This window comes from Bidens hawaiensis, unplaced genomic scaffold (genome assembly GCF_021521415.1).
Source record: "Bidens hawaiensis isolate Kalapana, Puna unplaced genomic scaffold, B.hawaiensis_p1.1 tig00007614_1, whole genome shotgun sequence".
In the NCBI taxonomy this organism is placed as follows: Eukaryota; Viridiplantae; Streptophyta; class Magnoliopsida; order Asterales; family Asteraceae; genus Bidens; species Bidens hawaiensis.
In genome coordinates this window covers 999,214-1,071,302 of record NW_027491530.1, presented here as the reverse complement: position 1 = coordinate 1,071,302, position 72,089 = coordinate 999,214, and the positions used below count along the sequence as shown (strand labels likewise).

The following is a 72,089-nucleotide window of genomic DNA, read 5'->3' as shown; positions in this document are numbered from 1 at the left end:
ATCGGTGGTGCCGCTTACTACTAGCACCCCGGAATTAACTTTGACGACCACGCTTACCTCAGTTCCTAGGCTTGGTATGATTCCTCAATCTGTTTTATCAACAATACCAAGGCCTACAACTGCTACATCGGTGGTTTCTCCTACACCGACTATGCTGCCTCCACAACCTATGGACTTCTCATTTTTGAGGCTTAACCGACCTCAAGATCCTGTTCAGCCAATCCCAGCTTCGTTTCTTGCGATGACACATGATCAACAGATGAATATGGTCTTGAGTCTACTCCATTTATATGAAAACCAAATGTATGCTGACCGTATGACTCAAGAACGTATGATGGACAATCAACGAAGGCTGATGGGATATATCCCTTATTTTCAGAAGGAAACCAAAGATCTTCGTGAGATTGTTAAGTCTTAGGGGGTGAATATCAAAGAGCAGGAGGATCTCATCTTGCAGTTAACATGCAAGGATGATGCACTTAAGAAGCTCAAGAATAATGACGAAGATCCAGATGATTCGGGTGAAGGAGGTAATGAGCCTAAACAAACTCACAGCTCGTCCTCTGGTTCAGGTACAAGTGCTGCTGATGATTCTGGCAAGCAGATTATTATGTATCATGTCTATACAGCTGCCAAACCCATTGAGATGGTTGAAGCTAACACTGACATCTTTGTGGATGGATCGGGGTTGGTGAGAAGTGTTGTGAATAGGGACGAGATTGATGAGGGACTGTTTGTGGAAAGGTCTCTAACACGAGAGTAGATTTCGTTACTGCTTGGATTAAATGATGATGAATTAACCGTGTTAGAAGCTGATCTTGAGGTCGAGAACGATGAAGAGATCTTAAATGATCCGACTATTCAGATGAATACGGCTTTTATTTATGAAGATGAGGAGGTTGAGGTTGAAGATGTGACAGCTGAGGAATACCCCGATCTGTTTCAACACACCAATGTTGATCAGGGTGCTCCGGTATTCACTGAGGAAACAGTCAAGGCAGCTGAGGATAATTTGGAAAAGGTATCAAAGGGTAAACGTGTGGTTGATACAAGATTTAATTCGATTGAAAACCCAACTGATGCTGACATTCATAGATGGTTTGGTTATCGAAACAAGAAATATCATAAAATTATTGAGGCTTATCGGTTTGTGGATCAGGAGAAGAAGGATGAAGCTGTTGCTCGTGCCAAAGCTAATCAGATGACTTCATTCAAGGCCGTGTCAAAGGTTCAAGGTGATATTATTTCATGGTTATTTGATCCTGATTTGAAAGTGTGTATTGTTAAATGGGAGAAAGGGATCCAATACTATGAGAAGACTATCGATATTCTCTCTTTACCGTGGTGGGATGTTCGTATCCTCGCGAGTAGACCGTTTATAAACCGTGGGGGTGATCGAATCGCATATTGGTTTCATCAACATCTGCTACTCGAGGTCAACCATGGGGTTAAATTTCTTAAGCCACAGGTTCCTACTTGTAAGAGTATTAATGAGATTGATCCAAGGACGGGCTGGAGAAAATTGGTTCTTAAAGTACAGCCGCCAAAGACCATGAAGCGTGTGCCGGTGAAGACGTTGAATCAACACATGTCTTTATCATTCAACCGCTGGTACTACGACAACCGAACTGGCGAGGCTGTCATTGTCTTGGGTAAAGGGTTAAAGAATGAGCTAATCAAGATCATCGATCCAATGATGCTCGTAAACTTGACAGAGACTGACAATGATGTGCTTTTCAAGAACAAGATTTTATTTGAACGCAGTGAACACTATGACCGTGCAATGCAATATCAACACGTTATTCGGGTATTTCATGAGCATGGTATTCACAGTTGCAGGGATTGGCAAAGAAAGCGCTTCAAATAAGTTAAAGACAAAGAGCTCAAGACGAGGGGGTGTCTGTTAGTACACGGTTTTTGTCTCGAGTCTTTGTATTTATCGTTAATGTATTTTTCGTTTTATTTATGTAATAATTATTAAAGACAATTAATGTAGTTCGTTAAGGTATCATCTAGTTCGTTAAGGATGTTTAACGAACTAGACTTAAGGTATGTTCCCTCCTGATTCATTAAGGATGTTTAACGAATCAGGGGGTGATTTGTTAAGTTTATTATGTTTATTGTATGTAACGAAGTGGGTGGCTAGTTCGTTACGAAATGTGTAACGAACTAGACCCATCTTCTATATATAATGGTTTCATTCCACTGTTAATTGAAGTTTTGAGATTCACTTATTGAACCTCTGCCCAAATCCTCTCAAGCTTCATCTTAATATTATACATACACATATATACAACATATACTATTACATATAATATTAATACAAAATCGGATAAGAGCATCATGAACTAGATCCGTTTTAGTTATAATAATCTATCAATCCTGATATCGGTTAAGGTATTATCAAAACTCTTAATGATGCACAGGAAAATTACAGCACAACAGAAAAAGAGTTACTAGCAGTAGTTTTCGCCTTTGAAAAATTTAGATCCTACCTCGTTCTTTCCAAAACCATAGTTTACACCGATCATAGCCATACGCTACCTCTTCAACAAACAAGATGCTAAACAAGACTCATCTGATGGATCCTACTACTCCAAGAATTCGATATAGAAGTCAAGGATAAGTAAGGAGCTGAAAATTTAGCAGCAGACCATCTCTCTCGCTTAGAATGCCTAGCTTCAGAAGAACATCACGAGGAAATTATCAATGATAATTTTTCACATGAAGTTCTCATGCACATCCACGCAGTCATGCAAGAGGAAGATGAAAGTCAATGGTTTGCCGATTTCGTAAATTATTTAGCTTGTAGAATCTTAAGAAAAGGTCTTACTCATCAATAGTGGAAGAAATTCTTTTCAGACCTTAAGTTCTATTTCTAGGAAGATCCATACTTGTTTAGAATAGGAGCCGATCAGGTTGTTCGTAGGTGTGTTTCAGGAAAAGAAGCCTTAGATATTCTCAAACACTGCCATGAAGGACCAATTGTTGAACACCATAGTACCACCATGGTTAGAAAAGTGTTTGATGCAGGATTCTTTTGGCCCACAATATATAAAGACCCACATGCTTTATTCCAAGCATCGATGCTTGTCAAAGAGCCGGGAACATCTCAGCCAAAAATGAGATGGCTCAAAAGGACATTCAAATTTGTGAAGTCTTTGATGTATGGGGAATATATTTCACGGGCCCATTTCCAAACTCATTCGGAAACAAGTACATCCTTGCAGCAGTCGACTACATGTCTAAATGGGTAGAAGCACAAGCTCTTCCCACTAACAATGCTCGAGTAGTTGTACAATTTCTAAAAAGGTTATTCTCACGATTCGATACTCCAAAAGCCCTAATCAGCGGCATAGGTACTCACTTCTGCAATGCCTTAATGGAAAAAAATCATATCACGATATGGAGTTCACCACCGTTTGGCAACACTATATCACCCTCAGACCAGCGGGCAAGTAGAAGTTTCGAATCAGGGAATAAAAAGCATCCTCTAAAGGACCATAGGAATGAATCACAAAAATTGAGCGGAAAAGTTAGATGATGCTTTGTGAGCCCTTAGGACAGCCTACAAAACCACCATAGGAACAACACCCTTCAAACTTTTTTATGGGAAAGCATGTCATCCACTAGTAGAACTAAAACATAAAGCCTACTGGGTTCTAAGAGTAGTAAACTTTGATCTAAATTCAGCCAGCAAAAACCGAGAAGATCAAATTCACGAACTCGAAGAGCTAAGAACATTAGCCTATGAAAACTCCTAGTCTTACAAAGAAAAGACTAAACATTTACACGACACCCATTTAAAAAGATACAAGAAATTTCAAGTTGGTGATCATGTACTATTATATAACACACGTTTACAACTTTTTCCAGGAAAACTGAAATCTCGTTGGATAGGCCCTTAAGTAGTTGAATCAGTTTTTGACTGTGGGACAGTCGAGATTTCAAATTCTTATGGCCACAAGTTCAAAGTTAATGGACATCGATTAAAACCATACATCGATGGACCATATGAAGATGTTTCGGAGGTAATACTCCTCCAACCAACTAAATAAACATACAAGGAACAAGGTCTGGCCAGACCTTCATAAACTAGGCCTTGTAAATATTTAAACTGAAAAAAAAAACATTTACTAAAAACCCGGGGGCGTGCTTTTAAAAAGCACGGACCCGTGCCACAAAGTGCGGGCCGGAATCTTCGCTGCAAAAATCTCAGTCAAACTGGTTTGTAACAGATTTGTCATACTAAAATCACGGGGGCGTGCTTCTAAAAGCAAGGGGTCTTGTCCAGCTTCTGGTTGGCTATAAAAGGCACCCTTTGCCAATGCATTCCTTGTACCAACCCAAAACCAAAAACAATATCAGGCCTACTGAGATGAGTGAAGCAAAATCCGTTCCTCGACAACCGAGAAACAAAACCCGACTCGTATCCAAAATCGAGCTTCTTTTGAAACTTCAAGAACTCGTCAAAGAGCTCACAGAGATGAATCTCTTCGTAGAAATTCGTCTCGTTCAGCTCACCGAATCGGTGGAGAACATGAAAACGGAACTTCGAGACATTAACGTACAACTACAGTTTCAAGTTCTCGGTTTCACGTACTTTCCACCACCAGGACCAATTGGCGGAGGAGAACCCTTCGGAGAGATCTAGGAACCTTAATTTTCTATTTTCATGTGTAAACAAGTGCACTAGGAACATCGTGCTAGGATCTTCGGGCTTAACCCGAGTATTTTTATGTTTCTAGGAAGACCGGGCTTATCCCATAATTGTTTTAGGACTTTTAATTTTAATGAAAAGTAATTTTTAAGATGATCAAACTCTTGAAATAACATGCTAAACATCATTCTAAAAATTTATGCTCTCGCGTTTGGCTGAAGAATCAAAGAAACTTTCAGTGACAAAAAGCGTGGGGCCGTGCTTCTTAAAGCACAGGGCCGTGGTGGCCTTAGAATCTTCAGCATGATACGCGCTGACTCCGTACAATTCTCTGGATCAGAAACATTTATTTCCCTAGCAGCACGGGACCATTCTTCTAAAAGCACGGGGTCATGCTCGACTTTCCAGCCTCTATATAATGCATGAAAAAACTCACTATTTCATTCACACCAAACACAAGTTTACTGAAATGGAAAGTAAGAAAGTTAAATGGAGGCCAATGAGGAAAGGCAAGCAATGTGATTCTTCCGCAAACCTTGAGGAAGAAGTCATGAGGCTACAATGCATTATGAACGACCAAGTCAAAAGTAACATCCAAACTGAGGCTCGCCTAATCGAGCTGATCAACAAAGTCGAACTACTACGGTTTGAGAATTTCCATGTTGTGGATAGCCACAACAAGGATGTGGCTTTCATGCTCAACTATCTTAACCAGGAGATCGCAAAGCTCGATAAAAATATTTCCGAGCTCTTGGAAGCTAAACGATCCCCACCACACATTCAAGACCTGTTCGGGAATGGTGGTCGTTGAAGTTCCGACTTTGTCTTGTTAAGAAGTTACTCTTGCTAGTGTTATGTTTTGTGATTCGGGATTGTTGTAGTACTTTTCATTCTACTATGTATAACTATGATTTATGTTTAATGAAAATTAGGACTTTTAATTACTGTCTTAATTCTAACCCTCAAAGAAAATCAATTAAAAACAAACCAGCCCGACAAATAAACAGCAAAACAAAAAGAAACTGACTGCTACAAGCAGCACAAGGCCGTGCTTCTTGAAGCACGGTACCGTGCTTTTGTGTCCAGTACAGTTACGTGTTTGTTTTCTAATAAAATAACATTCTCCAAACTATTAACCCTAACACCACTTCGTCCTAACATCGAAAACCGCCGACCTTTCACCGAATTCGCAAATCTTTGAATCAATTCTTCGATTTCCAACCAAAGGTATGTTAATTTAACAATTCTGTTATTTAATTTCATCTTTCTAGGCCTAGATTAACCCCCAATTTTCACCAATTGATTGAATCGGGTTTAAACCCGAAAATTAGATGGGTTATTCGGTTAGATTTGAGATAATGAATTGTTGGATAGGTGTTAAACTAAGATTGGTTGGAAGAAATCATTCGGGTTCGGATCTTGGGTAAAGTGTTTAACAAATCAAAATCCAATTGATATTCAACTGGGTAGAAACGCAGGTTCGAGTCTTGACAAGTTTGAAATTAGGATTAAAAACACGGAACGTGCTTTGAATAACACGAGTCATGCTCAAATAAACGTCAATAGAAAGTCAAAATTGGTATAAAGTGGCGAACATCAGCAGCACGGGGCCGTTCTTCTGAAAGCACGACACCGTGTTTCTATTTCTGTTCCAACTTTATGAGAATTTTGTTAAAATTTGGACTAATTTGGGTACAAATTGCAGATAGCCGAATATAGAGATGACATACATGCATTCCTAGTCTTTCCAGGACGCGATTCAAGGGACCGAAGAGCCCAATCCAGAATGACCTACCTTAATCGACTTTTAAGGCCCCGTTACCGGTAGCCCTACTTTGGTGTTGGATATACTCATAAACACAGTCCTAAATACCAGAGTTAATTAAAACTTTCGCGGAATAATATAAATTGTCAACCATCCACTACAAACATCTATAACTTGTCTTTTAAAAACTAACATAGAACATAGTATCAAAACATCATGACAAATCTTCAGATGCCAGCCTCTTCAGCATTGCCATGTGTCTCCCTCAAGCCAACTGTCTCAGTCGATTAGCCTGCGTGCATACTAAAAGTCAGCTACGCTGAGTGAGTTCTAGTTAATCAGGTAACATACAATACGTCCTTACACATTCATACACATGTACCCGAAAGTACGTATACATACATAGTTCTTTACCTTCCTTCATACGTTCATACTATCATACCTTCTTTCTTTCCTTTAATACATACACATATACATATACCTTGTCCTAGAACATTCGCAGATATTATTAGGGTATGTTCCCTACATTCGCAATTATTAGGGTCCGTTCCCTACATTTACGGATACTATTAGAGTCCGTACCCTACATTCGCGGATATTATTAGGGTCCGCTCCCTTCATTCGCGGATATTGCTAGGGTCCGTTCCCTTTCTAACCATACCTTCCATACCTTTCCTTCTTTTATTGACCTTACCACATTCATACATATAAGCATACATATCGTACCTACATTATACATAACTTTACAACCTGACGGTACGTGCAATATCCGAAGATCGTTCACGAACCAACAAGAAATCATTCATACATTTCACATCATCACATAAGGCATACACTTATCACTTAGGATAAGTGTATTAACAAACATATCGAGTATGCACACAGCCCCGAAAACATAACAAGGAATGGGGCTAGGAACGCACCTGAATGCGGTTATGTTCACCGTTTATGGTAATCCTCTTCTTGAGCTGTGCACGACTAACTGTATAACAATTACACGTATCAATTATCTATCACTACCCATATCGCGTCTCTAGTATAATTATAACTCTAAACGAACGGGGGTCCGGGGGCAGCGCCCCTGGCAGCGGGGTCTAGGGGCGGCAGCCCCTAGCAAGGTCCAAGTGGCAGAGCCCCAGCTCAGCTTGGAAAAATTTTATTTCCAATAACTCTCTTAACACATTTTCCATAAGAATTTTAAATCATTTTATAATTCGCTAACTCATTTTCTATAACGAATTAAGCCTAATTCGTTAGCTAATTCGTTATCTGGACATCATGAGATTCGTTATTCTGATTCATTATGTATCACAGCTTGATTCGTTGTCTGGTTCGTTACCTTATCATAACAAACTGGCGAGTAATGAATCACCTAGTTCGTTATCGTAATCATAACGAATTGGGTGAGTGATTCGTTACTGTAGCCTGACGAATTGGTGAGTAGCGACTGGTCTAGTTCGTTATTGTAGTCATAACGAATTGGGTGAGTAACGAGTCACCTGATTCGTTACTTTAACATGACGAATTGACTCAGTCTTATCCAAACTTTGACCCGGGATCAAAGTCAAAATTGCCAAGAACATAAATAGTCAACATTCATCAGATCTGCCATTAAACCCTCGTTTCTTAACCAAATATCACGATTTAGGTACCGTTGGATTCGGAATCCAAGCGCCTACAAACCCTAACCATCGAATCGGCCAAACATCCTTGTTTAAGGGGTGCGATTTGAGCATCTATGTTACGGGTTATCTTAGGTTAACAATTAACCTATCAGATGCTAACCAATTTCAGTGGAATTTGTTGTTTTGGATTTGTTTTTAACATACTAAAACAGATCTATGATTTCCCAACCCAAACCGAACCTAAACGAACGATTTCAAATCATAAACGTACCTTAAACAAGTCGAAATACGAACACGGTTAAGCCTTGACGTTGCTTTGGTTCTTCACGACGATCTAGCACCAAAATCTCGGGTTTTCAACTTCGGATCTAGGCTCGGGTTAAGGATGGTCTTGTGTATGTTTTTGATGGTGTAGGCTATGGTGTAGAGATGGATAAGAATGGAAAGGTTTAGGGTTTAAGGGGTATTTATACTCCCTTAAGCCCATGGACCTAAGGCCCATCCCATCTTATATTCCATTTTCTAAAGCCCAAGCCCAACCGTGTACAGTTTATTATCTAAACCGATAACGACACAATATAAAATAAACGGAATTTATTTTATTATTATAACCAAAAGTAGGATGTTACCTTAATCGAAGAGCCCAATCCATAATGACCTGCCTTAATCGACTCCTGCCAGAACCAAACTTCTATGCTTGCAGGGATACGTTGAGGCAAGTCAATCAGTGGAATAGGTTCTAATCCATTGTGAAAGGACCATGGAAACGGTTATTAATCAAAGAGGGGAGGCTATCAAAGGATTAACAAAGGAGTTTCTAGCCTCTTTCTCTATTAAGGCAAAGAATTTGGACATGTGGGATGAGGAAGAAGTTGAGTTTAGGTGTGGGGGAGAGTGGTACACAACATCGGTCACCCAATTGGGAGTTTACACTACTGAGGAAATAGACAGCGAAATCTGGTACAAAGCCGCAACAACATTCGCAGATGAAGATGGTGATGATGACGCAGAGGCTGGGAACACACGGTTACAAGCGTGGGAACAACTGGGCTACGGAAACGAAACCTACATTGCAAGCAACTCGAAGAGCATGGCTCTACGTGACCCGCTTATGAGATACATTCACCGGTTTCTTAGCCACACTGTCACTGCTCGTGGTCAAAGTGAGGAGGTTGTGAACCTGAAGGACTTATGGGCCCTGTACTGCATATAGAATGGCATGCCATGCAACATAACTTATTTATTCTGCAAACATTTTACAACGAATGCAAATGCCAAAAGCCGAAACACCCCGATCTTTGGTGGCCCGTGGATATATAATCTTTATGGATCTTACAATACAGACAGAGAAGGTACCCGCAGCCCAGACCCGATTGCTCTTAAACTTGGTTTTTGTACCAGTATGGAGATGGGCAAGATGATCAGCCGAGACCTAGAAGTGTGGAGACTACATGATGCATGTAACCAAGTTTGGGATCCTGAGGAACCGACATTGATGATGATCCAGGACGTGCCCGAGAGGAGAGGAGGATCACCACCACCACAGACCCATGTTCATCAGGGTCGGCCCCAGCTCGTCACGTGATAGCCAATATTCATTCGAGACCTATACGGCCTAATTGATCAGTTCTCAGCAAACACCACCGCCTCATTTGAAAGAACCACAAAATAGATGGTTGCCTCCGATGCACAGTGGGTAGCTGAGTATGCAGAAATGAGGCGAGAGATTGACCATCTAGGATATCGCATGGACAGGCAGTGGGGACAATTTGACCCAGACACGAGCAACTGATGAGCAGCGAAAATGGTAGGTCGGGTATGGGCATGGATGGGTTGGTAGTATTTTCATGACATTATAATTATGCTTGTTTAAACAATTTACATTCTGTCGTCTGTTTGTTTGTTTGTTTGGTTGGTTGGATACTTTTATGGCCGTGGGTGCCAAGACACTATATTAGGTACTTATCTAGCCTGTATGGGCAGGGAATGGATGATTTCATACCCAACTTTCAGCAAAATTATGCTTGGTTGTTTGTGGTTGTTTGCAGTTTTACATTATACAGGTACAAAATAGTAAAACGAAGGAAAAACAAGGGACGCTCTGTCGAAATTTCGTTAATCAATAGGGAAGTACCGCTCCATTAGAAATTTAATCTTTTTATGAATCTTTCCACATTGAGGACAATGTGAGATTCAAGTGTGGGGAGGGGAATTACTTGATCAATTGCTGCTCAACTAATTATAAAAATCTCTAAATAACAAATTCTTGTAGCAAATAAGGACTATTTTTATAACAAAACCAAAAGAAAAATCCAATAAAGCGTTTTGCAAATAACCAACTATAAACCTATTATAACTAAAAAGTGAAAGTAAAAAGAAGTTTTGTAATATTGAGAACAAATTTATGCAAAATATGGCGTTTATACCGAATTCCTCCGTTACTGTGATATAACCTCATGCCATATAAATATTGTTTTGGAAAATTTGAGTGAGTCATATGTTTCGTGTGATTTAGTGCTTGTCGCAACTATTCATTTCAAGACCCACGAAGCGTTGTATAAGGAAGAAGGTAATATTTTTCTTTTCAACACCTCAAACCATTCTCCAAATTACAAAACCCAAAAACCTCAAAACTTACCATGCCACTTTATACTTATCACCGGTAAAATACAACACTGATCTTTTACCGGCAGACCCTAAAGAACTGGAAATGCATTCTTTCGATTTCAATTTCATCCGCTGCATACATTTCGCAAAACCTAGGTTGCCTCCAGAATTTAGGTAGAGAATCTTTCTCTTTAGCAATGAGGTGAGGAACCATTTTGGGGAGTTTCCAAAAGCGGAATGAAAAGAAGAGCAAAAAGATACGAACGATGCTTAGGTTGCGGAAACTGGTCTCACGAAGGAAGATGTAGAAAAAGTCAAACTCAGTCTCAGCATGAATATACCGAACTAATGAGGGTGGAGGCTATTAGGCTCAAAGCCGAACGATCCATTAGAATTGGGAGTTATGTTCAGAACAAGATTGAGGAAGAACTTATCCACATCCTTGACAAAACCGGTCTTGACGATCTGACCTTAAAAGAGTCACTAGGTTTGTTTAAAAAAATCCGGGAAACAAAAAGCTAAGCATTGAAGACATCTCAAGATTCCCGAGAACCAACAGAAGTTGTATTTACCTTTTCCATCCATATTAACCTAAACCCTTGAACCAAAAACCAAATCCTTACTCAAGCTAAACCAACCCATATTACCTTCTAATTTATGCAATCCTTCACAAAGGTGGAGATTTGAAATTGTTACAAGCTTATTTTCACAAAGTTACATTTTGACTAAGAGTGTTCACATACATACACCACGTGTATGATCAGATATATATAAACCGAGTGTGAGTGAACATTGTGAGAACGTGGTGTTTTGCATAAGTGGAAGCTCATGAAAAAAATCATCCTTTTTATATATCACTACATATACTCCTATGATTTAAGGTTGGTTATTTTGTTCCCATTTTCTTGGAAATATTTTGGGGATGTATAAGCTATGGTCCTAACTTGCTGTTTTTAGAGAATATTTATAAGTAGCTTGCTTGAGGACAAGCAAGGTTCAAGTGTGGGGATGTTTGATGTATATAAAATTATACATCTTTTAAGCATCAAATAATCTCTAAAAACTGCAACTTCTATCAAATAATATAGCACGGAAGGCTAGTTTATTAATAAAATGTAATTTCAGGTAAACCCAAGCCTCAAACGAAGAACAAGCATAAAGACGACGAAAAACAGAAGAAAACACAAGAAAAACAAGAAACACGCCCCCATGCCTCAAGAAACACGCCCCCATGCTTCTGAACACAAAAAAAGACAAAAATATACAAGAATTTAAGCACATGTCAAAAAAGCACGGGGACGTGGTCACCTTCATATAAAGACAAAAAAGAATAGAAGCACATGTCAATAAAAGCACGAGGGCATGCCTCTGAAAGCACACCCCCATGGTGAGTCATCATGTACGATCTGACAACATGCAACTGGGACGCTTAGACACGGGGTCGTGCTTAATAAAGCATGGGGCCGTGCTTTTCCTTCCAGATAGCCTATAAATAGAGGCTCTTGTGGCATTTGAGATGTGTGCTTGAAAAAAATTCTAAACGGTTTTCACTTATAAAACACCCACATCACACTCATATTGAAGATCTTCTGAGGAGTTTGAAGGCTTGGAGGTTATCATCATCATCCATCATCTTCAACACCATCATAATCCATCATTAAGAGAGGAGATTCATCCACATTTGGTTAGATTGTTCTAAGTTCAATTATGTGTTTGTTATCATCATCTCTTATGTTCATAAAAATGCTCATTATGAGCTAAACTCCTATTAACATCTATAATCTATGAAGAAGCTTTGTTTTACTTAATGATTACATGAAACATATGATTTAGTTTGGTATAGTACATGGTTATTTTGCAATTATCCATTGATGAAGAAATGTTTTATCACTTTAATCCAATACATCAAGGTTGATGATTTATAATCATTCATGGTAATTCATGTTCTTGTAAACTAGAAATGGTAAAAAGAATACTTTGATGCTTTATTCAAGATAAAACATGGATCCTTATGTTGTACTTAGAAATGATGAGATATAAGCCATGATCTATTTCTCTAGTTTTGATAATTCTAAAATAACATTGTTAACACGATTGCATAGGTTATCATGCTAGTTAAAGAAATCATATGTCAATGGAATGTGTAATTATAATCTAATTTAATCAACCAAGGGGAGGTTGTGTGAGTTAACTAAAATCACTCGAAGTTGTTAGGATTGGTATTTGAGAAATCAAGTCAATCCTAATCGTTCTACTATAGCAAACTGCTTGTCTACTTAAATTGACATTCTCGTGGTAACATGATATTAGGAAAGGATGGACCTTAAAATGCGCATGTTACTTTCTTTTATGTCATAGAATATGCTCACATAGAAATGAGGGACTATTCTATCATATATTATTAGGACAAGTTTATCACATGTTTAACTATTAATCATTAAGGAATAATGGAGTGGATTCTTGATAATAGATGGTAAACCTTCATATAATTGAACTACTCATTTAGAATTTCTATTCCTGTCACCTATATATTATATATTTCTATTTTGTAAAAGTTTTAAAATCAACCTCAAAATGATTAAAACTCTCCGATTAAACTAAAACAAAGATTCATTATTAGAAACATTTGTGTCTACGAATCGATACTTGGTTCTTATCAATACTATTCTACATATACGATAGGTACACTTGCCTATTTTGTGTGTGTTTAGTCTTAGTAGAAATCACTTTTTTAAATTTAAAATACGATCTTGTGCAAAAGCTAAATATCCAATCTCTTATAATTAAAGAACACGCACGCACGCATCAACTATAATCATCGATAAAAGAAAAGAAGTATCTTTCATGGTTTGTAGACACAGTTCCGAAAGGTCCACATACATCAGTATGTATGAGTCCTAACAGATCTTTTGCTCGTTCACTTTTATGAGTGAAGGAGTCCTTGGAGAGTTGGCCAGCTAGGCAAGATTCACAATCGTCAAAAGAGTCTGGCCCTGTGGATTCAAGAATCCCTTTGGATTGGAGTCTTTTAACTCTTGCCTTGCTTATGTGACCAAGTCGGCAATGCCATAGAAATGTATCATTGATGCCAGATCTAATACGTTTTGAAAGACTATATACGTTACTATTACTTTGAACATCAATCTCATAAATACCATTTCGAGGTATAGCCTCAAAATAAAAAATATCATTTAAGTAAGCATAAATAGCCATGCCATTAAAAACATACTTAAAACCTTGTTCAAACAACAATGAAACTGAAACGATGTTTCTGGTCAAACCAGGAGCATACAAACAATTATTCAAAGGAAAAACTAGGTCAGATGGACAAGTAAAATGAAATACTCCAGTTTCCAGAACTGGTACTCTCTTCCCATCTCCAACGATGAGTTCCATGCTGCCTTTATTCAGTTTCATCCACTTCTCAGGCTCCTGCAAGACATTAACGATGTGGAAACTACATCCGATGTCATATACCTATGTGTTGCTAGAGACAGTGAAAAGTTCAATAACGTATATGGAAATACCTCGAGAAGAGCCTTCACCATTGTCTTTCTTCATCTTGATCTCAGCAAGGTATTCGGGACAGTTGCACATCCAGTGCCCCATGTTGTTGCATTTGTAGCACTGGCGCTCCTCAAATGGCGGCGGCGGTGGCTTTGCAACTTTCTTGTTAGTGTTGGTGGCAAACTTGGCAGCAATAGTAACCTTCTTATTGCCTTTGCCTTTATAACCTTGGTTCTTCGGTTTAGGCTTCTTGACACCAGCAGATCGAATCATCAGAACTTGATTGGTCCTAGAAGGAATGTTCATCCCAGCCGTCTTGAGCATGTTGTGAAGCTCCGGCACTGTCTTCACCCAGGCATTCATGTTGAAATTCATTACGAACTAGCCGTAAGACCTGGGGAGAGAGTTTAGAATGAAATCCGTTGATCGATGTGCCCCTTCATCTTTAGGACATGCGCACTGACCGGAGACCCCTCTAGCATCCTGCAACTAATGAGCAGTTTCATGGTGTCGAAACGCTCTTGACTGGCTTGTTTCTGAAACATGCCCTTGAGTTGCTCAAGCATCTCATAGGCACCAAAGTCTTCCAAGCCTTTAGCAAGCTCAGAAGTCATGGTGACTAGCATAATGCAGGAGACATCTGCCGAGTCATCCTTATGCTTCTCAAGAACTTTTCGAGCAGCGGCTGTGTTTTTTTCAAGCTCGGTTGGAACATGTCCATCGAGAACATACAGGCTCTTTGCCATGGTGAGAACAAGTCTCAAGTTGCGGTGCCATTCGATGAAGTTGGTGTTGTTCAGTTTATCCTTCTCAAGGATAGACTTAAGGGCGTAAGGTTAGTTCTCGTTCGACGACATCTGATTAATAAAGAAAAAGTAAATTTAATTAGTATTTTCGACGCTGTAATCCTATTATTAATGACCCAATAACATTAATATAATGGGAGTTTGAAAAATCTGGTTCCCAGTTATTAAAGGCAGCTGTAGCACACAACATTAATAAGTGGTTATGCAGATTGACAACGATTGTCAATTGTGAATAGTGCACAATTCTTGGTTATGAGGCGTATTAAGACAACGATTGCCTAAATAGATACGTTTAGCCTCATCTATGCCCATTCTAAGTCTCCAGACACTGCAGCACGTAATAGGAGAGTAAAGTAATAGTCGTCCAAGTATGGTCACATGTGAAAGGGCCGGATGTGTCAACGAAATGCTTTCACCTTGATGGGATAGGCTAGAAAAAAAGTGTGGTTCTTTAGCTCCAAACACTATGACATGTAGTAGGATTGGTGTCACACCCCAACCAAAGGCGACGGAACATGCCGGGGTGCAACATGATTGGACAAATACACAAGACACTATTTATAGTGACAATATTTAATCAACTCATTTTATTTCATAAATCAATAAAAAAACACATCTCGTTCATACAAACAAATTGAATACAAGTAAAAAACTATATTGTTTGTTTTACTAATATCCAAATAGTCTTCGTAACGATTTTCGTCAAGTCCTCGAGTCAACAAAAGTGTAACCTATAACATTTCATAAAATAAAGTTTATCAACACAAAGTTTGGTGAGCAATTCATAAGTTTGAGCATATAAGTATATAGTGAGAAAAACCACAAAACTTTTATACAAAACTATAAATAAATGCAATAACTTGGATAAATAGATAAATTCGCTAATAAAATTACATTAGCGACACCTTGCTATAAGGGGATGCCAAATAGTCTAGGATTTTATAGTTATCGTTAATTGCATTACGTTCACGAAACCTTGCTATAAGGGGATGCCAAATAGACTAGGATTGTATAGTTCCACCAACCAAAAGCGATAAACACATAGGCATATAACCATAGAACACCAAATCGAGCAATTATTTAAGTAAAATATACAATAACGTTTATGGGTTACGATTCAAGTATAAAGCATTTAGTTGAATAAGTATGAAATGCCACCCCAAAACGAAAGATGGAAAACGGGGTATGAAAGTACTCACATTCAAGTAATAAACTTAAAAGATGATAACTTGGATATTTGCCGGAACAATGAGTTTAACGTTCGAAGCCTAAATAAAAGAAAGTCTTGGATTAAAATATAAACAATTAAAATTCAAGGTTTAAAATATAACTATTTAAGAATATATAATAATAACCCTTTAAAAATGTAAGTTTGCTCGAAACCGGGTTAAAGTATCTAACCTTAATATTTACTTAGCCTATGTTAAGTAATAAGATGGAAAAAATGCAAAAGTGCAAGTTCCTTTGGGATAAAGATACTAAAACGGGACTTTAACGAGTGTTCGGGTTGATGGTTCGGGTCTTGATAAATTGGTCAAACCCAAAGTCAAATTCCCAAAATAATGAATGTTATGAAATAACTCAATAAAATTTAATAAGACTTAACCAAGTATGTAGTTCTATTGTTTTAAAACTAACAACGCACGTTAAGCGAGTGTTCGGTTTTATCGGTCCAAACTATGTTATGAGATCAAGTTGGATCCAACATTTCCAAGTACTTAGAAAAATAATTAAAATCAGTTTGTAAACTATTTTTAAAGAAATATACAAGTCTTGATAGCTAAAAACACCAAGAACTTGTATAATAATTTACAAATGAAAACACTTAACTTTTACATCAAAAAAGTTAACAGCAAAGTCTTTAAACAAAAGTTCGGTTTGGTTCGGTTTCTATCTCACAACAAGTTCATAAATGGTTTCCACATGCCCAAATATCAAAGATCTTGTATAATAATGTACAAATGAAAATACTTAAGTTATACAACCAAAAAGTTAACAAAAAAGTCTTTACACAAAAGTTCGGTTTACGGTCTTTAGCTATTTACAGTTAAACCGAAGCATAGACTCTTAGAACCCATAACCATAGAACTTGTAAATATGACAAACAAACTAAAATTAGAAGAAACTAAGCAAGATTAATATGTATAAACAAGTTATATAGATATATATATATCAAGGACACGAAGTCCTCCCTGAAGCCTTGCCTTAAAAGGTCCGAAACCTCACCAACAGGGATCGGAGAAGTAACTACCAAAGGTAACAAGGGGTATTATATTATATATGTGTTGTACCACCATAATCAAGTATTAATAAGACTACATAAGCTAATTAGAATGAAAGATTTAACTCAGTTTGGCTTTTGGAAGTCAAACCTTCAAGAACACTAAGAAAATAACCTTGAATCTTTGATGTTTGAGTGAGTTGTTGGAGTTGTAGCAGGGAAAAATGAAGGAAAATGGTGGTGTATATATAGGGTAATGATTTGGGTCAAACATGGGTGTAAATATCTAGAGTTTACATGCAAAATGGATCACAACAAACCACAAAACAACAAAATCCGAGTTTTGCTGCAGACTGCCTTTAGCGCGGCGCTAAGGTCTATGCCCTTGACCATAGCGCGGTGCTAAGGTCACCTGGTGGAAAATTCTGACTTTCAAAATTTGCAGTTTTGGCCCTGGAGTTGGTTTTAAGCGTTTTAAGGCCATTTTAGGGACCGAAAAAGGTGTTTTTCAAATTGAATATTTGGGGATGATTTAGTAACATAAATTTCAATATTTTATATATTTGAAATGTTCGGGATATAAATCGGGTCAGTTTATGTGATAAACGAATACATAAACAAATAAAAATTGAACCCGAAATTAACGAATGTCACAGTATCCCCAACTTTTTGGAAATTTCGTTCGAAATTAAAAATAAACTCAAAGAAAAGGTAATTACCAACGAATGTCGCTTTTGCTAAAACAATTGCATAAAAAAATTTTAAGAAAAGAATAACGTCAAATCCTTGCATGATTCGAAAACGCTACAAATGAGAAAACATATTAAAGGCACTTATATATAGGATGTATCGGCGGCGTATCCACCATGCCCTTTTCATGATTCGTATTTCTATCATTTTTCTGCCATCATTCTCTGGTTTGAGTTATTACACACAACCGCACTTACTTTGGCATCCATATGGGGATTTCGATAATTAAGTGTGCACCCATAATTATTTAGATCGTCGTATGGTCAACATGGTTCGTCCTATTGTCTGGTTTAAAAGAAATATTTATTTTGAAATCTTAAACATTAGAAACGTACATAAATCTGTTAAATTTTACACATATTGATAAAACAATACTAGCGGTTGAAAATTTTGGGGTTGACTTTTTAAATAAGTAGGAAAATGGAATCAATAATTAAATCAATTAAATCTTTAAATATAAACCAAGGTGAAAATATCAATTTGGTTTAAATAAGTAAAGACGATCGAATAATATAAAATTTAGGGCAAACAATTTCGAAAGGAGATTTGAAGTCAAATGTCCTCAATGTGAAAGAATAAGTAAATCATTAAATTCCATGGTTGAAAGTCGGGCCACTAAATTAGTATAAAATTTGATAAGTGAAATTTTAATAATGAGAACTCCGATAAAAGGAAGTGAGAAATCCAATAAATGAAAACGAGAATCCAAAGGGTGAAATTGAAAATTCCGATAGGTGTAAATGAGAAACCCAATAAATGAGTACATGAGGTCGGGGTAAACACGTTACAATTAATAATAGTGTACGATGAATTTCATACATGAACAAACTTGAGGTTATAAGTAATTGAGAATACGATTGCGTAGAGTGTAATAACATGAGAATGATGTGAGTTTCTTGAGGTGACGCATACGTGTATCAACATAAATAAAATAGCATTTGATTAACAACCAAAACAATCGATGAAATGTGATAAAACGTGAATACGGCCACTATTGTGAAACCATTTATATAATCATCATTATAGTAATGGTTTCTAATAGCGCCAATACTTGCGGACAACCTCACATAGGCCGCTTAATAGCTCAAATGAAACGAGGTAGAATAATGCATAGTATCGTGTTTACACAAATGCTCAAATATGAATAACATAGTCATGAAAATATCATTTAAAAGATAAACGAAATTTTTAGCGAAGTTGAGGTATTGAAAGTATTACACAAATTGTTATTGAATAGCTTGAATTTGGTCATGAATAATTAAGACACAAGATGAAATCTCATGTGCATAAAGTTACCATCGAAACATCTCATCAATAAAAAAGAAAATCATAATAACAGTGAAACTCGTATAAACAACGAAATATGTAAATCGCATACCATATACTCTTGAATATAGTAGACTTAAATTGAAAATGAAGTCTTAGATAAAGCCCTTTAATCGTTTCCAAGAAAATGTATATAATAAAAAGGCATCGCGGTAACGCGTAGCTAGAGAAATCATTATCGAATGGAAATCTTAAAGAAAAGTTTGCATACGTAATGCTTTTGTGATTATAATAAGTCATGAACGAATTGATTCTTGCGATAATAAGGTAATAATTCGTATAAATCGTTATCGAACGAAAATTTCTGTAACAATATAAAGTATTTATAAATGCGTCCCAAAAGATTTGTAAAGTCATGGTCGTTGCATTTATGCAAAAAGATGAAAATTGTAATTTTTGCTATTGAATAAACCTCGAATTCAACATTCAACATGAAACCTCGTATTTATAAAGTTATTATGAGATTATCACATTAGTGACAATATTTATAATTCTTGAAATCACCCATATAATCATTTAATAATCTTTGAAAGCAAATCCTCATAATCGAATTTTGTTGTCATGGCAATATTATATTTTTCGAAGATGATTTATAAAATATGAGCATAATACGCAAATCATTAATCTTGAAAGAGTTTATAACTTAAAAGTGATTATTTGAACACATGATGTCATTATAAATACGCTAGTTGTATATATGTATACATAAATATATATAAATATTTTATGAAGGAAAAAAGAAAGAAACTCGCGTGCGTAGGGAGGGGTTTTAGGCTTCGAATGGTGAATGGTTTGGAAATATGGTGAGGAGTGAGTGTTTTTAGGTTGGCTTGCGTAGTTAAGTTTTCTTGAGTTGGGTTGATAGGGGTTGTTGAGTTTAGTTTGTTTGAGTGGGTTGGGCTTAGATGACTTGTGTGAGTAGTGGTTGGGCTATTTGGATGAGGTTTGAGTTCGGATTAAGTTGATGGGTTGGATAAGTCTTGACTAGTTTAGAATGAGATCCGGTTTATATATGTATTTTGCAAAGAGTGTTCGGGTTACCATATTGATATCAACTTTATGGTTGGATAGAAATGGTGTGGCGACATGGTTTGCGATTGACATAGCATGGGTCGAAGGGTTTTGAGTCATAGTTGGGTAAACTTTGGTTTGTATATGCCCAAGGCATTGGTGGATGTGTTTGTCGGTGTCTTCGAAGTATTTGGATGGTGAGTTTGATAGGTTTTCATGGCGTAAAAGTGTCGGTATTTAGGGCCTTTTTGTTGGGTTAATGTTGTCGACTTGTATTTGCATGGGTTTGAGTTGGTGCGGGTATACTTTGGATATTTAGGTTTCGTTCATTTTGGGGAAAGATTTGAGTACGTGGGAAAACTTTTGAACTGGGGGAATGGTTGGTTTAAGGTGGTAGCTCGAGATTGAATACGAGTGTTTGGAAGCTTGGTTGTGTTTCGGGAAATTTTGACTAATAATAAATATTAAATTAAAAATATCCTAATTTATAAATAGTGCTTGAAACATTTATGAAATTTTGATAATTAAAATTACAAGTTATTATGTATAAAATAAAAATATTGAGATTCAAGCTTGTGAATCACAACAATTTTTATTGCTAAAAATTTTTCACTAAAATGAGAGTTGTTACGATACGTCGGGTCGGCTTAAGTTGTAAAATAATTTATGAGAAAATTTTGAAATAAACCAATTCGCATAACGTAAATCGTTCTCGAAATACTTAACATTTAGTAGTTGAAAACATCATAGTAACTATGATAATAAGGTTAGTGTTTTAAGGTATTGCAAAAATAAAAGTATATTGTCATGAGGAAGCAACATAAATTTTTTTATGAGGATCAAAAAATAATTCCTTGCTTGTGAGGAAATAAATATAAAAGAATATGTGAATTTGAATGTCGAAATTTGTTATGAGGTATCAATATGAATGATGAAAGTCTGTTTTGAGTATAAAAATTTGTGTAATGAAAATTTTTACCAAGTTCGTTATTTAATATCATATAACAAAAATATCATGGTAGATTAAAATGACCGGCATTGTAAATTGAGAAATCGACATAAACGATTTTTGTCTTTAAAATAGAATTTCTATGAAGTTTTGCATGAGGATTTCAAGAAAGTTACAAGCTATAAGTTTGTGAATTTCTTGAAAAATCAAGGCGAAACTACCATAAGAAACTTAAAACGAGGAAAATCGTATGATGCAAATTTTATTCGTGAAAATTTATAATGAACCAAAAGTGCATAATGAAAGTTTTTATGAGAATATATTTAGGTAATGAAAATTCTACCATGTGTATTATATATAATAGTATAATTTAAAATGTCGTGAGAAAATTTAAATAATCGATATTGTGAAATGATAGTTCCAAAATGAACGGGATCGTTATAAAAATAAAAGAATTTTTTTTTATGAAAACCTTAAAGGCAAGTTAAAATCTATATAATGGGAGTTTACTTGAGAACTTAAGGTAAAATTTATCATAAAACCTTTTTAATATAATGAAATTCATATGATAAAAATTGGGTTTATAAATAGTCTTAATGAACAAGGATGACATATATAATAAAAATCATTATAAATAGTTCAAAATATCTATTTTTTTTTTACTTATATTGAATAAATGAAAATAAACGAAATCTGTAATAAAAATCGCGGTGTGAATTCAAGAGGAGAAAATTCGTATAAAAACTTTACAATGTGAAATCAAAACATATTAGAATTATTTACAATGAAAAATAAATTTTATAAATGAGGACTTGAGATGAGAATTAATACGGCGAAGTAAAAGGAAAAATTGTTTAAATACTTGAAATTTGTAAATAATGTCATAAGATTTAAAGGCGGAAAAATCGCGCATGAACCACCATAACTTGATATTCCGACACTAAAAACTTTTTTACAAAAAAATACCTTGTTGGAGTCTAAACGTGTGCACGTACCATGCTGCATCCACGACCATGATGGTCGTGGATGTATGGCGTTTGATAGCAGCCTCTATATCATGCTGCATCATTCTTTGTTACCTGTGTAAACATATATTTAACGAGAACGTGAGAAACTAATCGTTACAACATTAACAAAATATATGATGATAACAATAACATATTGGAGATTAACAACTATTAAATAGAATAATCAATGAAGGTGTAAACTCACAGTTATAGGTTCTACAATTACAAATCAGGCATTCCTATAAAGTTCAGCAACAAATCAACATATTCTTCAATAACTCCCCAACTGAAACATCCAGAGCTGGTACACGGAAGGCCATTCCAGTTAGTGTCTAACTGTCTATAACCGACACTTTTTATATGGTTTTATTTACGTTAGGAGCTCCGGTACTGTTGGGAATGATGTAGAAAGAAGCAGCCATTCCACATTTATAGTCCTTCATTGATGGACCATTAACAATCTTTTGAGTCGCTGCAATGTTTATAAAAAGTTTAAATTTAATAATGTATTGTTATGCTTTAAATCAACAAATAAGTAGTCTACAATATATGTCTCATTAGCTAAAAGTCAATAAAATATTTGCTGAAAGCAAACCACCAACTCGGTACACATACGATTTGAATACACGATTAACAGGTCTTAAATGTGTATTTAATAAAGTTATAATCGAAGGTATGCGTATGATTTGAATGAACGATGATTAACATTAATGATATAAAAGAGATGAAGCAGATATATCAAAAGACACAACATTTATATACTATTTTTTAGTGTTGTCACCACAGATAATTCTCGTGCCCGCTGAATGTCTTAATCTTTTTCATTTGTTCCATCTGCAACCACAACACATCCTCATAAGTCTAAAATGGTGGCAAAAACGGTACCTTGGGTCACATGTCAAACGGGTTTCATTAAAAGAGTTATTTGGCAAAATCAAAGAATTTAAATATAACACGTTTTGCACAAAAATTTTAATCCATTTAGGTGCTTCATGTCAAATATGATGAAACAAGTATGAATTTTAAATAAACATTCTAACTTTCAAAATAAAGTGATAAGAGATTGTACGTGTTAGAAAATGCTCTCACCCGTTTCCTATTTAACTATATATTGAGCAATATGTTCTCTCTTGTAACTTCCTCACAATATGCATATTTGTGCTCTGCTTTTGTTAGCCCCTTTTATAATTGTAGTTCTGAATCATTAATATTAATAAAAAAAAAATTAATGTAATTACCAGAAAAAACGCCAGCAAAGCCATCAGCCTTTTTGATTAGAAATCTTCACATTCACACCAACTTAGGGCTCGTCTAATTGTTTCAACACTGTCATGCCTTAGTGGGTCAAACAGGGGTAGGAGACCATCAAACACCCAAGTCCCCAGTTTTTTTTGTACCTTCTGGAAATCACTACAACAACGAAGATACAAAAATTAATGGGAAAAGTGGTATTAACACACCTTCATCCTATTAAAGTGCAAATGTTTCTGCAGTGTGCATTAAAACTTGTAATGCTTGAGCAAGTTCTTTCTAGAACTCCAAATGTTCCCTGTTAAAAAATAATTCGTATTGAAGCAAAAACCAATAAACTTTTGGATAAAAGGTTATCGTCACTTACAAGTATTTGTGCTCTTTAAAATTAAGAAACTTATTTCTCATCTCAATTAATAAATCACCAAGTTTGTTTATTAAGTTTGGTGTAGTTTCTTTGGTTTTTTGAACCAGAGAGGCTGTTTATTAAATGTATATTGCTCTTGTAAATGTGTGAGGTAAATGGATTCCATAAGAAAATTCAATATTAGTCTAAATAATTAAAGGATAGCATAAACCAAAATAAATACATGTTAATGAATTATGAAAGAATCAAATCATAAACTTTAAGTGTTTATTGACTTATTTCAGTTTCAACAAATTGTTCATTAGAGGTTCATATTTATCGTATGAACAAATCAAATTCATCATAATACACTTCATTTATAAAATAATCAATAATGCAATATCAAGCAAGGATATTGTGAAATATAACATTCAAGGTTTTGCATGTCTTGGAAGAATTAATAAATCGTCTGTTCAATTTCTGAAAATTTCAACTTGGAACCAACCCCATAAATCAAAAGAAAACCATTAATCAGTGACAAAACATATGCAAACATTTCATCGAACACCTCGCGTGCACACCAAACACACAAAGAAGCTTATTGAATTCTAGCAGGCAATAATAGATTCAATAAAGCAAACCATAAAATTATTAAGACCTAAATTGAATACAAAAGCTGATTACTAACCTCGAATTTGATTATCGATTAATCTAATCGGAGACGAAAGAGAGACAGTGCTGATGAATTTGGTGCTCTAAATAGCCATTGAAATATATTTAACGCATTGAGTTGATACAGATCAATTGATTGCACCTTGGCGATTGAAGAGGCCGTTCAATTTAGAAACCGAACAATTGATTGTGTCGGCCGAATTTATTGTGCCTGTAGGTGCGTATGTACGTCGCCATTGATTGAAATTGAAGGCTATTACTAACCTGGAGGAAGTGTAAAGGATCAATGAGATGAGAGTGAATGTGTTTAATATCGCCAGAGATTAGTTGTAACGGTTTGAGGATGAGCTTGAATGTTGCCGGCGGACATGTGCAATTAATATATCAGCGTCTCCCTTTAGATAGTTTAAATTACCATTTTGTCCTTTCAAAATGTTTTATATGTAATATAGATATAGATATAGATATATATCAAGGATACGAAGTCCTTCATGAAGCCTTACCTTACAAGGTCCGAAACCTCACTGACCGGAATCGGAGAAGTAACTACCAAAGGTAACAAGGTGTATTATATTATATATATGTTGTACCACCATAATCAAGTATTAATAAGATTACATAAGCTAATTAGAATGAAAGATTTAACTCAGTTTGACTTTTGAAAGTCAAACCTTCAAAAACACTAAGAAAATAACCTTGAATCTTTGATGTTTGAGCGAGTTTTTGGAGTTGTAGCAGGGAAAAATGAAGGGAAATGGTGGTGTATATATAGGGTAATGGTTTGGGTCAAACATGGGTGTAAATATCTAGAGTTTGTATGCAAAATGGATCAAAACAAACCACAAAACAACAAAATCCGAGTTTTGCTGCAGACTGCCTTTAGCGCGGCGCTAAGGTCTCTGCCCTTGACCTTAGCGCGACGCTAAGGTCACCTGGTGGAAAATTCTGACTTTCAAAATTGGCAGTTTTGGCCCCCGGAGTTGGTTTTAAACGTTTTAAGGCCATTTTAGGGACCGAAAATGGTGTTTTTCAAATTGAACATGTGGGGATGATTTAGTAACATAAATCCAATATTTTATATATTTGAAATGTTCGAGATATAAAGCGGGACGGTTTACGTGATAAACGAATACATAAACGAATACAAATAAAACCCAAAATTGACGAATGTTATAGTATCCCCAACTTTTTGGAAATTTCGTCCCAAAATTAAAATTAAACTCAAAAGAAAAGGTAATTACTAACGAATGTCGCTTTTTCTAAAACAATTACTGTTGGGTCCATGTTTGGTGGTTTGTACTTAGTTATATATTTATTGGGTTTAGTGTTGGGCTATGTATGTAAACCGAGATCACTAAGGGATCTCAGTGGGCTTTGGGCTTTACTTTGGGCCTGATTGTTAGCTTCCCTATATACAGAGAATACATGTATAGGGTTTAGGGTTGCTAGTTCAGTCAGCAGAAACATAAGCCACCATCTAGAGAGCAAATACCGATTTTGTGTAATCTCGTGTACCAGATGGTTTAATAATATAATCGTGTGCATTTGGAGTATTACATCGTGTTCTTCATATTTATATTACTTCGTATCTCGTTCTTGAATCACCACGTTGTTAGGATTCCGCACTAACATCGTGTTCGGGTTGATATCATAATGTAGTGATCCAGATTCGATACTTACAATTGGTATCAGAGCCTTTGACGAATTCAGACTCGTTATTGTGATATTAACATATTTAAGATCTTGATTTATTGGTGGTTTGTTTGTATTTTCCGGCGAAACAGTCGCCGGAGAAGAGGAAGAAGCTATTTTTGGTGAGAGTTTGGGTTTTGATTTTGGAAACAAATAAAATCCCTTTAATTTTGGAAGTTTGTTATCAAAATTCAGCCAATATGATAGTTTTCGGCCAGATTAAACCATTCTCGGGATCTTTTAAGAGGTTCTCGGTCAACTGTGAAGGGTTTTCGGTCAAGTGATTTCGGCAAAGTTTTAAGAGTTTTCTGCCAAGTGTTCTCTGTCAAGTTTTAAGAGTTTTCGGCCAGAGTTTTCGGTTATCAAGTGATTTCGGTCAACTGAGTTTTCGGTCAAGATTGAGTTCTCGGCCAAAGGAGTTTTTGGTCAACCTTTGTGAGTTCTCGGTCAACTCTACCATTCTCGGTCAACGCTACTTGTTTTCGGCCAAACTTAGTTCTCGGTCAAGGTATGTTTTCGGTCATCAAAGAGTTCTCAGTCAAGGAGTAAAAAAGAGTTTTTTGGCGGGAAAAATTTTCTTGAACGAAATTTTTCCAGAATACTCCTTATAAGTAAAATTTCATTTTTGAAAATTTTGGCGAAAACAATTTTTTCCGAGTGATTTTCGGCGAATTTTTGGCAGGAAAAATCGAAAAAATTTGTCTTGAACGAAATTTTTCCTAGACGCTTCTTTTGAGTGGGACATCTTTCTTGAAGATTTTGGCGATCATATTTTTTTGAAAAATTTTGGCGGGAAATCAGATCAATTCATTTAACTACTCAATAGATTCTCAACAACTCATCTCAATGTTTAGAGTTACTCTTAATCAGTCTGCTCCCTCACAAGTAGCAAATTCATCTGAGCTAAGGTTTCAACCATGTTCATTAAATTGTGGTGAAAAAAATAGAAATGTATAAGCTTCATAATGACAGTCTAAGTAGAGATATGGAAAGAATAAAATCAGAGAATTTTAAACTTAAGAAGAATGAAAAGGGTTTTCTAGACAAAATAGAAGCTCAAAACAGGGATATTAAAAAACTTAAGTCTGATCTTAGTATAAAAGGCTGTCATTATCTAGATGCCCAACAAGAAATTGCTGAGTTAACTGCTCAACTGGAAGCTTCCAAGTTAGAAATTTTAAATCTAACTAATAAGTTTGAAATGATTGAACTTAATTTTAAAAAATACGATGTTTCCAATGATGTAGTTAACTCAATGATTGAGAACCAACTGTGGTGGAAAGAAAATAAAGGTGAGGGAATATGATACAGTCAAGTTCCCCCACCCTACAACCACAATTATGCCCCTACCCCTGTTACCAAAGAACAGGAGGAAAAGATAAAAGACATGAAGTATGGTAAACTGGTTCAATCTGAAACTGTTGGATCAGGATCCCTAGAGGAAATCAAGCCTGCTTTTAAATGTGTGAACAATTTTGGTGCTTCTACTTCATGTGCAGATATAGTAAATGATATTGCTTCTGATAGAGTAAATGGTGTTGCTTCTGATAGTAAAGGGGTTCAGACTAGTGAAAGTGAACCTCATTCTAACGTGTCATCAAACTCAGATGACACCACAACACAAAATTGTACTAATAATAATACACAGAGTTGTGGCAACAAAGGGAAGTCACATAAAAAATCAACACAACAAGGACAGTCGTCCTCATAGATCCTCCGGATCTCCATGTGTTGATAAATCAGTGGGTGATATTTATATTAAGAGGCAAACATGTTACCACTGTGGCACGCCAGGACATATAGCCAGAAATTGTGTTCATCGTCTATATGTTCCCTATTACATGCAAAATCAGAAGGTTGTGCCAAGGGGCAAGAAGAATGGAAAAACCTTTCATAAGAAGGAATTCCAAAATGAGGCTAGTGCTTCCGTTGACATTAGAAGAAGGATGAAGGCGTGCTTCGTCTGCGGGATCAGCGGGCATTTGCCAAAGGAGTGTCACTACCGTGCTGTTAATAGACAAGCTCCTCAGGTGAAAGGTAAGAGGTTTCAACCGAATCTAGTGGTTAAACAAAATGCTTATTTTAGAAAACCACGAGTATCTATACAACGGGTCACAGATACTCAAGGATTCAAAGTTAATATGACAGGTCTGAACTCAAATGATTTAGAAACTGTTAAAAGAAAATTAATTTTTCAGAAATCAAAGAGTGTTAAGAGTTCTAAGAATTCGAATTCGGATTGCTCCACTCCAAAGTCTGTTTTATCAAATTTTAATAAACCAAGACAGATTTGAAAACTTAAAACTCAGCAAACAGAATCTGTATTAACAAATGATTCTGTTAAAGATGGGAAATATATGAGTTGGCAAGAGGTCACATATGTTGATGCTCAAGGGAACCTCAAGACATTTATGACTTGGGTTCCTATGTCCAACTGATCCCGCTATGTGTGTAGGAACAACCAAAAATTCATTGTTTATTAAATGGGTTGTTCCATGCACATGACAGGGCAAATATCCATTGTTTTTAAAATCTTTAAACCATAAATTGGATTATTTGTTGCTTGGACGAGATTTTAGGGTGATAGAACGTTTTTAATCTGCTCTCTAAGTGTGTAGGAACAAATCAGGGAATACATTGCATATTAAAAGGTTTGTTCCAGACATTCAACTCGCAAGGATGCAGAATCTCAAAACAAGCTTATTCTTAGGGGGAAATTCTCACAAATGGAAAGATGATGTCTTGAAGATAAAAGGTAACCGTATCACTTTGGTATGAAAGATTGATCAGTCAAAAAGATTTTAAAATTTTAAATTTTTATAAAAAATACAAAAATATGTTCACGTATAGTTTTTCAAGTATAGTGCATTTTGTTTTCCAAAAATGAGAAAATGACTTGAACGTGCATGAGAAATGATAGTACATCAGTTGGCTGACTATCACACGTCATAAAAGTGTTTATTAAATTCTATGTTTCAACGAATGAGTCTTTTTGAGGTTAAATTTGTACATAAAAGTTTTCCTTTCGGTCAAAATTTTTGCACAAATTTAGGGGGAGAAAATTAAAAAAATTCAAAAAAGGTGTGTGTGTTTAATAAATAAAAATTAAAAGTTTTGTCTATATCTTTCAAACTTCACTCTTGCTTAAAATTATGTCGGTTGCTTAAGTTTGAAGAACATATACTTGTATATGTTTGGTCCGGTGATCTACTTGTAGATTCATATGATAGCCATTCATCTAAAGACTGAAAGCGTCCAGGGCGATTGTGATGTGTTTTTTGTGTTTTGAATTCTTTCACTTAAAATTATGTCGGTAACTCCAAGTTGGAGGGACACGTATTCTCATATGTGTTTGGTCCTGTTAACCATTTGTAATTGTACGGGATAGCCATTTACCTGAAAATTGAAGAGTGACTGGGGTGACTGAGTTCTTAACATGTGTATCTTTTGTAACTCTCTGGGAAGTGATATTACTATTCAGTTAACAGCTTTTTAGAAGCTTCAAAATATTTTCAAATGAAAATTGATCCAACTTTTGGAAAATGATAGGTAAATTGTTTTTGTGTGCCTAACGGGTGAAGTTATTAAGCTAAAAAGGCTCTAGAACAGTCATTGATTTGTATGGTAGCTTTCCATGATGCGTAAAAGTTGAAAGTGATATAAACTTAAATTTGCTAAACTTACTGTGGGAAATCATTTTGAATAAATGTGCATGTCTCCATATACATCTCTCCGAATGATAGGCAGAAAAGCAATTACCCAGTCATACACGAGCCCGTTAGTATCTTGATTACCAAAAATATTATGTTTCTAAGTTTTTGCTCAAGTTATAAAAAAATAAATAAAAAAAATAAAAATAAAAAAAAATAAAAAAAAGGGATTATTGTGAAACAGAAATAAAAAAATTCGTATTTCAAAAGCTTAAAGGGTCAATCTAGAACTACAGAGATGGGGGCACACAAGTAAGTCCTGTCATGTCTCGAATGAAAGGCTTGTCAGTTTACTGGCACTAAGTCCAACGTTCAACCTTAAAGCCTAAGCTTGCTTTTATATAAAATCTTTTGATCAAGCACTAGGGGTTGGAGTCAAATTGGGGTGATCTGGGGAAAGCCAAATACGCTTTGAGAAGAGATAGGAGGCATCACAGGTCCATGAGTGATGTCCATCTAAGCTTTATACCGAACTGAACCTAATTCATATCACTGATACAATGAAAATCATGCTAAGTTCGTTATACCTGCTATCAACCTGTCTCTTTATGTCATAATAACGCTGAACATGAATCCTTGTGACAGCACCTTAAACAATATGATTCAATGTTCGAATCTTTTCATAAAACGCGGCGTTTTTTATCAAAAACAGAAACTTGATCCCAAATTTTTGCTAAACTACAAGAAGACTGGGTGATTAAATTTGTTTTATCTGTTGTTTTAGTTTTTATTTTATTTCATTTATTTTATTTTTTACTTCTTGATTACTCTTGTAGAAACAAATGTGTTAAGAAATCGTTTTGAAGTTTTCAGCTCATGAAATCTGATATCGGTTATTGTGTTATAGTTGGTTTAGCTGGTATGATCTCATTTCAAGTCTTTTCAAGAAAATTAAAAAAAACAGAAAAATAAAAATTACAAAAATATGTTTGTCTTATTTTGTTTTATTTAATTGTTTTAAAAAATATTTTGGTTGATCTTTCTATCAAAGTTGATTGTTCTTTCAAGACTGATTTCTTGCAATGGAAGCATATTGAAGTATCTGAGATTCAAATTGGATGATGTTGTCAAAAATGGGGAGATGATAGATTATTGGATGCAGATGATGAAGTTGTTGATCACTAAAGTTGCTGATTATCTTCTAGTAAAGATTCTGAAGATCTTGAAAGCATCAGTTTAAGGGCAAGATTGTTGGGCCATAATTTGGTTAGACTGATGCATATCAAAAGGCCACGACATGATCAAGACTAAAGTTATGTAAACAAAGAAGAGTTGAAGAATTACATTGGTATAATACCGAAATCCCTATGGATTTCGGTTAGGCTAGTTTGAAGTGAAATAAACAAGAACGAAGCTACAAACCAAGGGGAGATTATTGGGTCCATATTTGGTGGTTTGTACTTAGTTATATGTTTATTGGGTTTAGTGTTGGGATATGTATGTAAACCGAGATCACTAAGGGATCTCGGTGGGCTTTGGGCTTTACTTTGGGCCCGATTGTTAGCTTCCCTATATATAGAGAATACATGTATAGGGTTTAGGGTTGCTAGTTCAGTCAGCAGAAACATAAGCCACCATCTAGAGAGAAAATACCGATTTTGTGTAATCTCATGTACCAGACGGTTTAATAATATAATCGCGTGCATTTGGAGTATTACATCGTGTTCTTCATATTTATATTACTTCATATCTCGTTCTTGAATCACCACGTTGTTAGGATTCAGCACTAACATCATGTTCGGGTTGATATCATATTGTAGTGATCCAGATTCGGGACTTACAATTGCATAAAAAAATTTTAAGCAAAGAATAACGTCAAATCCTTGCATGATTCGAAAAACGCTACAAATGAGAAAACATAATAAAGGCACTTATATATAGGATGTACCGGCGGCTTATCCACCATGCCCTTATCACGATTCACATTTCTATCGTTTTTCTGCCATCATTCTTGGGTTTAAGTTATCGCACACAACCGCACTTACTATGGCTTCCATACGGGGAATTCGATAATTAAGTGTGCACCCATAATTATTTAGATCGTCGTATGGTCAACATGGTTCATCCTATTTTGTGGTTTAAAATACATAATTATTTTGAAATCTTAAACATTAGAAACGTACATAAATCTGTTAAATTTTACACATATTGATAAAACAATACCAGCGGTTGAAAATTTTGGGGTTGACTTTTTAAATAATTAGGAAAATGGAATAAATAATTAAATCAATTAAATCTTTAAATATAAACCAAGGTGAAATATCAATTTGGTTTAAATAAGTAAAGACGGTCGAATTATATAAAATTTAGGGCAAACAATTTCGAAACGAAATTTGAAGTCAAATGTCCTTAATGTGAAAAAATAAGTAAATCAATAAAATCCATGGTGGAAAGTCGGGCCACTAAATTAGTATAAAATCCGATAAGTGAAATTTTAATAATGAGAACTCTGATAAAAGAAAGTGAGAAATCCAATAAATGAAAACGAGAATCCAAAGGGTGAAATTGAAAAATCCGATAGGTGTAAATGAGATACCTAATAAGTGAGTACATGAAGTCGGGGTAAACACGTTACCATTAATAATAGCGTACGATGAATTTCATACATGAACAAACTTGAGGTTATAAGTAATTGAGAATACGATTGCATAGAGTGTAATAACATGATAATAATGTGAGTTTCTTGGGTGACGTATACGTGTATCAACATATATAAAATAGCATTTGATTAACAACCAAAACAATCGATGAAATGTGATAAAACGTGAATACGGTCACTATTGTGAAACCATTTATATAATCGTCATTATATAAATGGTTTCTAATAGCGCCAATACTTACGGACAACCACACATAGGCCGACTAATAGCTCAAATGAAACGAGGTAGAATAATGCATAGAATCGGGTTTACATAAATGCTCAAATATGAATAACATAGTCATGAAAATATCGTTTAAAAGATAAATGAAATTTTTAATAAGACTACATAAGCTAATTAGAATGAGATTTAACTCAATTTGACTTTTGGAAGTCAAACCTTCAAGAACACTAAGAAAATAACCTTGAATCTTTGATGTTTGAGAGAGTTTTTGGAGTTGTAGGAGGAAAAAATGAAGGGAAATGGTGGTGTATATATAGGGTAATGATTTGGGTCAAACATGGGTGTAAATATCTAGAGTTTGCATGCAAAATGGATCAAAACAAACCACAAAACAACAAATCCGAGTTTTGTTGCAGACTGCCTTTAGCGCGGCGCTAAGGTCTCTGCCCTTGACCTTAGTGCGGCGCTAGGGTCACCTGGTGGAAAATTCTGACTTTCAAAATTGGCAGTTTTGGCTCCCAGAGATTTAGTTTTAAGCGTTTTAAGTCCATTTTAAGGCCGAAAAGGGTGTTTTTCAAATTGAAAATGTGGGGATGATTATTAACATAAAATCCAATATTTTATATGTCACACCCCCATCTTGGGCCTAGAAGTGTGATCAACAGTTGGTACCACATTTGTAAATATATCAGAGTTACGATTAATTAGCGGAAGACTTATAAAATATATGGATCAAAGTTTGCAAATATTTACCTTACAAAAGATGGGACAAAAGTCCTATTAAATTTACTTGTTTATAAGTTTTACAAAACCACCATATTTAATATTTTAAGTTTAACAAAAATATCCGAGCCATCGGATTATTGAGCCCTTCGCCTTCACAAGCCCTATTCTTGATTACCTGTAAATTGTTAAAAAAAATACGTCAGCAACGAATGCTGGTGAATATGCTGACTCGCTAAAATATTTTCTTTACTCAATTACCCCTCGAGACCACGTAAGTCTCGGCCCATCTTGGCTTAGGAATAATTAAGTTAAAGCAATATCATTATAAACTCGAGTCTCTACACTAGGTCACCCCAGCAAAACACCGCAGTGTTTCGACATACTTAGGTACCATAAATATACACATGGTCAGTCTCACTCGAACGTACTTAGGTCCGACCCATCGTGGCTGGAGGTCGTGACAAGCGTGGTGCGATGTGCACACCGCATTTTACCACATATGTAAGGATCCAGACAAACATATACTACAGCCTGAGGGCTTGGCTTTTACTCTTATTCATGATGTTTTTAGAGACACTTAGTCTCATGTAAAGTTTTTCATATAACAAGTTGACTCGTTTAAAAACAAGTTTGTAAAAGTTGGGGCGTATTCACCTTTTCAATAGGGATCGACTTCAAAAACCGTCTGTGGGTCTTTCCTTTGCTATCTCGTACCTATAGTACGAGTATAACTTTTTGTTAGTCGGATATACAATCCGACTTAAAACCTTTAGTCTTGTTTTATAATCGCCACCTCGATTATTTATTCTTTTACTTTAAAACCTTTAGTTAAAAAAAGTAATATTCATAAACCTTTAGTTTATTTATAAAACCCTACGTTTCTTTTTCTTTATGAAACGTATTCTTTTCTTTATTATTTAAGAATACTCATTATTACTTAAATAATATTTATAACAAAGAATCATTATACACACATATATATTCATATATATATATATATATATATATATATATATATATATGTATTTCTTTTCTTTTCTTTTTTATTTCTTTGTTATATTTTCTTTTGTTTATCGAGGTATCAAGTATAACCTCGACTTAGGGTATTAAACCTTTTTAATATTTTATTATTATTCTATTCGGGCATTATGCCTACCTTTTCTTGGCTTATAAACCCTACACACTTTTGAGCAGCACTTCGTCGCCACTTGATTTTCCTCAACACTCTTTCCTTAGTCACCTTCCTTTAAACCAAACTTCTCCGCACCTTGGCACGCTTAACGAGACACCAATACTTCTTGAAAGGAATCTCGGTATGTCGAGATGGTATCACCTTCTTGATATGAACGTCGTCGGATAGTGGCACGAATATCGAGATACGTCAGTATTTGGGTGCGGAACTCGAGGAATTATGGCACGTTTATCGAGGTAGATCGAGGGTAAGTTTATCGGGATCTACAGAGATGTTAGAGAGAGAGTAGTATGTGTAAATTTGGTGTGAGGTATGAAGATCCCGGACTTGCTATTTATAGACAAGATTTTGGAGCCCGTCGCGGTACGCGACAGCCTCCTTGGCAAGCCTGTCGCGTATCGCGACATAGGCTGCCTGAGTCACCACGTAGACCTGCCACGTGGTGACACGTGGCAGGTGTTGTGCCGCGTGGCGACACGTGGCAGACGCGTTGCCACATGGTGACACGTGGCGACATACCGTGCCACCGTGTGCCACATGGCACACGTGTCACAATGTGTCAGATAGGTCATCGCGATACGCGATGACCTTGTTTCTAAGGCCGTCGCGTATCGCGATCGGCCAAGGAAACAGATTTTTCATTTTAGACCTTGGAGTTTGAAAATTGACAGAATTGGTCCCCTGACTTTGGAATTTTAACATTTTTGGCTCAAAATTTCCGTGATGTTACATCCTCTCCACCTTGAAATAAATCTCATCCTCGAGATTGCTTCACGAGAATAAGTGGAGGTATTTCTTTCTCATTTCCGATTCAAGTTCCCATTTTACTTTCACAATTTTCAAAGTTCATCTTTTATGTTTCTTTGTTTTCAAATCTTCTATTTGTATTGGTCTTTCAATAAATTTTAACTTCTCGTTAATTTCTACATTTTTTAATGGCATCGAAAGAGACTCGTCGGCTAGACATTTTCGCAGATTTGAAACGTGGAAATTTTATTACGTATGTTTATGTTTTTATCAATGTTATTTTTCAATCTTAATCAATGAAAGTTCCTTCAAGAATAAGTTTATTACTTGTAAACCACGTTGAAAACTAAATAAAACTAAAAACCAACAAAAACTAACCATTTAAGATGAATTAAAAAAACGCCATCCATCATAAAAACTAAAAATTATAATAAAATTACAAATTTCTGGAAAAAAAACCCAAACACCAGTTGTAGGACTCCACAACCCTTAAATAAGAAAAATGATTATCTTCATTTGTGCTGTCAATATGCACCGGGAATTCCAACAACTCAGTACGCACATCAACCGCCTCACCTATAACCAAACGATTAGCAATAACATTAGCTAGTTTTGGCTTTTGGGCGTATATTTCTACTCGTCACAGCCTCTCTTAGTGGTTGGGATCCATCTTCGAGCAGAGTCCTGTACTGAAAAATGTATTCGTAGATAGCACGATAGATAGCGTTGGTGTCATAGTAAGAACCCATCAAACCAACACCGATATCAAATACTTCTACAGCTCCACATGTTTGGAAGGTCCTCATGGCAAACTTTTGATACAAAACTAAAGGTAAATAAGTAACACAAGAATACAATATATCTTTCAATCAAAAGGATGAAACCGTGGCGGCCACAGCGGATTTGGCACTGAACCCAAGCCACGTCTACGTCAATATCAAATCTCATCGCCACGCCTAAATTTAAAAACCAAACTCAACGCCAGTAAGAATTTCCTCAAAACCCGTCCCACAATTAAATCCATGTGGAAATTCATAGGCACAGTGGATTTTAAGAGTCTAGGCAAGGTTGCAGTTCATCGTGGCGATGTGTTTTCGAAAGGTGAAATGGACAATAAGTTTGCTCCGATGTGTTTTCAAAATGTGAAATGGACAATAAGTTTGCTCCGGAAAAGGATCGTGACGCCTGCTTTCGTGCGTCGCGTCAGCTTCTGTTCCAATGCTGAATCTCACTGCCTCCTGAAACAACTTCATCGTGACAATTGGTTTCAAACGGGTCATAAGTGGAGCTTAACAAAAAGGGAAGGGGAGGGGAGGGGAAGGGGGGGGGGGGGGGGGGCATTGGTGGAACTGTGGAAGTGATGACCTGACATGGGTCATTTTACGAATTTCCCCTTCTAAAAAATGTTAATATTGGTTTATCCTTAAAAACCGGTGTAAAAACTTATTAGTATATAAACTAAACTTAGTAATATTTATATTAAGTATAGGTGTCTTATTGTAATTATTGTATTTAGTAGGGTTAATATGTAATTACTTAGTCTATAAATAGGGATGATGTCAGACAAATTAACAACTAACGTATTCAGTATATTCAATCGCATATTTTCAGTATTTTAATTCAAGAATCAGTTTGTGTATATCATCTTGTTCTAATTGAATCGTCAATTGTGTGAATTGATCTTTGAATACCAACAGAGGTATCAGAGCAGTGGCATCAGAGCCAAGGTTTTTAATCGATTTGGGTATTCTATTTGTGAACGTCCTAGGTTTTAATCGATCAATTGGGAATCTGTGTGATTAATTGAATCGATCAAGGGAAACAAAAGGAGGGTGCGATCAAACTAATGTTTGTTCTAGAAACTGATTGATCAAACAAGAGCCTATTTGAAATTGATTAAGAATTTGATCAATTGGGTTATTGTTTTTCCAAAAGAAATTGATTTGATAGCTCTATAACTGTCGATCATAAAGTAATTGATATCCAGAAAACACAAAGAGTAAGCAATCTGATTAACAATTAGTCAATTGATTGTTTGAATCAGAATTCGTTTTTTGTAATCAGGAATCAATCTGAGTTGTTCGCATAATCAATCTGATTCTTGATCAGTTTGTGATTCTTGAAGGTTTTATACTTATTGGATATAAAATCAAGTACACAATCATATTGTATTGGTTGTTTAATCCGGTTAAAGAATCAAGAGATTTTGTGGGATTGTTTAGAAACAACTCTATTTGGGACAATTCAGGCCCTACACAAAGTATTGTGTTTTTGGTTAAAAACGAGTTCGGTTCGTTTTGATTATTTAACGGTTGGTTTTGTTTCACTTTGTTACCCAATAAACCAGTATACCGTTTGTGTTTTGAATAGTCGGCTTAGGCAACGGATAAACCCGTGTACTGTTGTTGGTTGAGACAGACAGTTGGTTTTGGCTTGCCTTGTTAAACCCGTGTACTATTCATCTCGTTTTTTTAAGGAAAACGGTTGTTTTTTAGTGTTTAGAATAGTCGGCTTAGGCAACGGATAAATCCGTGTACTGTTGTTGGTTGAGACAAACAGTTGGTTTTTGCTTCCCTTGATAAACCCGTGTACTATTCTTGGTTGAAAACGGTTTGGTTTTGATTTACATTGTGATCCGAAAACCCGAATACCGTTGTTGTTGAAATAGTTGGTTTCAAAAAACCTGTTCACTATTTCTGGGATTAATAGTTGGTTTGTTTATAACCAGAAACTGTTTGGATTAAAGTTGACAACAAATTATTCTAAATTTGTAATAGTCAAGTTATCAAAATTGGGAAAAAGAAAACTCGTAAAATGGTCGAGTCCAAGGATAAAGAAGTTGTGACTTCAAAGGAAGGAGGGACATCAATGAGTTTTCAATGCCCCGTGTTAAACTCCACAAATTACACCATTTGGGCTATAAAGATCATATCGATCTTTAACGTCCATGGAATTTGGGAAGCCATCGAACCAAAAGTGGGCAGTGAAGTTGATGAGAAAAAAGATAATACTGCAATTGCATTACTATTCCAAGCGATTCCAGAAAACATGGTATTGCAAATTGCTAATTTTACTTCGACCAAAGAAATTTGGGAGGCATTAAAGGTTCGACATGTTTGGAGTTGACAGAGTTAAAGAAGCGCATTTAGAAACACTCAAGTCAGATTTTGAGTCTCTAAAAATGGGTGTTAACGAGTCGCTTGATGTGTATGCCGGGAAAATAAGTGAGATTGCATCACAAGCGAGCAATCTTGGGCATACTATGAATGACAAGAAACTGATCCGAAAACTACTCAGTTCTGTGCCAGAAAAATTCATACAGATTGTTGTTGCGATCGAGCAGTTTGTGGATCTTGGTGCAATGCCATTCCAAGAAGCCGTTGGAAGGTTAAAGGCTTTCGAGGAACGCACCAAGAAGAAAAACAAGGAGGTAAACATGCATGACAGACTTCTGTTCACTAAAGAAGATGGAAAAGAGAGGGTAAAGGAACAAAAGTGTGAACATTGCGGTCATGAAAGTTCAAAGCAAGGAAACAAAGAAGGTGGTCGAGGCAAGTATAGGAAAAACAAGGAAATCAAGCCCAACAGGACAAGGGTCACATAAAATGTTTCAAGTGTAATGAACGTGGACATTTCAGGCATGAATGTCCAAATTGGAAAAGAAGGCAGGAGGCAAACTTGATCCGGGATGAAGATGACGAACCAACGCTACTGTGATGGCAACCGGATCTTGAAGAAACGAAGACCTCACTTAAATTAAGTTTAGTTTAAGGGGGAGTATTAGTATATAAACTAAACTTATTAATATTTATATTAAGTATATGGGTTTTATTATAATTATTGTATTTAATAGGGTTAATATGTAATTACTTAGTCTATAAATAGGGATGATGTCAGACAAATTAACAACTAACCTATTCAGTATATTCAATCGCATATTTTCAGTATTTTAATTCAATAATCAGTTTGTGTATATCATCTTGTTCTAATTGAATCGTCAATTGTGTGAATTGAACTTTGAATACCAACATAGCTTTATTTCAAAAAGACAGAATATTCTTTTACATGAATCTTTTGGTAAAGATCTTTAAGAAAAGACCATTACCACATATACAAACAACAGCAACCAACCATTCAAAAACCTTACAACTCCATTTATGTCCTTCATCTCTGTTACTATCATGCGCACTGGCGTCGATTAATAGTCAAAGTGGGCTACATGCTTTTATCTTTATGTACACACCACCCCAAACAAATATATAAATGTATCTAGTTATGTTTGCGTGCTCGCCTTTTAGGGGTTTTCTTGGTGTTTGATGGGTTTGATTGAACCGGAAGAACCGTGCCCCCTTTTAGCTCATGTGTATCACTAGACTGCGCCAATGTTTTTTGAGCTTCCATATAAATTTGCAAGTCTCTAATCTGTTATTAGGATTTAAACACTCATCATCTAATTTTGAAAACAATAAACACACAATTACCAAGACTTATTATACCTGTTCTTGAAGATCCAGTATTTTCTCATCTTTCATTTTCAGTAATGAAATTTCCCTGAAATCAAACACATTTTAATCAATATTTCTGAATTTTATAGATAATCAATGTGAAAAAAAAGGAGGAAATTACCTCTCTTGGATTTCCTTGTACTTACTCTTCAAAGATTCTTGTTCTTTTGCAAGATCTTCATTAATCTGACACATATATTATATTAAACTCTCAGTTGCATAACAAGTGACAGAAATATGATAAATGACAATAAAAAAACTAACATTTGAAACCGCTTTAGTTTCTTTTGCAAGTTCCTCCAGTTTATGTTGAATTTCCCGTGTCTTTTCAACTTCAGTTTTCTCTGTTGTTTCAGCTATTATTATCTCCTTTTGACTTTTTGCCTCAGCAAGTAATGCTTCATAATGCTGAAAATATTATCAACTTGTGATTAATAGTTGCACGCTAAATTAACTCATAAAAAAGATAGGCCTGTAAATGAACAGAACAATTCGTTTAACTTTTAACAAAACCGCACATGTTCTCATGTTTGTGTCTGGTCGTTAAGAAAATGAACATGTTTGTGTTCCTTTATGATCGTTCTTTGACAGTATAAAGTATAAACGAAAGGTTCATGAATGAACACATTTTAACATAAACAAACAGACGTAACTGAGCCAAAACCAATTAAAAGTAAATGCTTTTAAATATGTGTTGGACCTATAACGTTATTTAAACTAGACTAAATTGTAGCGTGTCTAAAAAGTTTAAATCAATACAATGTATTCATTTAAAAATGATAATATAAATGAATGTAAAAATGTAAACGAACAAAAACAAGCATAATGAGTGCATATAAATGAACTTAAACGAACAAACATAAATGAATTTATTAAAAGCGAACATAAATGAACGAATGAGACATGTGTTCATGTTCGTTCGTTTCCTAAACATACGAACTTCCCACCGAATGTTTCACTGAGCGTTCGGTACATTACAGTCTTAAAACGCATATAAAAAACTAAACATACTTGTCGCTGGGTCTCCATCTGGGTTGCAAGAAGAAAGTTGTATTCATCCACAATCTGTGTATTTTTAAGCAAAGGAATAATTAATATTAGATGCAACTGAAAAATACAAATAAAGATGAAGAGGAAGTTAGTAAGTTACCGTATCAACTTTGCGGGCCCCACCAAACTCGTCATCAACTTTATCACGACAATCCCCTTCTCGCCTTATTGGTGATCTGTCACAACTGACTTGCTACCAACTTTTGATTGATTTAAGCGATGCACATATTTATCACCCAAATCTGCTGTGTTAGATCTAGTTCAAGTGAATAACAATGTTGAGCTTGCCTATAATGCTCGATAGCATGCCCTTTTTCATACCTTTAACATCAACAATTTATTTATAATATATAGATAGTAGTTAAATACCTAAAAGAAATAATGAAAGTTATTAGAAGTATGTTACCTTCCACATCCTACAAAACCACATATTAGGCACAAACTGCACACATTGGTTTGCCATCGTGCTGCTGACAAAGCCGACATACCTAACACAAGAGAAAGTTAGCTTCTTAAATTTGATCAAGACTATTAAAAGTGGCCATTACTAGCGTATTTCAAAATACACAAGTCAATTCATGAGCGCAGAGCTAGTTTAGAAGCGAAAAAGAAGTATCTATATCAGTCTCATGTGCTTAGTATGCAGTAAATAAAACAAACGAACCTGGCAAGACACTTAGAGATACAGGGACAGTGAAAGGAATGCGTAATTTGTATTGCACTTGTGTCATGGTCAATATAAAAATTAGAAATACACAACTAGTAGTAAGAGACATGAATGACAGTAAGTAACTACTGACCAAGACAAACAGGGCAAGTAGGCAACTCTGTGTACTCGACTAACTGAGCAAAGTAACCTCATTCTGAATAATAAGACACAGTGAATTACAAGTGTATGTAATGAAGGGTACCTCCAGCTTAACAAGGACGCTGTAGCGATCTTCCACGGCATCATTTCGAATGAAAGAGATGTCGGTGAAGTCGTGAGGCGAGAGGTAATTGGGTAATTGGCCAATCAGATGATGATGGAAATTTGGTGCAGTTTTGTGTGTTTTGGGGTATTGGTCATACCCATCATATTTTTTATTTACTAGGGATGACACGGGGTTAAACTCATACCCAATTAGTAAACCTTATTACAATCAGTTTTAAATTTGTTGGGTATTTAGTAATTACCAATCATAAATCGGTATCGGGTAAACTTGTGGGTTTCAGAATATATTAGTCGGTTTATTAAAAAATACTCTTTGAGTATATACGACCGAAAACTCATCGGACATCAACAAAGTTTTGAAAAATTATAACTACTTAATTAAACCACTAAGTAACCATAAATCAATTAAAACTTGTTATAAACAATGTTTTGACAAATAAATAACGCTGCGAGTTTCATATGATACATCCAATTTTACCAAAAAGATAAAAACAATTCCATAAAAAACATAAACAGATTAATAATTTTTAGGGTATACTATATGTCGTGTTATTGGTATATAATCAGGTAAACGAAACAATGTTATTAGGTAATCAGGTCGGGTTATCAGACACACTACAAATCTAATAATCGTAACAAACCCAAAAAAAATTCAAAAGTAATCTCATACCCGTCTCATAATCTAACGAGATGGGTATTACATATCCAAAAAGTTATGGGTTTCGAGTCTTCCTATCCCGTTCGAGTTTCATTGTCATTCCTATTTATTTATATGCATTTAAAATATCAATGTATATTATTTGAATTTTAAAAATTTAACCGTTAGATTAACATAATGGTATTAACTTCTTTAAATGTTATAATTTTAATTTGACTGTCAATCATATTTTTATTTAGTCTTTATGTGAATCAACAACATATATATTTTTTCAATGTTTTAAAAACTGATATTTTACTCGTACCGGATTTGGTTTAAAGATGATATAAATAGTTGAAACGGGATATACTGAGTGGTTCAACCAATTGAAAAGTTTAACATCTAATTCCATATAAATACAACTTAAACTTAAAAAAAAACTCAAATGTACATTAATTAACAGCATGCATGAATCAAACTTCACCAATGAAAAATTATCGAGTCAAGTAGGAAGTTTGTTCTTTGTATACAAACTTAATATATTACAAAATATGTAAGAAACCAACCATGGATTCATCGTTTGCAGGATATAAAATCGGTTGATTAGCAAATCATCGTTTACTGTGTTTAATCGTTTCAATTTATTTGTTAGGTTAGAAGTCATTTTAAAAAAAATATGGACCACAAAAAAATATAAAAAAAAACTTTTGGCTTTAAAACCGGTTTACCGAGTTAAACCGTTTTTTAAACAGCCGGTACGATATTCAAGTAAACCACTCAAAAATACCGGACTCTAAATACTGGTTGCCTTACCAAAATCTGATATAACCGGTTTAATCGGCCGATGCGTACCGGTTTATAAGACATTGTATTTTTTAATCTTGAAAACTTAGCCGTTAGGTTAACGAGGCGATGTCAATTTATTTAAATGTCATTAATAACTTTGCATCCTCTAATTTTACCCGTTATGTATTCATACTAGTCTCTATTTTTCGTATTTTGAATTTAAAAAATTAGCCGTTAGGTTAACATAAGGATATTAACTTATTTAAATGGCATGATCTTCATTCTTTAACTTTACCCATTATATATTTATTATCCTTTATTTAAACAAGGCATCTTGTTTTTGAATTTTGAAAATTTAGTCGTTAGGTGAACGTTATATATCAACTTATTTACATTAACTTCATCTTCTGACTTAAAACGTTATTTTTTTTTATTAATTTTTCCTTTGAAACAACAACATATACTTTTTTGAAATTTAAAAATTTAGTTGTTGGTTAACGTCAATGATATCAACTAATATAAGAAATATGTAAAGAAACCAACCTTGGATTTGCATGATACAAAATTGGTAGATTAACGAATAATCTTTTACCGTGTTTACTCGTTTTAATTTTATTCATTATGTTAAAAGTCATTTAAAAAAGGTATGGACCACAAAAAATATAAAAAATATCTTGCCTTTAAAACTGGTTTCCCGGTGTAATCCGATGTTTTTTCAAAAAAATAAACCAACGCTACGATATACTAGTAAACCGTCTAAAAATATCGGGCTCTATATATCAGTTGTTTTACCAAAATCCGATATAACTAGGGCTGTCAAACGTGTCGGGTTGGCAGGTTGGCGGGTTAACGGGTTGCGGGTTGGTGGGTTGACAGGTTGAAATGTGCAACCCGAACCCGACCCATATTATTATTCGTATCAAAGATGTCAACCCTAACCCGCACACACATAAATTCGGGTCGACCCGAACATGACCCGTTTAACCCATATTTTTATAAAAAAGTTAATTTATATAATTAGACATACAAATTATAATAAAATCAAAACCATATATTGCAAAATTCAAATGAAATTTAAGCATGAGTCGATTTAGATATAGATGGATTTGACGACATGTTCATGCATATTGGTGAATGAGCAGAAGAAATGCATCTTGGGTAACGAAATTCTAATTGAGAATTTAAAAGTGTCGTTCACGAAAAATAGAATTTATGAGGATACTTAAAAAGGCAATACGGGGAATGAAAAATAATCAAATTCTCTAACACATTTTAAAACTAAAGAGGGAATATAAAATTAATTTTAAAATATCTAAAATTAAACGGGTAAATGGGTCAACCCGTTTTTATACATGTCAACCCGAACCCGACCTGTTTAGAAAACAGGTCAACCCGACCCGTTTTTTAAACGGGTCGTGTGAGCCAACCCAAACCTGTTTTTTTTTCGTGTCGGTTTCGGGTCGTGTTAAGAATTAACACCACTAGATATAACAGTTCAATCGGTTGGTACGTACCGATTTTAAAACATTGTATTTATATAATCTTGATAACTTTGCCGTTAGGTTAACATGGATGTCAATTTATTTAAACGTCATTTATAACATCCTCTAGTTTTACCTGTTATATATTTACTAGTTTTTGTTTTTTTCTTTTAAATTCGAAAATTTTAGCTGTTAAGTTAACATAAAGATATCAAATTATTTAAATGTCATGAACCTCATCATCTAACTTTACCCATTATATTTGTTATCCTTTTTTTAAACACGATATCCTTTTTTTGAACTTTGAAAATTTAACCATTAGGTGAATGTCATATATCATCTTATTTAAGTGTCATTAACTTCGTCTTGTGACTTAAAGCGTTATATATTTTTAATTCGTTTTCCTTTGAAACAACGTATAGTTTTTGAGTTTTAAAAAATTAGTTGTTGGTTAACATCAATGATATCAACTTATATAAAAAATATGTAAAGAGACCAACCTTGAATTTGCAGGATATAAAATTGATTGATTAGTGAATCATCATTTATTGTGTTTACTCATTTCAATTTTATTCGTTAGATTGAAAGTCATTTAAAAAAAATATGGATCACAAAAAAAATATAAAAAATCTCTTGGCTTTAAAACCGGTTTACCCATTTAAACTGGTATTTTTTTAAACCATCAGTACGATATTCAAGTAAACCACCCAAAATACCGGGCTCTAAGTACCGGTTGCCTTACCAAAATCTGATATGACCGGTTCAATCGGCTGATACGTACCGATTTTAAGACATTTTATTTTTTTAATCTTGAAAACTTAGTCGTTAGGTTAACGAAGCGTTAGGTTAACGAAGCGATGCCAATTTATTTATGTCATTAATAACTCCGCATCATCTAATTTTACCCGTTATACATTCATACTAGTCTCTAAATTTTCATATTTTGAATTTAAAAAAAAATTAGCCGTTTGTTTAACTTAAGGATATCAACTTATTTAAATGTCATGATATTCATCCTTTAACTTTACCCATTATATATTTATTATCCTTTTTAAACAAGACATCTTTTTTTTAATTTTGAAATTTAGCCATCAAGTGAATGTTATATATCTATTTAAATATTATTAACTTCATCCTCTGACTTAAAACATTCTATTTTTTTTATTAAGTTTTCCTTTGAAACAACAAAATATACTTTTTTGAACTTTAAAAATTAGTTGTTGGTTAACGTCAATAATATCAACTAATATAAGAAATATATAAAGAAACCAACCTTGGATTTGCAGGATACAAAATTGGTTGGTTAACGAATCATCTTTTACCGTGTTTACTCGTTTCAATTTTATTCATTAGGTTAAAAGTCATTCTAAAAAAATATGGACTACAAAAAATATAAAAAAATCTCTTGCCTTTAAAACTGGTTTGCCGGTTTAAACCGATGTTTTTCCAAAAAATAAAAAAAAATAAAAAAAAGCCCAACGATATGATATTCAGTTAAACCACCTAAAAATACCGAGCTCTAAATATCATTTGTTTTACCAAAATCCGATATAACAGTTCAATCGGCCGGTACGTGCCGATTTTAAAACATTGTATTTATATAATCTTGATAACTTTGCTCTTAGGTTAACGTGATGATGTCAATTTATTTAAATGTTATTTATAACTTCGCATCCTCTAATTTACCCAATATATATTTACTAGTTTTTGTTTTTTTCTTTTAAATTCAAAAAATTTAGCCGTTAATTTAACATAAAGATATCAAATTATTTAAATGCCATAATCTTCATCCTCTAACTTTACCCATTATATATTTATTATCCTTTTTTTAAACACGACATCCTTTTTTTGAACTTTGAAAATTTAGTCATTAGGTGAATCAAATATATCATCTTATTCAAGTGTCATTAATTGCATCATGTGACTTAAAGCGTTATATTTTTTTAATTCGTTTTCCTTTGAAACAACAATGTATAGTTTTTGAATTCTAAAATATTAGTTGTTGGTTAACATCAATGATATCAACTTATATACAAAATATGTAAAGAAACCAACCTTAGATTTGCATGATATAAAATTGATTGATTAGCGAATAATCATTTACCGTGTTTACTTGTTTCAATTTTATTTGTTAAGTTAAAAGTCATTTTTTTTAAAAACAATAAGGACCACAAAAGAATATAAAAAATCTCTTGCCTTTAAAAAAGGTGTGCCGATTTAAACCGGTTTTTTCAAAATATAGCGGTACGATGTTTTAGTAAACCGCTCAAAAATATCGAGATCTAAATACCGGTTGTCTTACCATAATCCGATATAATCGATTCAACCGGCCGGTACGTACCGAATTTTAAAAAATTGTATTGTTTTATCTTGAAAACTTATCCATTAGGTTAATGTGATGACGCCAATTTATTTAAGTGTCATTAGTAACTTCGCATCCTTTAATTTTACCCGTTATATATTTACTAGTCTCTTTTTTTTTTCTCTTCTTTTAAATTTTGAAAATTTAGCAATTAAGTAAATATTAACATATCAACTTATTTAATGACATGATCTTCATCCTCTAACTTTACCAATTATATATTTATATTAGCCTTTTTTTAAACAATGTATACTTTTTTTCGAATTTTGAAAATATAGTCGTTCGGTAAACGTAATGATATATCAACTCATTTAAATGCATTAACTTTATCGTCTAAGTTAAAGTGTTATATCTTGTGTTATATAGTCGTTCGGTGAACGTAATGATATATCAACGTATACTTTTTTAATTTTGAAAAAGTAGTCGTGGTTAATGGTAATGATATCAACTTATATACGAAATATGTAAAGAAACCAACCTTGGATTTACATGATAAAAAATTGGTTGATTAGCGGATTTTCTTTTACCATGTTTACTCGTTTCAATTTTATTCGTTAGGTTAAAAGTCATTTTAAAAAAATATGGATCACAAAAATATATAAAAAAACCTCTTGACTTTAAAACTGGTTTGCCGGTTTAAACCGATGTTTTTTCAATAAAAAAAACAACAATACGATTTTCTAGTAAGCCACCTAAAAATACCGAGCTCTAAATACCAGTTGTTTTATCAGAATCCGATATAACCAGTTCAATCAGCCGGTACGTACCGATTTTAAAACATTGTATTTTTTTAATCTTGATAACTTTGCCGTTAGGTTAACGTGATGGTGTCAATTTATTTAAATGCCATTTATAACTCCGCATCCTCTAATTTTATTCGTTATATATTTACTAGTTTTTGTTTTTTTCTTTTAAATTCGGAAAATTTAGGCGTTAAGTTAATATAAAGATATCAACTTATTTAAATATCATGATCTTCATCCTCTAACTTTACCCAATGTTAAAAGTTAGGCTAGACAGCCGAGTATTGATGTGAGGAAGAAGGAACGTGCTTTAAGTGTTTTATATTGTGTGTTTTACTTGTTTATTTGTATCGAACACAAATATTTTGATTGGTTTTATGTTTACATGTAATCATAGCTTAAAGGAGCTAATTTATTGCATTTATGATGAAGTGGAAATGAAATTAATGATATATTATATGATAGAGAATTGAAATACGAAGACGTGGCCGCAAGCGGCTAGGAAAACGAAGTTGGAATGAAGATTTCATAAAGAAAACGATGTTTTGGTACTGTAGCCATCGTAAGGCAGAGAAGCTAGGTCGTAGGCTACAGCCAGACCGTAGACTACGGTGGCCAGGCCGTAGCTTACGGTTTGGCCTGACGGGAAAAACAAATTTTATTATTTTTCTTCCATTTTAAGCCTAGAAAACCCTAAAATCAATCATCCTTCATACCTAACATACCTGGGTGATTTTGGAACCGTCATACACCATCCTAACACCTACCAATCACCACAATCATCCATGTTCTCATAATCTCAGCCAAGAATCAAGATCTTCAAGATGCATATGCTAGGCTAAAACTTTTGTGACCATTTCCGGGCGTAGGTTGTCTTTGTATTTGGAGTTTATTGATTTAAACCTTCACTTTGGATTTGGTTAATCATTCGGTTAGTTGAATCTTTATGCTTGTTTATTTGGTTAAACAGTTTTTTGTAATTAAAATCTTTGAAATCTTATCAGTTAATTGATTTGTGGTCATCAACTTTTAGGATTAGGTTGTTAGTGTCATTGACCTGTATATTTTTAACCATTAAGCTGATTGCATTTATCAAATCTTAAATCTAGTAATCAATTAGATTATTATTCACAAACCAATTGTTCGGATTAAGTTCTGATAATCAATAAGGTCATATATTTAGTCATTTGATTATTTATTTAAATAAAGTGATTTCCGAATAGGTTTAATTAACTTATCCAATCTGCATTGGAACCTGAAACCCGGAGTTGGTTATTTTTCTCATAAGTATTTATAAAATTAAAGTTACTTGTTTTCCAAAGTATTTAACAATCAAACCATTTTCAAAAGCTTGTTTAACATCGTTTGTCCGCATTAAATGAGTTAATTAATAAGTCTTGAGTTTGATTAGCACTTTTCACTGATTCCCTGTGGATTTAACACCTTACTTTCCCTTGCTAGTAAAGGTATTTTATAAATGTTTTTAATTGACCTTACGACATCGATCAAGTACTCGGTGCCTAGGCGCTCCTCTACACTCCATTGCGCTGCTTTTACACTCCAAGGTCAAAAAAATCAGAATCAGTCCCAGATGGTCTAACACGATCCTAAGTGGTCCAACTCGGACATGGGCGGCTCTACTCGGCCTAGGTGGTCCAACTCGGTCTTTAACAAAAAAAATTGACTTTTATTAAAAAAACATAATTTCTCCAATATCCCACAATTACTTTATTTCCTTTTCACGCTAAGATGCAACATAATTTCAAATCTAAACTCGCCTCCGCCACTCTTATCATCCGATTCAAAGTTCTAAACTCTCAAACCTCCTATTCACGTTTGATTGAGGTACGTCTTTCATCAATTAAGACATGTTCTTGAACTAATATGTAATAATTATTGATTGATTTTTTAATTTTTCGTATGCATTTTTAATAATATATGATAAACTTTTGATATTTGACGTATATATAATATCCGAAAAATTAATTTTTTTATAAAATTCCATATGTCCGAGTACTCCACGGGTACACCCCTCCTAGACCGAGCACTCACAACTCCTTAATCGACCGTCTTGGGAGCGCCTAACGCCTTTTGCAACCTTGACTTTACCTGTTATATATTTATTAGTCTTTTTTAAACAAGGTATACCTTTTTTAGAATTTTGAAAATTTAGTCGTTAGGTGAACGTAATGATATACCAGCTTATTTAAATGTCATTAACTCCATCCTCTGACTTAAAGCGTTATACACACACACACACACACATAGGTTTAAGTTCATGAGAGAAATGAGATTATTACGAGAAGTCATCTCAACCAATCAAAATTTTTCCTTTTATTTTTTCTTTTAATTAATTACAAGGGTACAATAATAAACATTCAAATTTTTTTATATTTGGAAGAATTAACTCGCATTAATTAAAGCCTAATGACCTACACCAATCATAATAATAACCTACACATTATTCATATTAATCTACACAGATCATACTATAATCTATATCGATCATAATAATAACCTAAAAATTATTCATATTAACCTAAACAGACCATAATATTAACTTACACTGATCATAATATTAACCTACGTATTATTCATATTAACAGGGTCGTCTCCGAGAATTTATATGCCTCGGCCGAGCCGAAATAAAAAGGCCCGTAGACTCTAACGAGTAATGAAATATTATAAGAAAAAAAATTAGGCCTTATGTAAATGGGTTTTTTGTTTGGTTTAAACAATTAAATTTTTAAATGGGCTTACTTGGTTATGATTTAGGTTGTGTAAAAAACTTTGTGTACAAAAATAAACTTAAAAAATGTCTCAAGTGAGACTAGAACTTGCAACCATTTGATTGGAAGTCATTCCCCTTTACCACTAGACCAACCTAATTATTGTATATTTAGAGTAAACATTAAATATATATATATATATATATATATATATATATATATATAATATTTTTCATAAAAATATCTATATATATAAAAATTTGTGCCCCCGAAAATTAAGTGCTCCGGCCGGTCGCCCACGTCGCCCTATGCCCAAGCCGCCCCTGCATATTAACCTACATATTATTCACATTTCAGTCAAACGTGATTTTATATGTAACAAAAACTCTATTTACAACACATATACATACGCAACTAAAAATTTCCCTACACAGATTGATTGTTACATACTTAAATTAATAATGCTTGTAAAAATATGAAATTTGTACTTACACAATCTTACATTCCACCTACACACAATTAATCATACATAGATTTGTATATATTTTATACATAAAATATGAACTTTTATTATTATTTATGTAATTAAGCTAAACTTGGGAAAGTGTCAGATTAATTAATTAATCTAATTATGTTTGTTTAATTAATTTTAGTAGGTTACATAAAAAATTACCATTATATCCATTATCATTAAAACTTTCCATATCAGTTTCCAATTTATTAAACAATTGTCACTATAAATCTGGATCATTGATTTGACCAAATCAATGGTTCAAGATCACTTCTCGCAATAATCTTATTTCTCTCTTAAACCATCATATATATATATATAAATATATATATATATATACACATATATTATTGAGTTTCCTTTGAAACAACCACATATACTTTTTTGAATTTTGAAAAATTAGCAGTTGGTTAACCGTCAGTGATATCAACTTATATAAATACCATTAACTTCATCTCCCAACTTTACTACAAGTAGTCTATCTGATGGATGCACACCCAAAACCTCATTTGGAGCTCAAACAGATGCTGATCCAGCCCAAAGTCAAGATGAGTTAAACTGGGTTTGTCTGGCCCAAGTCCAGCATGGTGCATGACACAATATTTCCAGCCCACTATGCAAGCATGTTTTTCATTCTACTTCAGCAATTTTAATTCCGGTAATTTTCATTGTTTTAGCTTATTTGACCTTTTCCATGCTGTTTTTTTCTTTTCCTAATTGTAAGCTTAGTGGGTGGTTATTTTCTGTTTTTTTCCTACCTTTTGTATTGAACATGAATGAAATGGAAAGACAGTTTTTGAGTTTGCAAATTTAGAATTCTCTGTGAGAATTTTCTTCCTTGCTATTCTAATCGTTGGCAGGATTGGAAGGTGATCTAGGAGGCCGGATACTGTTAATCGCATGGTGAGTCTGTAGCTTGATAATTGAACCAGAGTTTGCCCAGCAAACTTTCGAGTGGTGTGACTGTAACTCGACGGTACGTTGAATTAACAACAGTGTTTTTTCAATTCGGGTTATTTATTGGGTCCAAGTACTAAGTCTCTATATATCACTATCTTTTGTTCTCTAGTTCTAATGCCACAATTGCAAAAAGGTTTTTTCCCTCATTTTCACTCTCATTAATTGTACAAAAGTTCCTTATTGTTTTTTTCATTTTTCAGCCTCTTTCAATTTTTTTAATTCGAATACCCACCGTGTTCAACCAACATTTAGCTCTACAATCTAACCCTTCTCAGGATGCAAATTATATGAAGTAATTTGCTGGTAGAAACCAATCCATAGCCAATAATGTCTTTAAAGAAAAACTCAATTTCCATCCGAATATTTTTCATAAAAAAGTGGAGTTATACGCATGGATATATTATTGGATGATCATTGGAGTTCAACTACAGGCTTCAAAGACACTCTGATTAACCTTCGGGATCTACAATCCGAGCCGGACTTTAGTGACACACTGTAGGAAAATGTAATGAGTGGTCAGTATCTATCTCTCGGACTATCAATCCATCTTCTATCTTTAGGGTTTCATTATAGTTGATAAAACTTAGTCTATAGATGTTTCATATATATGATTCTTTAGTTGTATCTTTATTTCAGTGCTACTGTAGGTCTTAAGTCACCCTTGTTCTAAATTTGTATTCGTGACTATTTCAAATCTTGCCACATTGGTGAAGATTGGGTTTTAAGTATTAATCGTATATTCACCATTGAATCTTAAGTTGTTCACGATTTTTCTTATCCATGTATTTATTTTCATTTGATGAGTACTTCGTAACATGATCAATCTATACGTGTGGAAGAAGAACATACACAATAATCACTTTGGATCACTCTATATACATGTCGATCATAAATTTAAAGTTGAAGCCGGTTACTTAAATCACTTGTTGGATCAACAACAGTGAAGTGATGGTTAAGTTGATTGGTCATAATTATCCGTTACCTATCTACCTCATTACTACCATTAATTAACTTCAAATGGAAACATGATTATCATATTAAGTTTCATAACACATTGATTATCTCCAAAAGGTGTTGAATCATTTTTTTTCCTTCTTCAATGGTGAGGATCCAAGAATGTTGTCATATCTATATATCAAGTATCATAATGCATTGTTTATCTCCAAAAGGTGTTGAATCAAGTTTTGCCTTCTTCAATGGTGAGGGTCCAAGAATGGTTGTTATATCTATATCAAGTTTCATAACGCATCCGTTAAGTTTCATAATGCAAATATAGCTGATATCAATATGTATAGCTTTGAAATCCGAAATCGGTTCATAAACTTTGTGCAAATAGCTAGATACCGACTGTATCACACTTGCTTTTCGAATCAACTATTTGTAGACATAATTGTATATAATAATCCCACTTTTCCCAAACTCCTCTTATATACAAATATCATAATACCATAACTATCGAGCAAAGACATCAATTGCAAGCAAACAAAGCTAAGCCCAAGAAAACACAAAGATACCCAATTTAATTTTAATTTGAAAATACATATGATTAGAGATATATATCAATCAGTCAGAAGAGATACAACAGTAAAGTTTACATCAGTACAACCCAACTTGTTGACCCGTTTAAAGTGGTTCAACTCATAGCATCATGTTAAATATGTCAAAACTTTACTAATAATTACATATGTAGCCAATATACTTTTGGGATGTACATAAATGTGTAATTGTCGTCTTGGTGTATTCGTTAGCATACCTATAATGTTTTTATAGTTTTGTTTTGTTTTGTTTTTTTAGATTGTATAATTTAACTAAAGGTATGAAGTGGACCAACACCACAAAATTAAACTACTATAAGCAAAGTGGTAAATTTTGTTATTTGGCAACAATATGAATTACACTTCTGTTGAAAGTAAAACAAAATGTCCACCTTTAGAACTAATTACCCAGTTTAAATTTTGTGTATATGCCGTTTTGACCTAAAGTCGGGAGCATAAAAATGAGTATTGCTACAAGACAAGGCAGCCTTAGTTTGGATGACGTAAGAGTAACCCAACTAATGTGAACTGCAGTCTCACCAACCTACATTTATGCATTTATTCTTACAAATTACAATTTGACAATTTAACATCTTTTTTTCGTTTAGATTACCATAAACTTATTCTCACGCCATAGTAACAATATAATCTATATCTATATCTATATTATTATTATATTATTATGTATAAGTGATGAATAAGATGGTCATTTCATAATTAAAGACTAAGAACAAATATGATAATTCATAATAGGGTAGCAAAAGTAATTTGCCATCACCTTGGTTTGCCCTTCAAGCATCTCGTACAAGTTTAATATGCGTCATATCTTGCGTATTTACTCTTGTACCATTTGTGACTTTTTATTATGATTCAACTATATATGTAATACTATATATAATAATATAATGCATACATACGGTTACCATTATTATTATTATTATTATTATTATTATTATTATTATATTCTAATAATAATAATAATAATAATTATTATTATTATAATATATCCACATACATACCTACTTGCGTATCCCCTTCTTCCCAAGCCATGGCAGTTCCTGCTCAACCCTACCTTTTTGCCGCTCCGGCCTCCACCGCCACCTCCCGATCACATCGAAGCACTCATCAGACTTCTCAAGACCTGTCTACACATCGAAGCACTCATCAGATTTCTCAACACCTGTCTACCAGAGGCACTCCAAAGGTTAATTAATTAACCAGTTTGTTATTAATTATTACATTTATTATATAATAATGCATACATACGGTTTATACACTGGATAAGCAATCACAATACGTTTATGCTTATATTAATTAGGGTTTCATGAACAGCCATCTTAATTGAATGTTATTCAATGCCCAAATCAATTGACATGATGAGCTAGATGCTATAACTATGACCCATGTTTGCAGTTGTGAGTTCCATCCCTCCACCCATAGCACCACGAAATTAGATACGGTAATGTTCTGCTTCAATATGTTTGCTTGGTCGGAGTCTTGGGCTTTCTCACCTACGCAAAACGCAGTCCAGAAAATCAAGGTTTGATAGGATGTGCTACCGCTGGTCATTTGGTTCAAACAGAATATTTTTTGCCAGCCCAGCTCCCAGTTCCATTCAGAAAAACGAAGGTCTCCTCATATTCTTTCCAGGTATGACGTGTATGATTATAAATTTGGTATACATGTATACGCATATATTCTCACTAATTTCAATTGTACATATTATTTTTAGGAATACCTGGTTGTGCTAAATCTGCACCGGTACCAATTGTGCCCGCCTCCGAAGGTTTATGTAAATCCTTTATGCATTTTAAGAATTGTATTTCTTCCCACAAATACCATTTAGTGCTGTTATAATGGGTGAATTGATGCATTAGGATTTAAATTTTACCATGCTATTTTTATTGTTGTTAACATGTAGGAACTGAACCAAATCCGCTCTCTCTTGCTGCATTATCAATTATATCATGTACCGTGAACTTGATCATCTTGTACGTTTGTTTTTATTCAGTTTGTATGCAACTGTAGCTTTCTTCCCACTTACGCTTTGTATTTAAATACTTGTCTCACTATTTAGCGTTGTATTTGAGTGGAAGTGTTGATAAATCATCGCCACATGTCGGATACGTGCTGCTAATGTTCTATCACCTGTACAACGAAGAGGTACGACATTTCTGAGTATTATGCCTTTTTGTAAATGCTTAAATTATATTGTTCTTTTGCCTTTTTGTAATTGTGTTTATGTGTTTTCTTAATATTCAGATTATAGTCCAGTAAAGAAACATACTCAAAAGAATGGGTTTCATGGGAAAAACAACTGCGCGAGGTCTTGTCGAGGAACGCTGGTTATTGGACATAAATTCAGGTAATGCTAGAGCCATGGTTACAACATCCGGCTTGACCCGTTAGACATATAACTGAGCTCAAATCAAGCTGGCTATGATGTAACGACCTACAAACATGGCTCGGATGGTGGCTAGAACTCGGAAAAGTATACACTAGAGATGTCAGCAGGGAAACACTTGTGTGGAAACTAGAAAATTGTATCCACCACATTTCTTATTGGATTTGTGTCGTCTACATTCTTGTTCTCATAATATTTTGTTGAACCTGCTGCATATAACCCCTAACTTGATTTATTAGATATTGCAACGCCACAGAAGGCTACTGAAACAAAGAAAGATGAATGTCTCATGGGTAGTAAGTAATGATACTGACATGGCGAGTTATGTATTTGACACATTGACTAACAGTCAGCTATTTATTACATGCTAACTATTTAATGTGACACAAAATGCAGATGTTGATGCACTTGATCGAGGCAGATATGGGCCTAGAAACCAAACATGAAGGGTACCTTCATATCTTCAACCTGAGAACGAGCTCGTTTATGATGAACTAAACTTGGCTTCGACTCCCAATGGGCATGCAGTGCCAACCCGAAAAGCTAACAACCTCGTGAGCATAGACAGGTCAATTTGAGTTACAATTTGTCTTTCGTTTTGACTTGTTATCGAGCCTAGGCTGATTTCATCTTTTACAGGTTGAAGATGAATTAGGCTTACGGCTTACCCCTGGTTCCTCGTGCATTTCTACCTGGTTAGGTGGAGGATTGTAAGTTTGCAACGTGCAATGTGGTTGCTTAATATCCTAAGTACATCCTTAAGATTAGTTTTTTTCTTTATTAAACCTTGTCCTCATAACAATAGACATCGGTTGAAAGTTTTGATGGCTTTCATGTATTTATATTTGTAATTGAAAAATTACCGGAACGTGTATAACTCATTAGTTTTACTATAAATAAAGTTTATGATATTATTTAAGTTAACGATTCATCAATATTTATTTGTATACTAATAATAAACAAATATATATAGCTTACCTGGTTTTTAGTTTGAACCCTTATTTCTAGAATGCACCATTTGAGCATGGCTATTGTTTTATACAAGTGTTTGACTTGTGAAGTAAGTAACTTGACCATGAAGGGTTGAAACCTTGCCAAACAAATATAAGTGATACCCAATAGTTTTGACTTTACCACCAATACGGTTATGGGTACAAATTGTGGAGATTATGGCTCCTGTGTTTTCTCGAGAGGATTGGCTACATATTAGCTCCCACACTAGCTGCAATCCTATGTGTGCATAGTCTACAAATAGACTATTTGGTTGGACCTTATAAAATATATTCTTATAATTCAGAGTGTAAACATATTTTTATAACAACATATTGTTTGGTTAGTCAACCGTCAACATTTGAAATATTTTAATGGGTAAATAAATTGCAAGTCGTAATTGATTGATACTATCCGATTAGGAAGTTGCCAGAAAAAGGTAAATTGGTCACTTAGAGCCGGGTACGATTTTCGGGTACAAAAATACCCAAACCGGGTATTGTACCAACCGGGTTGGAACTGGAACCGGTTCCGGTTCGGTTCCACCAGTTAGGTTCCGGAACCGGTTTTTTTGTGCACGTCTACTTAGAGGCTTAAACTGACTGACAAATTTTTGAATTTAACTTGAGCATTTCTTTTTTATTTCGATTAAATTTGAACTCTAACAACTCAACAACTCACCAATTAACATACCTTCAATTGTTTATGTAGATTAAAAATCACAGTGCCATAAACCTACTCCATTAACAAATGTTTCACAAAACACGATGCATCCAATGTATATGCGTAAGTCAATATTTTAGTGCGCACCCCCGCAAAAAAAAATCCAACAAACCATACACACGTTGGCAACATGCTCTCAAACCAATACGAAGGAATATCTGCGTGAATCCGCAGCAACGCGCGGACACTTTTGCTAGTTGTATATAAAGGAGGAGTGGTGGGCAATGAAGGTAATTTCACAATTACATTACAAGGGCAAAAGTGTCATTTCATAATTGGACATAAAAAGTAATTTGTCAACACTTAAATCAATTCTTAAAGCACTTGGTGCAACTTGATGAAGCTTCGTCCACTTACGAAGTTACTTTTACATCCTTTGCTTAATGAAGTTGGAGGAAACCCAAATGTTTGCCATTTAGTGGGGGGTTCAAGTAATTATGATAATTATTAAGTTATTATCCACAATACTATCATCTTAAAGTATCATGATGTTAGCATTAGTTACTTCTGTAGCATCATTTTTTTATATATGTGTGTACTTTTGAAGAATTCCTATCAATGTTGCACGCATTGCACGGTAGGGGTGCTTATCTTGCTGTTATTTAGTATACTCAAATGGTTTAACTCAATTCATCATCCGGAATGTTTTTTGATGTTCCTTTTATTTAAGAAAAGAAGCAAACTGCAGGTATTGTTCTTTCTATACATTTTTTTATCATAATTTAGAAAATTATTTTGATTAATGCGACTTGAAATGAGTATGATTAGTTTTTTTTTTATGTTTTTGGTTAATTATATGATTATTCATGTGTTAACTCAAACAAGTATTGTTCTTTCTTTACATTTTTTATCATTATTAAGCAAATTATTCTTATTAATGCAACTTCAAATTGGGTATGATTAGTTTTTTATGTTTTTGGTTAATTATATGCTTATTCGGGTGTCAAGTCATTAGTTTTGGATAACAATAATGATTTATGTACCCAAAACCCACACCTAAAAAGTGTTTGGGGGTAACTTCATATATACATGCTCTCAATTAACAAAAGCAGGAGTCGTAGCAGGAGCAAGAGTTTATCATGGTATGATAAAATAAAAAAGTCGTGTTATCTGAAATACATGTAGATGTTGATAATAGTATTATGATATAATGTGCAGGTGATGGGTCGGTGTCACTGTGAAATGGAGCGTGAAAGGTTACTTAGATGCATGTTTTGTGTATAACAACATTTTAGAAAGTTAAATTTAATATAGAACATTTATTGTGTTAAATTATACCGGGAGTGTATGGCTTGAAGAATTTCATTGTCTGTTTATGTTTTCTAGACGAAGTTGGATAAATTTGTTGAATTGGAATCTATTGTTGTCTTGATGACGAGATTTAGTGTGTTTTTTAACTTTTTATTAGTTATCACATCATTTTAGGAGGTGCTATAAAACAGAGTCCAATAAAACCAACTGGGTTAAAGTGTCTTAAACCGTATCTGTGTCATTATTTTAATTTTTTCCAGATATGAAACATATAATCACAAAAGTTAATCAAGAACCACCAAACAAGCATTATAAGAAATAATGACAAGGTCATATAGACTTGTAATGTTCCTATGAAAAACTACTAAGTTATGTAAATGTTTACTTCAGGTACTTAATATTTATAAATGCAAGTTAATAACTCATCAATTTAAACCAGTATTAATTAATAACTCATCAACTTATATTAGTATAATTCACGAAATGAAACCCACTTTCCATCAACTCACCAATTAATACCCATTGATGCATCCATTCGATGACACTTTCGGTTTCACAAACACCATCACTAGCCTTATTTCAAGTTACCTCCCATATTATTCCTAGCCACTCTTTACGGTCAACATTCCATCTACCACTCTTCTTACAACAAGTATACACATTGGTAATTCCATCAAGGTAATACGTCCAACACTTTCAGGATGTTAGAAATAAACATTGCCTCTCGTGCACTTCACAAAGACAATAGGCACAAGTACCACAATTCGGGCCTCCCTATTCAATATTTTTTTGCATTATATGTGAATACCGGGTATGGTGGGTAAAATCTTAATTTATGCAACAAATTTACATGTTAGTTAATATAATCATTCTCTATACAATAATTAACCGATTTGTCCAGCATGTATGTACATAGAACTCCAATTTTGATGGTCCACGGGTGAACATGGATGGGTCGTTTGAATGGATTGAGATAGGAATGATCAAATGTATATTCTTTCTAACCTTCATGAAGTCATGAACATTAATTGCAAGTAAATATGCTATTAGAGAGGACGTGAAACCCATATAGATAGAGCGTGTGGCTTCCAAACCACATGGCAACACCATCCCATCCCATGTGGGTAAGGTGCATGACTTCATTATATGGCAACGGTTTGCCACACAAAATTGATTCATTGTTGACCATTGAAGAATTAAAATGAATTAAATATTTCCTAGGAGCGTTTTTCCTACAAAAGCGATTCCTCGGTACTTTGTCGCTAATCTGTGATTCCAACAATTTACCTACTATTTTTTTGTCGGAAAAGCTTTAGTTTTTTAGTAGTGACTTGTGGGTAGGTGTTCCGGTAATTTTGTGGTTTATGGGTAATTAAGGGTAGAAATGTGGTGGCAATACATGATTGACTGATGTATAAATAATACTCATGAGTGCTCATTCCCCCATTACATGATTGCAGGCTAAGTACTCTTTGTGGACTATTAACCACTCTTAAACACACATAAACTATAATTATAACTCATCAATTTATATTCATACTATATATATAAGAAATGAAACCCACTTTATTAGGTGACCAATATCAAAAGTAATTACTCTTAAACACATATTAATTATAATAATAACTCTCGATCATCACACAAATTCAACACGCTCTTCGATTACGGCTTACTTTTATATATCACGTTATTAAATCTATATCACAACGTTTCAAGGAAAGAATGTCTGCATTCCGAGTCTAGGGAACAGATGAACAAACCAGGCTCTCTAGAAAAATGGTAAGTACAAAGCTCCAGTAGACACCTTCATCTTAAATATGCACATACACCATTCTGATTCACATATAAAAAGATGCTAATGAAATGAGAAAACCCTCACCAAGAATGCCCTATGGAAAAAGCAAAACTCATACATCACTAAGCAACACTAACACGAGTTCTGATTCAAGAATAGACTCATTATCAAAATGTCCTCGTCCTCGGTTTTCCTTCGGGTCTTCTTCATTACAACATTTCACTAATACAAGTAATGAAAAACTAAACCCTATCTATTACAATTTTGAACCATCAAAGTGGCCAAAAACCATAAAATAAAACCGAAAAATAAATACAACTTTTGAACCATCCATATGGCCAAAAACCAAAAACCATTCAACCAAACAAACAAGGTCGGGCCAGATTTACATATTCGATAAAAATAAATTTGAGCAATATTTTGGTCAAATAAAATAAATAAAAATTAACCAAACTAAGATTGCTCAAAAATCTTGTCTAGATCAAAAACTTCAACTAGTTTGAAGTTTATGATGTAGATCCGGTGAAAAGACCGGATTCGACTCGTATGTTGTAACCAAGGCTCTGATACCCCTGTTGGGTTCCAGTGGTGATTAGTCAACGGTTTAACTTTTAAACCCGGTTTAATAAGATTGGTTTCATAATTATTAATCACATTAATAATAGAATACACAGCGGAATACAAAACGAGTAATCACCATTTAACGGAACAGGTCCATCGAGAACATATAGGCACTTTGCCATGGTGAGAACAAGTCTCAAGTTGCGGTGCCATTCGATGAAGTTGGTACCGTTCAGTTTATCCTTCTCAAGGATAGTCTTAAGGGCGTAGGGTGTGATTTCATTTGACGACATCTGATTAATAAAGCAAAAGTAAATTTAATTAGTATTTTCGACGTTGTAATCCTATTATTAATGACCCAATAACATTAATGAAATAGAAGTATGAGAATCTGGCTTCCAGTTATTAAAGGCAGCTGTAGCACACAACATTAATAAGTGGTTAGGCAGACTGACAACGATTGTCAATTGTGAATAGAGCACAACTCTCGGTTATGAGGCCTATAGAGACAACGATTGTCTGTATAGATACGTTTAGCCTCATCTTTGCCCGCTTTAAGTCTCCAGACAACTTTAGCACGTAACAGGAGAGTAAAGTAATAATTGTCCTAGTACAGTGACGTGTGAAAGGGCCGGATGTGTCAACGAAACGCTTTCACCTTGATGGGATAGGCTATAAAACAAGTGCGGTGCTTTAGCTCCAAACACTCGAAATTTCGCCATATGCTTCAAGTGTGACTTGTAGTAGGATTGGCATAAACTATTGGTTTTAAATTTGAATTAATTTTATAATTACCGAATAGAGTAAAAGTCCAGTTTTATTGTATTAATCGGGACAACACGATGAACCCTTTCATCTCTCAGGACACTTAGTTTTAAATAACCTATTAAAACTAAGTTTGTCGCGATATGACTAACCAATTTTATATTAATAGTTAAACTATTAAGTTATAAGGTTTTGGAAAATCAAATTTAGTTTAATTTTGCAAAAACTTAATTGGTTAAAAAAAATTTATTTTAATATATTTGGTATTAGGTTGGTGGTATTATAACCTATTATAATCAAGCAAGCAACCACAATAGCAAACAAGAATATGTAAATCTTAAATGACCAAAAGGTGATTGGTCTTGCTAGAGCCTATTAGCAAGACCAATCGGGTCAAGGGGTCACAACACAAACAACCACAAGGATGGACTCCTGGTGCATCCGGTCATCTATGCTAACTCCCACCGACTTCAAGAACTCCGTGAGCTCATCCTCGGTTTTCCTTCGGGTCTTCTTCATTACAACATTCACTAATACAAGTAATGAAAAACTAAACCCTATCTATTACAATTTTGAACCATCAAAGTGGCCAAAAACCATAAAATAAAACCGAAAAATAAATACAACTTTTGAACCATCCATATGGCCAAAAACCAAAAACCATTCAACCAAACAAACAAGGTCGGGCCAGATTTACATATTCGATAAAAATAAATTTGAGCAATATTTTGGTCAAATAAAATAAATAAAAATTGACCAAACTTAGATTGCTTAAAAAACTTGTCTAGATCAAAAACTTCAACTAGTTTGAAGTTTATGATGTAGATCCGGTGAAAAGACCGGATTCGACTCGTATGTTGTAGCCATCTGATACCCCTGTTGGGTTCCAGTGGTGATCAGTCAACGGTTTAACTTTTAAACCCGGTTTAATAAGATTGGTTTCATAATTATTAATCACATTAATAATAGAATACGCAGCGGAATACAAAACGAGTAATCACCATTTAACGGAACCGTACAGGATCCGGTTACATACGATACGAGTACGAGTCAAAAAACAACCAAAGTAAATAGTAACATACATTATTTAACTTTTACCTCGGTTAATGAATAACCGGTTGAGACACCGAGGTTCAACAAACGATGCTAGGTGACGAACCGAACACGGTGACGGTTGGTAGGGATGGCGCCTTGACGGCAGGTGACGCGAACACGGCTGCAATACCAGATCAGCGGCGATGGCAACAACACGACAACGATAGCGGTGCGGCTGTAGCGGTGGTCGGTTACGATATCGGTACTGGCAACTGGACTTTTGGCTTGCGGCAGAATTCTCAAAAACCTACTGTTATGTTTCACGATATATATATATATATATATATATATATATATATATACATAGATCTCCAACTAACTTGGAGTAATCTCCAAGTCAATAATTTGATTATAATTATTATTATATATTAAGATAATATTTATAATCTTTATTATTTATCAATAATAAATCCTAACCGGGCCCAAAGTCCAACTCGTTCCAACTCTCGTTTAAATCTGAACCAGTTTATTTAATTAGTAAATAAACTATATTATTTATAACTATTATAAATAATAATACCGTCATATTTATATTCGTCGTTTACCGATTAACAATTAAGCGGATTTTTAGTTCGTTGCCCAAGGTGTAACTCTCACGGGTCACAATCCGGTTGGCCACGTTGACTTACCCGAACCGGTCCATAATTCCAACAGTAAGAACATATGACGATAAATAAATTAACTATAATTTCCATGTTTACAAGACAAAAGCAGACAGGCATATGAACAATAACCAACTAGCAAATGTCAAGATATTAAATAAACCATAGCTAGAAATATGAAGAAACAATTCTTTGAATTTTTCTTTCACGCAATTTATTCAAATTGGAGGCGCTTTAATACCGTAGTTTTAATCTGTGAATATTGAAGCCGCAATGCTCTTCAACGATTCACACGCTTTCTGCAGATCAGCTTCCGTGTGAGTAGCTGACACATATATTCTTATCCCGACAGGAAGATTGCATTTATCCACAAACGACCTTTTTGAAGTTGTTACAAAAACCGAGTGTTCCTTTAGTATCTGCAATCACACCAATTTTCTCACGCAACTTTATGACTTGTACCGTACAACACAAAAATGCATACTACTGGTAAACACTTACCCGGTCAGCAAGATCTTCAAGTAACTGAAAATCACTCTTCAACGACCCCGTGGATTTTTTAAGCCGGAGGAATACAAGGGGTGATAATATATCATTTGCTAGTTCAAGACCTTGTATTCCTAACAATCCTGCATTTGTAAAAACATCAGACTAGAATGCTTTCATATTACTAAGGTTTAATGAATCATCCATGAAAGGAATAATAACCTGTGCTTAATAATTTGGAATTATGTCGTAACTTTGTTATGAGTTGCGGGTTTTCTTCTATGACATTAATAGCAGCAATTGCAGCGCTTGCTAAGTATGGAGGAAGAGATGCAGAAAACACATAGCCTGAGCTGCTGAGGCGCTACAAAAACATAACATCTTAACATGTTAAAATGTTTTGAATTATCTTGTAAATATGTAGTATTTTGTCTCAAAATCTGATGCATTGATTGATTCTTTTCTTGAAATAAACAGATCCATAATCAATTTTGAAATTAAAAAGAAGTGTTAAGACATGTTGGTTTTAAGTTGATATAATGTAGTGCTTACTTGGTGATCAACAACTCTGTGACTCCCGGTGCAAAATCCGCCTTCTGAGGCCAATGCATGTCCCATAGCAGCAGTTATTATATCTATCTTATCAACCTACAGCAATAAAGACCAACATCACCCATTTTACTTGGATATATCCCCTTATTAACTTCTCAAATTACATATATACCCAACCTTAAAGTTTAATTTACATATATCCCTTTTAACACTAAAAATATCAAATATATTACAAAATTAAAAATTTGACTATTTTACCCTTCTTTTTTTTTTCCTTTCACTTCTTTTTTAGATTTTCATCTTATAAGATCTCTTCTTCTTGCCGGCAATACCTCGCCGGAATATTATCTTCACCACTCGCTGGAAAAATGGCCAATAACCCCAAGCCGATTTGTTCATATTTTCTTGCGTCGCATCCATTATCATCATCTCCGCCACACACACGTTCGCCGGAAAAACGATTCACTAGATCTAGAAAAGCGAGGACAGATCTGAAACATCGGCTGTAATTGGCATAGGATCCAGGGTAGGAGGTGGCCGACGAAGGAGCCAAGGTAGGAATAGGAGGTGCGGTGGCGGTAACCGGCGAGCGGTGGTAGTTGGAAATGCGCGTATTTATTTAGTCAACATGCGGTGGTGGTCTTGAAATGTATTTATTTAGTCAACATGCTTGATATAGCCTTCCTAGTAAAGCTCTTGATTTCCTCTTTATATATATGTAAATCTCGATCAGTGATACAAGTATGAATTTCCATCGCATCGTTCTTAAACTTGCATATCGCGGACTGAAGAACCAGCAAAGTGGGGTGGTGGTATGGAGATGGCGCCTGCCGGAGCTATCACCAGAAATGGAAGAAGATGAAAAGGAGTTGTTGACAGTGGCGGAACCGGAACTTTTTTATTAGGGGGTCGTAATAGAGTTGTTGTGCCTTCTTAATTCGCTAGCTTACATTGGTTACTTTTTTTGTACTCGGTGGTCGAAACGATATAAAATTGCTTCACTTTCAACACGTGTAAAAACATTTTTCTTGATACAACGCACCACTGATTCTGTAAGAAAGATATCACAAATCTTAATGCGTAAATCAGTCTTGAAAAACTTTATCGTGAAAACAAAATTTTTGACCTGTCTCACAATCATCATCATCATCATCATCATCATCATCGTACTCGGTAAATCCCACCAATAGCAAAGCTATGGTAGGGTCTGAGGAGGGTAAGATGTAGACAGCCTTACCTCTACCCCATAGGGATAGAGAGGCTGCTTCCGGTGAGACCCCCGGCTCGATAGTAGTTTTGCATCAAGCCTTGGACATAAGGCATATAACACTCAACCATCGGAATACCGGCCGATTGGTGCATGACCTGTCTCAGCAACATTTAATGAATTCGATAAAGTCTTGATATTTGAGTTTGGTTTTTTACTAACAGATCTTTAAAAAGACATTTTTGAGTTTGGTTTTTTACCAACAGATCTTTAAAAATACGACAGCAGCAGCAGCAGCAATTTAGACAAACTAAAATAATATATCTAATTTAAAATCTCAATAATAATAATAATAATAATAATTTAGACAAACTAAAATAATACATCTAATTTAAAATCTTAACTGAGATAAAATTTTAAAGGATGACAAAAAAGGAAAAATATCATATGCCAATTGCTATATATTTACTAAACGAATAATCAATAAAAACTCTTAAAATTAAATTTTTAGGTTAAAAATTGAGATAAAAGTGTGAAAAAAGTTTCTGATGAGAGACAGGTTTGCAGAGTATGCACGACACCAATTAAAAATGAAAGAAGAAAAAAGAAATAAAATAATATATAGGCTTTTCAATAAAAATTATAAAGTAAATACTCTTTCTTCTTCTCCCTCTCTAATTCTCAGTTTCTCACTTTCTTGAACGACTCGCCGGAACTCGACAGCGCCGTCACTAACGTCGTCTTTAGCCGGAAAATCTTAAAAACCAGCTTTTTTTCTTAAGTTTAATTGTTCTGTAGGACAAAATCGAGAGGGTCAAACTATATTTTTTATATTTTTATTCCCCAGTATTAGGTACGTCTTCGCCGGCCGGAGGGTCAACTGGTCAAGTGACCCTCCTGACCCCCTATAAATCCGCCAATGGTTGTGGATGAGAGGAAGATGTTCAGCATTTTGTTTTAAATTTAGAAAGGGCATTTTGTCATATTATATAATTTATAAAAGAAGGGAATATATGTAGTTTTAAGTTTTTAAATTGGATATATATGTAATTAAGTTTTAAATTTGACACTTTTGGTTTCTTAGCTCCGGATGCCGTGGACCTTTTGAATAGGGTTCAGAAAGTTGTGTATAGTAACGTATCAGCCCATAAGAATCAAAACTTTGTTTTTAGTCGGATTGGGTTTGCTATCCAAAAGGGGGTTGCGGCGCCGCTTGTTGCCCGCTTACCTGCCACTTCATTGTAAATCGTTTGGATGTTTCTATGAAATATAAAACTTCTTTTAAAAAAAAATAAAAAAATTAAGTTACTTAATAAGGGGATATATGTAATTCTTCCTTTTACTTAAAATCAAATATACATGTATATGCATATCTATGTTTGTGTGTAATGCTAAAATCCCACTATCTAACAAGTGTAGGAAGTCGCCACATGTTCCAAAGGGGTGAGGGTAAATGTGCCCGAAAAAAATACAAGTCTGGGCATGAAGATTCAAATCCTGACGGGTTTGAAACTTTGGCACGTTAAAAAACTTACGACACCCTTACTAAAATCCTGAGACACCGTTAAACGCACCCAGTTCAACCACTTTAAAAGAGTGTAACAAACAAAATAATGACTTACGTGTTAAAAATGGCAGAACGAAAAGAAATCAACAATTGGTGACTATTACCCTTTTACCCCTCATTGAAGTATATCACATAAAAATGAAATATCTATACTAGTATACTATATTATAAAACGTCGGAGAAGGGTAGTTTAAGAACTTTTTAAGTTTAAGAGTTTACAAAATTTAATGCATATAGTACAACACTTGATGCATTCACTTTTAAGTAATAAAAACTTTTTTAAGGGATAAAATTGTCTTGTAAGTACTAATTATTTATATGCATTATTTATTAATACATATTTTGTTCACTACATTAAGTACATATAATAATGCACATTTAATAATAATAATAATAATAATAATAATAATACCCGAATACAATCACTGTTTAAGGCAACTCAGGTTAGAGGCTGGGTTAAATTTAACTCCTACAAATCCTCCGTTAAGCGCGGGCCACCCATTAGTGCGTGTGTGTGTGTGTATATGAGAGAGAGAGAGAGAGAGTACCGGAACTTGGTAGTGTTCAGTTAAGCCTCGACCAGATTTGCCAAGCACACCAAAAGAGTTACTTTCATCTAACAAAACACGAAACTTGTACTTCTCCTTAAGTTGAATAATCTCATCAAGTGGAGCAATTTGACCAGAATTCTGCACATTTCAATAACTTATATCAAACACCATAATGAAACATAGTCTTTATTTGTAATGCTCAATTTTAGTTTGATATGAGCCCATATGAACCAACTGCTCAACTTAGACAGAAGCAAGTTTAACTGCTTAAGAATTATAAGCACAATCAACTAGAAATACCTGGTACACAGCTTCCACAACAATGTAACGCCTCAGTTTCTTAGCTCGCTTATTGTCTTGAGTTACTTTCTCAAGTGTACTTTGTAGAGACTGCATATCATTATGCTTAAAGTATACAATCGTGCTTCTTGACAAGTATAATCCATTTTGTATTCCCCAATGCACCCCTTCATCTCTAAAAATACCAAACAACTTGTTAAAGAAAGTCCATTTTGTATGTTTAATGTTAAATATCAAAACAATAAGACTTACACAACAATGATATCTCCTTTCTTACAAAATGCTGGAATTGCACTAAACATAGTTGATAGTCCATAAGAATAGAGTATGGAATCAGGAGTTCCCAAAAAATCTGCTATTTTCTTTTCACAGTCAAGGTGAACATCTAAGAAAAAAGATAAAGTCAAATCACTATTATATAGTTGACTTCTAAAACAAATAAATACTCGAAATTAAGTTTAACAAGAAGACTATTTGTGTGACACATAGAATAGGTTTGTACCAATGGTTCCGTAAAACTGACGAGGCCCACAAGAACCAACACCGTATCTCTCTAGTGAGGATGTACATGAATCCTGTCATATTAAATTTATATAAATAAAACTATATGTAAACAAGTAAACTATGAGGGTAGGTTACTCACAAGTAACTTCCCATGATCCATTAATCCTAAATAATTTGCTGAAGCAAAGTTAACCACTTCTTTGTCATTGATTATTGCGTGAGGTCCTGCAGCACTGAAAGTAATCCAACCGTTATAATGAATTAATAACGTATTTGTTTATGCGAGTATATAAATGCCAAGTCTAATTTCCAGATGTCACATGAACAAATCAAAAGCATCAACATTTTCATTTTCATTTTTATTTTGTGTATAAAAAAAAGGATAACAAAGGTAAACTGTGTGAACAAGCTTCATCAAGTCAAGCCAATGACTTTTTATTATTCATATTTCTATAACATTTTTCAATACATTTGAACATTTGTAGTGGCTGTGGTTATCAAGAATCCTAATACAGTTAATGATCGAAGTATCATAACAATGAATATGAATATATGTTTGACTCCAAAAGTCAAAGGTATCTTTTGTTTTAGCATCGTGGCCCTAAAAGTGAAAGGTAGTTATGTAGATACACATCTATAAATAGGTGTACATATAGGGATGCTTGTATAGTTGTTATATATGCATGTACATAGAGGTGGAATGGTGGATGTACTTACACATATTATGTCTATGTATACTATATGTATATATGTCTATATGTCTATATGTGTGTCTATAGAGAGAGAGAGAGAGAGAGAGAGAGACCTTGATAATACTGGAACTTCCTTTTTCATCTCTTCAGTTACAGGTGGTATAAGAGACTCTGGTACCCATTCATCACACAGCTCATCAATCTCCTATAAACATCAGAAACCAAATTAAAAAAGTCAAAGTCAAAATGAAACACCAAGAAAACAAAAATAGTCAAACCTTTGTCGTTAAAGGGCGCTTAGGTGGCTTGTAACTCTTCTGAGATAGTAAGAAAATGATAACTACTAAAAGTAAACCTTCCACAAACAGATGACCTATAAGTCAACACAAAAAGAAAGTCAACCTCAGCATCAAAAGTCAAAACTTTATTGATACAGATTAATAAAAACCTCCATAACAAAACATACCTCCAATGTGCACCCCAAAAACAACAGCCCGGGCAAACGGTACGTCATATGCAAATGTGATCGCTTCAGATACGTTTTTCAACAAACCCGTGAAAGCACTCGGAACATAGTTTGCTAAATCCATATTGCTATTACTTTACACAACTAGTATCGCATGCACACAACACGCCGCCTTTCTTAGTGCATTACGCCTTGAAAATATCTCTAGATCCAAATTCCGGTTGGCAAGTTTATTACAAGCTACGGACCAAAGGAAACCGTATAAACATGCAACATCGTTAGTATAAATAATTATATATAAACTTTTGAAGTGTTGAGGACAAAATAACATGTTAAATAACAAAATAAATCTTCTATAGTTTCAACTTTCAACTAGGGGTGCAAACGAGCTCGAGCTCGACTCGTTTACTATTTACTAATTAATTTTAGACTTTCGAGTCAGCTCAGCTCGATAAGGGTCGATGAAGCTTCAAGTAGCTCGGGTCATAATTTATGAATACTTAGTTACCGGAAAATGAAACATATTTGAATTAGTATTGAAAGATAAAACAAAATGTTGATCCATTATAGTGACGGATACAATACAAGTGAATGAAGCCTAAAGTAAAAAGAAACAAACAATAGTTCCAGATCCAAAGTGTTAACATCTACAACACACACCTACTTAAAGTTTAATTCATTTAATATAGTCGAATGATGAGATTAAGTAAATAAGATTAATTAAGTGTGAATGATGAGATTGGGAAGGTTTAATGCTAATAATATAATTAAGCTTACGATTGATTACTCCGTGTGAAATGGATCGAATCGAATCGTATGAAGAAGCCGGATTTGAGGAAGAATCAATCCTGTTGCTGCTGCAATTTGATGGGAGATTTTGGATCCTAACTGGGTTTATGTTCAAAATATATAACTATTATATGAACCTCAGCATTTTATTTTATTTTGATGGATTATTATTATTATTATTATTATTATTATTATTATTATATGTTTTTAATTAATTGTGGCACACAAGGCTTTATGTTGTGTGACTCATAACGTGAACTTAAGAGCTGAGCAGCCTTATTCGGTAACAAGTTCGTTTATATTTGTCAGTTTAACAAACGAACCAACATAAACATGGACATCCGTTTGACTAACTAAATGAACCAACACAAACCAATGGCCATATTCAGTTGTGTTTATCAACGCTTGATAATGTGTTTATTTACGCCTGTTTGTTTATTAAAGGTTTTTAATAACTTTTCTAACCTTATGATATAGATTAATGCAAAATTATTAACTATACAAACAAAAATACATGCGTGTATAGTGTGATTGATTTCACCACCATAAACTTGGTAGCCGGATCGGACCGTTAACAATGACCATTTTCAGTAAATTATACATTATTTGTGTTCATTTCCTTAATGAACGAAAACGAACAAGAAATTAATATCTTTAGCTACTTGTTCGTGAACTGTTTGGTTTTCCGATAAAAGATTGATGGACAAAACATGTACAGGGCATTATTTAGTTTGGTTCGAGGTTTACAACCCTATTTAAGAGTATTATTAGAGTATATGTGTGCTAGTGTTGGAAAGTTCGGGAGACGTACAAATGGAACTAAGAACGGGACCATTCCTGTTTTTGGTACGTGAACGAGCCGAACAACTTGTGGTATATTTAGATAAGCTTGTTAAAAATTTGAGACAAGACAAGTTTACATGAACTCAAGTATGTGCTAGAGCATAAATTAAAGCTCGTTTGATAAACGACCTCAAATATGAGCTTTACATATCAAGATTCATAGACTGTTAATGTGGGGCTAGCTCACTTATTAGAGGTTATTGCTTTTTAGTAGGAGGTCCTAGATTCTAACACCAGACAATGATTTATATAGGAGTTTTAGGGGTATTAGAAGTATTGTAAAAAAAAAGCTTAAACACATGTGTGAGGCTAAACGAGCCT

General features: G+C 34.3%; 2 protein-coding genes across 2 annotated transcripts; both read right to left on the bottom strand.

Annotated features, from left to right (window-relative positions):
* Positions 1-39,421: 39,421 nt before the first annotated feature.
* Positions 39,422-41,055, bottom strand: LOC143635606 (BRAP2 RING ZnF UBP domain-containing protein 1-like). The gene is made up of 6 exons (XM_077103393.1): positions 41,048-41,055; positions 40,909-40,962; positions 40,162-40,305; positions 40,019-40,083; positions 39,889-39,943; positions 39,422-39,814 (listed from the first exon to the last, which is right to left on the bottom strand). The coding sequence occupies exons 2-6, from the start codon at positions 40,924-40,926 to the stop codon at positions 39,662-39,664; spliced, it is 435 nt and encodes a 144-aa protein (XP_076959508.1). The 5' UTR covers positions 40,927-40,962; positions 41,048-41,055; the 3' UTR covers positions 39,422-39,661.
* A 22,850-nt stretch (positions 41,056-63,905) lies between these two features.
* LOC143635605 (long chain base biosynthesis protein 1-like) lies at positions 63,906-70,410 on the bottom strand. The gene is made up of 12 exons (XM_077103392.1): positions 70,137-70,410; positions 69,949-70,043; positions 69,784-69,875; positions 69,118-69,211; positions 68,977-69,049; positions 68,727-68,859; positions 68,475-68,649; positions 68,172-68,312; positions 64,850-64,945; positions 64,520-64,661; positions 64,313-64,440; positions 63,906-64,230 (listed from the first exon to the last, which is right to left on the bottom strand). The coding sequence occupies exons 1-12, from the start codon at positions 70,258-70,260 to the stop codon at positions 64,060-64,062; spliced, it is 1,464 nt and encodes a 487-aa protein (XP_076959507.1). The 5' UTR covers positions 70,261-70,410; the 3' UTR covers positions 63,906-64,059.
* Between the last annotated feature and the right edge of the window lie 1,679 nt (positions 70,411-72,089).

What these genes read in the sequence shown, in the direction of transcription:
- LOC143635605 (XM_077103392.1), bottom strand. Translation starts at nt 70,260, where the DNA reads ATGGATTTAGCAAACTATGTTCCGAGTGCTTTCACGGGTTTGTTGAAA. An exon ending in AGCGCCCTTTAACGACAAAG is followed by an intron (nt 69,876 to 69,948) that starts GTTTGACTATTT and finishes TGATGTTTATAG; the next exon opens with GAGATTGATGAGCTGTGTGA. An exon ending in ACAGAGTTGTTGATCACCAA is followed by an intron (nt 64,662 to 64,849) that starts GTAAGCACTACA and finishes ATGTTTTTGTAG; the next exon opens with CGCCTCAGCAGCTCAGGCTA.
- LOC143635606 (XM_077103393.1), bottom strand. An exon ending in TACAAGGAAATCCAAGAGAG is followed by an intron (nt 39,944 to 40,018) that starts GTAATTTCCTCC and finishes GTTTGATTTCAG; the next exon opens with GGAAATTTCATTACTGAAAA. An exon ending in TACTGGATCTTCAAGAACAG is followed by an intron (nt 39,815 to 39,888) that starts GTATAATAAGTC and finishes TCCTAATAACAG; the next exon opens with ATTAGAGACTTGCAAATTTA.